Source organism: Leuresthes tenuis, unplaced genomic scaffold (assembly GCF_036924035.1).
Source record: "Leuresthes tenuis unplaced genomic scaffold, fLeuTen1.0.hap1 SCAF_8, whole genome shotgun sequence".
Lineage (NCBI taxonomy): Eukaryota > Metazoa > Chordata > Actinopteri > Atheriniformes > Atherinopsidae > Leuresthes > Leuresthes tenuis.
In genome coordinates, this window is record NW_027325362.1 from 24,203,158 (window position 1) to 24,275,246 (window position 72,089).

At 41.0% G+C, this 72,089-nt stretch overlaps 1 protein-coding gene and 1 long non-coding RNA gene across 3 annotated transcripts; one reads left to right on the forward strand and one right to left on the reverse strand.

The window, feature by feature from the left end:
- Positions 1–10,359: 10,359 nt before the first annotated feature.
- On the reverse strand, positions 10,360–16,208 carry LOC140313399 (steroid 17-alpha-hydroxylase/17,20 lyase-like). Of its 2 annotated transcripts, none has more exons than XM_072391485.1 (8): positions 15,654–16,208; positions 15,412–15,550; positions 14,661–14,896; positions 13,343–13,429; positions 12,411–12,629; positions 11,527–11,696; positions 11,271–11,374; positions 10,360–10,879 (listed from the first exon to the last, which is right to left on the reverse strand). In XM_072391485.1, exons 1-8 carry the CDS (start codon positions 15,954–15,956, stop codon positions 10,599–10,601), a joined length of 1,539 nt encoding a protein of 512 aa, XP_072247586.1. In that variant the 5' UTR covers positions 15,957–16,208; the 3' UTR covers positions 10,360–10,598. The 2 variants fall into 2 exon arrangements, with proteins under 2 accessions (XP_072247586.1, XP_072247587.1); XM_072391486.1 differs by having other exon boundaries at positions 14,661–14,857; positions 15,654–16,207.
- A 435-nt stretch (positions 16,209–16,643) lies between these two features.
- On the forward strand, positions 16,644–19,913 carry LOC140313401 (uncharacterized). Its single transcript, XR_011917037.1, has 4 exons — positions 16,644–16,787; positions 19,316–19,359; positions 19,464–19,484; positions 19,607–19,913. It is a non-coding gene; the product is annotated as an uncharacterized lncRNA (long non-coding RNA).
- The last annotated feature ends 52,176 nt before the right edge of the window (positions 19,914–72,089 follow it).

The window sequence follows — 72,089 nt, forward strand, 5'->3', positions numbered from 1 at the left end:
AGAGTATTCTGAACCAAATAAATTCCCCGGAACTCGCGGGTGAATTTATGTGATACTCAGGATAAAAATCAACTGTGTTGGAAACTCGCAACTACGGTCTACGGTTTAGATTGTTTTAACATAACAACACCTTCAATAGAAGGAATAACTAATAAATTCCAGTCTCATATAGTCGCTACTCGTGAATTCTCGTTTTGTTGGACTCACACGTACATAAAGAACACATACACAAAAAACGGTTGATTTTATATATGTATATATATCAACCTTTTATTAAAGTGACACATGAACCTTAAGACAACAGGAGAAATGCTTTGAATATGGATGATTATATAAGAAACACTTAGTGAATTGAAAAGAACTAAGGGGAGGGGATGGATGTATATCATTTAAATAGTCGCGTTTTGTTACTATTTGAATTTAAAAGCTAACAACTTGGGTTAATTTATCATTTTAACAGCGAATTCTCTCGACATCCACCGCATACCGTCTGAAATGTAAGAACAGGGCAGATCTTACGGTTAGGTCAGCTCCGAACCACAGGTAATCCGGGTCCAACTGGGCCTCTCTCAGTTCCGCGTCTCGCAGCCTCGTTGTGGTTGACTTTCAGGGACTAGACCTGTCGCTTTCCTGCGCCGGAGAATGGCTTCCTTCTGGTAGCTCAGAAGACGAACAGGGTGGTGTGTCGGAATTCACCGCAAGTAATGATAAAACTGTCCAAGGGTCGAGTTGATTTTGGTTACTGACCAACTCTGATGAGGTGAACTTAAATTCACCAAAGATTGACAAAAAGGTTGACAAGTTTAACGCTGGCTCATTTTGGTGATCAAAAATAGGTGAGGATACTGCAGCAGCAGAGTTTAAAACGTGCTATAGAGAGGAGACAGGATGACGGACAAACAAAAATGCAAAATGTATCTTTCTACTACATTCTTCCCTTTCTGTCTTTGTTCGGACCTTCTTCTTCCATCTCATCTTCTTCTTCTGCCGTTTCCAAAGACTCTCCGCCAGACACTCATTCCATCAATTAGAACTCTCTGCTCTTCATCTTCTCTACTGATCTGGACCTTCAATATTCTCTTACAATATTCTGTCAATATCCTATTCAATAACAGACTTTTCCTCGCGGTTTCCGGGGTTTGATTCGTGGAGGCGGGGCATGACGTAGGCCTACGCTACACTTTCAGCCAATGGTATGCCTGAAACTGTTGGGACGTCTGCCTGGGCGTATTTTGTAAGGCAACCTACAAGGAGGGTGCCTCAAAGCAACTCGACTCCTGCATTCCTCCGTCTCATAAACATTTGTTCAGAGGATTCTAAAAACACCATAACTTGTTAAGATATAAAGGGTAAAGATATAGCATAAACTTAGGATGCAAAGACATAAAAAACAACATAACATAACAAAACATAACATAACATGATGGTTGTGAGTCTCGAAATTCAGATGGATATCTGTAAAATTATGACGTATGAATAACGAACCAAACAATGTTATTTTCCTGTGTTAAACATGGAATAAAATAAGAAACAGCTGAAGCATTGGTTAACGGTTGAATTATTTCATAAATGTCAAGTCATATGCAAGTTGCTGACTTAGTTTTGGGTTTAACTACTCAGTTCTGCGACTGTCTCTAGCTTGAGTCAGAGTCAGGGCAAACTGTCACCATTGTTTACTTTAAACCATATAGGGTCGGAAGGGTCCTGTTCTGGTTTTCCCCAATACTCTCCTGAAAGGGTCTGTTGTTTGTTCCGTTTCGTTAGGAGTAAGCTATTAATACATTTACCTAAATTTATGGGACAGGTCTGTGGAAAGAGGCGCTGAGAAAACTCCCCCCAAAATACTTTCGTGGGCAAGGGTTGTTGTAAATTCCTCTTCTTTGATGTAGAAATCCCCCATCTGGTATTTCCACGCTCACCATCCACACAAAAGAATGTTGCAGTCCTTTAAAATCTTGTTTGTATTAAATTCCAAAATATGAATATGAATATAAATATGAAGGACAAAGCAGTTTTGACTTGGTTTGTGTGAAGGAATTAAATGAATAGCAAAATCCGAAATTGTGCAGAACTCTTAAAAAAGAAGCGCATTGCTCAACCAGAAGTGTGGTTCTTTCTCATAGAGGGTAATATGGAGTTTATGCTTGAAACCTTTGTAGACATGGATAAATATGAAGGAAAAATCACTTTTAACTTGTTTTGAGTGAAATAATTTATTTTATATCAAAATCCGAAAACGGGCAGAACTCTTGAAAAGAAGCTTATTATCGTATTCCTGAAGCTTTAGTGTTGCTCTTGCTTATACTGCAAAGTACAACGTTGTTTGTTGTTGAAATGTATTGAGACATGGATAAATATGATGGACAAAGCACTTATAACTTGTTTTGAGTGAAGGATTTAATTTATATCAAAATCCGAAAACGGGCAGAGCTCATGAAAAGGAGCTTATTCTCGTATTCCTGAAGCTTTAGTGTTGCTCTTGCTTATACTGCAAAGTGTAACGTTTTTTGTTGTTGAAATGTATGTAAATATAGATAAATATGAAGCACAAAAGAGTTTTGACTTGGTTTGAGTGAAGGAGTTAATTCAATTGTAAAATCCGAAATCGTGCACAGCTCATTAAAAGGATCTTATTGCTCAACCACAAGTGTGGTTCTTTCTCATAGAGGGTAATATGAAGAAGTTTATGCTTGAAACCTTTGTAGACATGGATAAATATGAAGGACAAAGAGGTTTTAACTTGGTTTGAGTAAAATAATGTATTTTATATCAAAATCCAAAAACGGCTAGAACTCATGAAAATAAGCTTATTCTCGTATTCCTGAAGCTTTAGTGCTGCTCTTGCTTATACTGCAAAGTGCAACGTTGTTTGTTGTTGAAATGTATGTAAAGATAGATAAATATGAAGCACAAAAGAGTTTTGACTTGGTTTGAGTGGAGTTAATAAGTTTATGCTTGAAACCTTTGTAGACATGGTTTGTGCAACGCATAACGCAGATAAAACCAAAACAATCACACACGCCGCTCACCCATCACCAGACAGACCATTCGAACACTTAATGATGGATTTCATAGAACTGTCACCAGCAGAAGGATTATTACTGCTTAGTAATAGTTGACATGTGGTCAAAATGGATTGAAGTATTTCCAGCAAAACACTAGAGTAGCCAATTAGGTTCTGCCAATTAGGAGCAACGGCTCTGCTAACAGAGATTATTCCCAGATGGGGAATACCAACTAAACTGAGCAGCGATAATGGCTCTCACTTTGTCAATTCTGCCATAACCCAAATCAGTGAATTTCTTGCTATTGACCTCAGACAACATTGTGCATATCACCCTGCCAGCGGAGGTGCTGTTGAACGAGAAAATGGCACTCTAAAATCAAAATTGGCCAAGTGTTGTGAGGAAACAGGACTGCCATGGACAAAAGCCTTGCCTATTGTTCTAATGCATATGAGAATGAGGAAACGATCTAGAGTAAAAATGAGTCCCTTTGAAATTCTTTTTGGCAGACCTCCATCTCTGGGAGTAGAACCTGTAACCAGGCCACTCCCCTCCACTGGCCTATGTGATGACAATATGTTACAATATTGCAAAAACTTATCCTCCACTCTCTCTCAGATCTCGCAGCAGGTGAAATCAGTCCTCCCACCACCAGCTTCCACATCACTCCATGACTTCCAGCCTGGCGACTGGGTGGTGATAAAGGACCTACGAAGGAAGCACTGGCATTCCAAACGGTGGCGAGGTCCATTCCAGGTGCTTCTGACGACACATACCGCTGTGAAGATAGCCAAGAGGGCAACGTGGGTTCACACCAGCTACTGCAGGAAGATCCCCGAGCCAACGGAGGAGGCAAGCTGCCAACCTGATCAACACGAGGACGGACGGAGCGAGGACGAACAGAGGCCGAGGAGGACGGACGAGGACGGACGAGGACGGACGAGGACGGACGAGGACGACGACACGAGGACGGATGAGGACGAACAGAGGCTGAGGAGGACAGACGGTGCAAGGACGCACAGACGCCAAAGAGGACGGTGCAAGGACGCACAGACGCCGAGGAGGACAACACGAGGACTCAACTCTGTAAATTCAAGGAACACCAACTAAACGTGTTCCACCAAACTCCACCATGCATCACCTGATTCTGATGCTGTCATGTTTGGCGCAGCTGATGGAGGCTTACACCTACAAACCTGCCAGTACTGTCACTTTGACAGAAGGACAAAGTGCAACATTCACCTGCCTTGTTTATCCTGAAATTTGGGTTCAGGCATATTATGCCAAGTATGACAAGTACCTATGCAGAGACCCCTGTGGCCCACACGATTGGCATTTGATCCTTGCCGCCACGGACAAAGCCCTTGCTCCAAACAGAGATCCCCTCTTCACAATAACAAAAGTCCCAAATTCAAACGGAGCTCAAATCACCATCTCTGATGTCAGGCCCACTGATGCAGGCACGTATTGGTGTGGAATTGAATATCCAAGCTCGGATATGTACAGACAACTCACAGTCATAGTTAGTGGGCCACCAGACCCTAACATGCTGTCAGGTGTTAAGACTGTCTCTGTAACATCTGCAATGGAAGACAACCACTCCAGCTTCAACGTTGCAGATCCCAAAGACAACACAGTTCAGCAAGCCCTCAGACAATGTAATGACAACAGTGCGTGCGCTCTAGCTCTTTTACACAAAAAGGAGCTGAACATTCCTGGTGACTGTTGGGTGTGCCATGCCTTAACAGCTAAGTGGCAAGAAAAACCTCTAACAGCAAGTGTTGTATTACAAGGTCATGTGAAAGAATCTTGGGGCAGAGAAGATCACGGTAAATGCACCGTTCCCCTGGGAATGATGATGTTGTTAATTGCTGGTCAATAAATCAGAAATAATGCCCCGGTGTCTCCACATCCCAACATTACCTGTGCTGACTCCCATTCAACCCCGAGGAACTTGGCATTTGAGGTCCCTCTACAGCATGCAGAGACTTGTGTTTGTTCAACATCATCACCGGGGCCTCATCTAGGCCAATCAAGTTGTCAAACTAGAATATTTGTGAATACTACAACACCAACTAATTGTTCTCACAGATGGACTAATAACACCCTGACGAGATTTGCCTGTCCCTTTAGACAACTGTCATCCCAACCAGGAATAATGTGGTCTTGTGGTAGAAAGGCCTATCATGATTTGCCACCTCTATTTCAGTGGTCTGGCTGTTGTCATCCATCAATTGAGAAGGCTCCTGTCACCAGCATTCAATCCACCACACGTTTTCAAGCTCGCAGAGAAATTACTGTTGTTCCTTTCGAATATGATGGTTATGTACTAGCTGATCCCTGGACTACCCCGAACGCTAATGTGGGATGGTCTCTATTTCTAGGAGGCGGGACGGCTGCGGCCCTAAACAAAATTAATGCACTCGCCTGGTCGGTCCTTTCCTTAGCAAATCAAACTGAAGCCGCTCTCACATTGATGAACACGGAAATGTTTGCTATTAGAACAGCAGTTATCCGAATGAGTGAACTGGAAATTTTTATTCGCAGCATTAAACAAATTCGGGTTTGGATCACACTTCATCAACTGGATAAGGATATTATATTGCTCCCCAAATGCAAGTGTCAGGACAAATGATCAAACGTCTCCAAGCTTCAGTCTGCAGAGAGGTACAAGACAGGGTTGCCCACTTTCTCCCTCACTTTTTGCTATTTTCATCGAACCTTTAGCAGCTGCTATCAGACAAGATAGAAATATTAAAGGCATCCAACCCCAAAATATTGAGCATAAAATAAGTCTTTATGCTGATGATGTATTACTTTTCCTTCAGAACTCACAGACGTCTCTCACTCACACGATCACACTCATAAATAAATTCTCTATCAATTGGTCTAAGACCACAGTTCTGCCCATTAACTGTAGGGTCCAGAATATACCTGCGATCACTTTACAGGCAGGAAATATTAGATATTTAGGCATAAACATTTCCTCCAGGCTCTCAGAGCTAACAAAGCTAAATTATGTGCAATTATTAAAGACAGTAGAGGACGATCTCTCTCGTTGGAAGTCCTTACCTATATCACTTATGGGGAGAGTTACAACCATTAAAATGATGATACTACCAAAAGTTAACTATTTGTTCTCAATGATCCCCATAAAACCATCTGCTACTTGGTTTAAGTCACTAGATTCATGCATCTCCAAATTTCTGTGGAAAAACAAACCACCACGTATTAGTTTAAAAACCCTACAGAAGACCAAGGAAAGTGGTGGATTAGATTTACCTAATTTTCAGCACTATTCCTTAGCCAATATGTTACAGTATATATCAAAATGGTTTAAACCTAGCCCAATAGATGAACCATGGATAAATATAGAACAAGCATTGTGTGATAATCTGGAAATCTCTGACCTGCCACTTATTAGTCAAAACGTAAAAAATCAATGTTTCAAAAGCATTAACATCAGCACCTCTCTGACAGCCTGGTGGGAATTTCTTAAAATAACAAAGTCTTCACTTGTCTCGTGTAAGCTTACACCCATCTGGAACAATCCTGACATCCTGCAAAACAAAAAAATGCTAAACTTTACTCTGTGGAAGATCAAAGGAATCAAATATCTGGAACATATCATCCAAAATGGACATTTTATTTCATTTGATGAGCTCATATCACAATATGAGATAGACAGCAATACATTTCTAGAATATCAACAACTTAAGTCTATAATAACAAAGAAATATATCCTCCACCAACCAGACTTACAACTCCCGATTAGGGTAGCAGAATTTCTAAGCATCTGCACCCCAAAACTACTATCAAAAATATATAAATTATTGTCTAAGACAGATGACACAATGTCTCTACCATCCTCAAAATGGGAGGCAGATTTATCCATCAGTTCAAGTCATAGCTTCTGGCCACATATGTTTGAACACCTTCAGATTGACTCGAAATCCTAATTTACAGCTCATACAATACAAAATTCTTCATAGAACACACTATACAGGACAAAACATCTGCTCACATTGCACAGATAACACACCTGATGATTATGCACACGCTTTGTGGTTTTGTGCGCCTGTCCAGAAGTTCTGGCTTGAAGTCTGTGCGGACCTATCAACATGGCTAAAGTGTAGCATCCCTGCATGCCCCACACTGTGCATACTGGGTGACTTAGACAACATCAACGTGGAATTTAGCTTAGCACACATGATCCTCACAGTGTTATGTATCGCAAAGAAAACTATTCTCATGAACTGGAAAGCGAAGAACAATCTGTGTATTAACCAGTTTAGAAATTTTCTTTTAGATTATATTAGCATGGAAACAATGTCTGCTGTCATTTTTTGTTGACAAAGTCGCCAGCATCAGGGCAAGCATCAGCCCTTCTACTGCCCTTCTCCCCACCCCATGTAAGCGGCAGCCAATACTTGATCATTTTGTGCCCATCTCCCCGTTACAGTTAACTGAGCTAGTGAATGGTATGAAGACCTCCTCCAGCCCATTAGATGTATTACCCACATCATTACTGAAAAAAGTCTTAGAATCCATTGGTCCTGCTCTGCTCAATATTGTTAACTGCTCACTGGTCTCTGGTTGTTTCCCCTCTTATTGTAAACAGGCCATTGTTCAACAAATTCTTAAAAAGCCCAACCTGGATCCGTCTTCTCCACAAAACTTTAGACCCATTTCTAAGTTGCTTTTGTGTCAAAGATCCAGGAGAAAGCTGTGGCTAATCAGTTCATCTCTGCTCTGAATGAGAACAGGATCTTTGACAAATTCCAGTCCGGTTATCGTCAGAGGCATTCAACTGAAACAGCTCTTCTTAGAGTATCTAACGACATCATGATGGCGTCTGACACGATAAATGTACTGTTCTTATGCTGCTCGACCTCAGTGCAGCATTTGACACTCTGGATCATGGCATCCTTACTGACAGGCTTAGGGACCATGTTGATATCTCAGGCAGGGCCCTTGACTGGTTTGCCTCGTACCTCTCTGGCAGAACCTTCTCAGTAGCTGTTGGCTCGTTTATCTCTTCGTCCGCTCCCCTATCATGTGGAGGTCCTATTCTATTTGTTTTGTACATGTTACCACTTGGTGAAATCATAAGTCAGTTCCAGGGGATCTCTTATCATATGTACGCTGATGACATTCAGCTACAGTTTTCTTTTAACCCCAACAGAATCGATGGTCTGAATGTGCTGCATGATTGTTTGTCAGCTATTAAGGTCTGGCTGTCCAACAATTTCCTTCAGTTAAATACCAGAAAAACTGAGGTCTCATTATTGGACCAGACAGTTGTATTTCTGCTGTGAAAGACTACGTTGGGTCTATATGCACCAATGTATGTTCCTCCCTGAGAAATTTGGGCATTATCTTTGACCAGCATATGAGCTTTGACAAACACATTCATTCTTTGTCTCGCATTTGTTTCTTCCAACTCAGAAACATTGCCAAACTGAGAACCATGGTGTCGCAGGCCGAGCTAGAATTGATAATTCATGCGTTTGTGTCATCTCGGCTGGACTACTGCAACTCCATATTCACATATCTCAGCAAGGCAGCGATTAACCATTTGCAGTTAGTGCAGTACGCTGCGGCCAGGCTGCTGACTAAATCTAGGCGGAGTTGCCATATAACGCCTGTCCTGGCCTCGCTGCACTGGCTTCCGGTTAATTTTAGGATTCATTTTAAAGTCTTGATTTTGACTTTTGGAGCGCTTTGTGGTCAGGCACCAGATTACGTGTCTGAACTTCTTCGCTCTCATGTCCCTAGCAGGTCTCTCAGGTCTGCCAACCTGGGTCTTCTGGTTGTGCGCCGAACCAGGTGCATAACCAGAGGAGACAGAGCCTTCCAGTCTGTCGCACCCAGGCTGTGGAATAGTCTTCCTCAGGACCTGAGAGACTTGGCTACTGTGGACATTTTTAAAAAACATCTTAAAACATACCTGTTCAGGCTGGCTTTTAAGGAGTCGTAGTGTTATTTTGACTGTTTCTGTCTGTTGGTTTTGTCTTTGTCTTTTTATTTTATTTATGTGTGTACCTGTTTCATGATTTTAACTAGATACCTTGATGGTGCTATGTGAAGCACTTTGTGAGTTTTTTTCCTCTGCACCGAAGAGTTTCGGTGCAATCTGTTGGTTTCCTTAGCTAGGAAACTGGTTTTGAATTGGCTCTATATGAATGAATTGGATTATTTTGAAATTGATTAATTGGATTTAATTGGATTATGATTACAATGAATTGAATTTGTTGTAATTTGGCGCTATATAAATAAAACAACTGAATGTTGGTCAGCACTACTCACTGGTCTATATAGGGATTATATGAATCAGATGGTTCTTTATTAGGTATTGAGCCAGTATTAGAAGGTTAATTGTTGAATTTAGGGAATTATCCATTGAATCTGGTCCATTTTCATTTGTAGCAAAGGTTTCATGTGTTTACTTTGAATAATTAGCACCACTTGGCTGCTATTACCCTCACAGTTCTTATAGATGCAGTAAGGGTGTACTTAGTTTTTCACACAGTGCTTAGCATTTTGGCTTGGTTTTATTATTTTTACTGAGATAACTACTGTATTTTGTCACTGTTGATCTGAGATTGTATTGACCCAATTATAAGACCTAATAAGAATCAGATAAGAACCTAGTAAGTCAACTCTTGATTTTCTCTTTCAATGAGATGGTTTCTGTTGTTACTGTAATTTGCTTGCATCTCCAGTATGTTTGCATGGAAATGTGAATTATCTGTTATTCCACGCATGGAAGCATTTGCAGGCCTGTTTTCAGCAAAAGCATCCCTCCCAATCTGTCCCAGTCTTCGTTTCCGCATACCATAACCCTGTTGCTTGGCTTCACTTTCTTTATCAAAACAATTTACCTTGAGTTCTTGAGCATGTTGAGCAGTAAATGGGAGCTTGAAAGACTGTACACATGCCTTTATTGATGATTTATCATGTTTTATGAGGGAAATGTGCTTTAATTCAAACAGTTTAGAGACATAAATAGCCCAAATTATGCAATCAGCAGCCAAAAATAAAACTATGTAATTGATTAAATCGAATAAAGAAAGAAAAGAAACATCACGAAAGTTTAGTGTGAACATGTGCAAAATTAAGTAACAATTGCCTTCTTGTTGTTGAAGGTGGTGCTATGTCACTATGCAGCTGTATAGATCTGGTGCTAACATGTGGTGTTCTGATAACGATTGGACAGCAAGAAATAAAGGAGTAAATGAAGATATTGTGAAGGTATTCTGATCCAATCACTTTTCACATTTACATGTGACTGGTTTTAATATTCTTACAATAGTCTTACATTATTCAGTGAAGTACTTAATGGCAGCATAGATAACTTCTTCATCCACTTTTTATTGGAATATTTGCAAAGAATTTGTTGATATTGTATAACATAGCCAAGAAATTAAAATAATTATTTAAATTCAAGTTTAAATTAAATTAATTATATTATCATGTAAATGCTGTTTTTATTTGCTGGCTGGTGACGTAAGTTCTGCTGTAAAAAAAAAAAAGCCTCACGCTCAGTCAAATCATAATAGAGCCACAGCTGTGGAAAACATGCCACCACTCTCAACATGCCTTGCACTGGTATCTCTCCCAGCCTGGTCTGGGTGTGGCTTTAACCTTGTATTTGACTGGCTGGAGGACCACACCAAACTTGCCATCCAGACTGGGAAGAGAGTGACTTGGTGGGATGGAGAGGGTGAAACGTTGTAAGATCCAGGATAGGAAGAGGAAGAGCTCCATCTTGGCCAAGGCCTCACCCAAACAAACCCTAATCCCTGCACCGAATGGCAGGTAGCTGGATGATGGCATGGTCAGACCTGCGCCTTTGTTGTTTAAAAATCGGCCTGCAGAGTAATAACAGAAGGGTTCATCTGATGATAACAGTGATGGATCTGATGGATAACATCTGATGGATAGCAGAGCTAAACTGTTCATGTATTGTGGTCATGTGAACAATGGGTAAAAAAATAAATATAGATAAATTACCAATGAATCTGAAGTGGTATTGATATCCGTATTGTCATTTTTGCATATCCATATTTAATTTTTGCATGAAATCTGAATTATCCTAAGCAATATATAAGATTTCTTTCTGCCGTGGGATACACATTACATCTGATGTTGATATTTTTGTTGAGAGCACCACAATGTTTTTGGTTTTATGGAAGTTGACTAAAAACTTCACATAATTTTGTTGAAAGAAATATATTACATTGGACCAAAGTTTTCTCTCACCAGGATTAAAGAGCTCAGGGTTGTTCCATTCCTTTTCATCATGATGCAAGGACCACAGGTTAATGATTACTTGTGTTCCTTTTCTCACTGTGAAATTCCCAATACTACAAAGAGGTCAGAGAAGAGTGTTCATAGAAAAAATCTTGTCAAATATAATCATTGTAGCTTTAAAATTCTTGTCTATGGTAAAGATAGTTATCTTTAAGAAGAAAACACAAGTATAAAAAGCTCTGAATGAATATCATTTTTAGTGTACCTGGTGTCACTAAGGGCCACATGGGGTATGAGTAGGGGAGCGACAGGACGGATCCGTAACACCTCCCTAATGGTGGCCTCCAGGTAAGGCAGACTACCTCTATCTCTAAGCTGAGGGGAGCGGGCCATCCCGACCTTACTGTCCAGCTCATCCTGGATACTTCTCTGTACCTACAATTTATTTAAAAAAAAAAAAGAAAAGAAAATGTTGAACATCAATGACTAATTAAAACAATAATAAATTGTGATAGAATTCCTCAAGGGAGCACACCTGATCACTCAGACCGGAAGCTGCTGCCGGATTTACAGGATGTAAGCAGAAGCATTCTGATAAACAAGAGGTAAGCATTTTGTTGATCTTAAGGTCACAACAGAAAAAGGGACAGTGGCAGTATCGTAGATGGTATGTGAAACCCCTAAACCAAACAAGGTGAAAGAAATTGTTGATATAAAACAACGAAAACATAAAAAGCAAGCTTACAGATGTTAACTTCTGAGAAAGTGCACAACCGATATTCTAAACAAATGCAGGATACTCAAGGCAGCCATGATAAACACGTACACGCGTAGTTAACAGTAACTGTACTGTTTCAGTCGAGTCAGAGTTGGATATAGTAAGCTATACAGGACCCACAGCTTAAAGCATCTAAATTCTGTTTGTAAAGAAAAAAAAGTCAGACTCACACACACATGCAAAGACACAACCAAATATATTCTAGACTAGACATAATATATCAGCAAACAGGTGTAAGCGCCACTACTAATATTTCTATTTACCTAACAGATAATATGTGAGGGTGAAAAAAATTTTCCGATTAGAAATATTTTACACCCAACGGTAACCTCACCCACCCCCTGTATAAATCGCTGTGGCTTCAGCCTTACTTCTGGGTGATGGATGAGGTAGGTGATAGCCCATTTGAGGACAGTGGTGGTGGTTTCAACACCGGCTCCAAAGATGTCTCCCACTGTCATGAGGAGGTGGTCATCACTGAAACCCACAGACTCAGCACTAATCTCTGTGGTGTTGTTGTTTTCAGCACTGCGCTTGGCTCTTAGCAGGGCATCCATCAAGTCTCTCTGTACATGATCACTGTAGTCAGCCTGGGAGGTAGGACTTTGTTAATGTACAGAACACATACAATCGTAATAAACTGTATACTATGTTTCATGAGATTCATATTTAGCATAGAGCTATGCTGTAGCAAACAGAACTTGAGTGTAACGTCACTTTATCTTTGTGCCATAACAATGACAAACCCAGACAGCCACATTACTGTAAGAGGGAAGTATAGAAATTAGCATGCTAACACAGACTGATTAGGTTCCTTAGATAATGGCCAATATTGTGTTTATCATATTTTGTGATGAGGCCATATTTTGCCCTCATCACAAAATATGAATGGGAAAAAAATCACATATTCATACTCATTCAAGGCTTTTCTTCTTGAATAATAAAATTAAGGGATATGTTGGCATTTACTTCTTAAGTGGAGTTGCACAGAGTTCCAAGATCATAGCTGAATTGGATTCTGAAAAATATCTTGGATTAAAGGGAGCTTTGCACCAAACCAAGACATAGTAAGAATAAAAACACAAATTAATATAAGGAAAAAGAAACTCAAAATTTAAATATTTTAATGTTCACCCAAATTGCCCATTGGCTAAAACAAGAGGAAGCTTGCATAACCAGTTCATTTGAATAAATTGAAAGTGTGCTAATTCTGCACTTTCCTCAGAAGTACAAATCAGTATACCACTCTTAAATGTACTTTTCCTTTACTGACAGCACTGACTATGATTATTGGAGACTGTACCTTGTGTTCTTCATATTTTTTCTGTAGAAGTTTATCTCTGATTGCAACACACTGCCTTAGAAGATGCAGGTCTGCATTGGGAAAAATCTGTGACATAGAGACAGATGTCACTGATTTATTATAATCTCATGTACAAAGAGACAATTACATATAATAATAATGATAATAATGAAAATAATGATAATACTTTATTAATCCCACAGAGGGAATTGCAGCATAACAATCAATAACAGCTATCAGTCATAAATTGATGAAGATTCTCAGTCAACCAGGTCATGGTAATCATAAGAGCTTGAATAAGGGAAACTGGACCTACTGGATTTACTTTAAGTCCAGTTGCCTTATTCAAGCTAATAAGTAACTGTAAGAAAGTAATTGTGTAACTATAAACAATAGCTGCTGACATAAAAGACCTGTAATTTGTTGCAGCGGAGCCAAAGAAGCCTTTTACTGAACACACTTTGTTGTTTGATCACTATGTTATGTTGAGGGTGTGAAGTGTGCTCCATTATGTTTAATGACTTGTGCAGCTTTCCTTTTTGTATAAGCATCAGTTCTTGGGGCTCCAGGGTAGTCCCCACCATAGAACCAGCTTACTTTATTTGTTTATTAAGCTTCCCTGAGTCACTGGTGTTGATACCTTTGCTCAACAGTAGACTGTACTCTCATGCTGCAAACACTGAATAACCTAAGCTTTCTTAGGACATGCTTTATCCCTTCTTGTAGACAGCTTGGAAAGTGCTTCCAAATCATGAGCTCGTAGTACCATAGTTGGACATAGTCAGATATATCCTTCGGCTTGGCATCAGGGAGTAAGAATCAATAAGAAAATTACTTTTAAACCTTTTTAACCCATCCAGTTAAGAAAACTACTATTTAGACAGACCAAGTCTTTTCTTCCCAAGGTAAGAAATCTGACTTGCACCCCAGTTCTGAATGTGATCATAAGTGATTTGGAAGAAGTTATTTAAAAATAAAAACACCAAAATCCAAAGGGATTTGCAGCATGATGATCAATAACACATAGCTGCCATTAGTCATTAGTAATTGTAAATAGTCATTGCGTAGAGTTATTCTTATGAATGGTCATAAGAATAACTCTCTATAACTCTCTATAACCCTCTATTGTTCTTTGATGCAGCAGAACAACAGACTGTAAAACAACTGGGTAACTACTGTAAAATTCTGTAAAATATATGGGTATATATATCCTGCATGTATATCCTGCACTTTATACCACTGCCCATCTCCCGTCTCAAATGTTTATGGGTTTATTGTTCATGTTGAAAGTGCATTGTTTCTTTTTTGAGTATCTAACCTGTATCCAGGGAAAAATGTCTACAAGGCTGTCTTTAGCCACTGTGTCCACGATGCCTTGGCTGTAGCGCAACATGGTTTCAAACTCTGGATCGCCTCGACAATAGGAGGAGTTGAAGCAGAGTGAGCAGATTACGTTTGTGACTGCCCGAGTCAGCTCGGGTGATAGATCCAGTGCCAGTCCAACAGCTGCTGCCTCTGACAGGATGTAACACAGAGATTGGGCTTCTGCATGGACTGAGCAAGACACATCTCCAGTTAGTGATATGTTTATAGCTTAGTCTAAAAATGAAAGATTCACTTAATTTGTGCTCACTTAATTCCTGTAAACCATAGAGCTGAGTGAGATGAAATGTTCAACAGGGCAAAAGGTTTGGGCTTCGTTATGGGCTATGACTACATGTATTTAATTAATCTCACAGAACATTATTGGATCTTGGGGGGTTCACTTATACTCCATATGTAAGCATAAGTGCTATCCTCTTGTCAGTTTTACATTTTTTTTCATGTATATTTTTTCTATTTTAAATAAATGATTTTATTCAGCAAAATAGTCTAAATTATGTATGCAATATCTTGATGCATTCACTTCCACTGAAATTAATATCAATGATACCATATAATTTGTGTAATAATATGCTTGACAAAAGCCTCGTCTAGAGGCAAGTGTCAGTGCTGCAACCATAAAACTATGTACATTTCATTAGTCTTGTGAAAGTAATTATAATGTAATGAGTGCAAAATGTACTCACTGATCCTCTCTATGGAGGCAGAACCCTCTCCAAACATGTACAAAGCTCCATGCACTATTTTCCTGTGTAACCTCCAGGTAGCACTGTAGTCTCCAAATGCAATGTCTTTCCCATCTCTGGTTAGAACATCTGTTGTTACCTTTTTCACACAAGACATGAATAGAAAACAAAATTAACAAAACAGAAATAACTCCTGTGGAAACAAAGAAGAAGCAAAAAGAACTATTAAGACACATACCCACAGTTCTGGGTCTCCCTGGAAATGTTTTTCCCTTCTTCAGCAGGACTTCTTTGGCATGCATGTGCTGGTTGACAATGATGACTCTGTGGGAACCCATCATCAGAGAATATGTCTGTCCATATTTTTTCTGTAGTTCTTTGAAAAGCACATGAGGAGGGTGTGGGCTTCGCAGACTTAGCAGACTGCCAATCAAAGGTAGTGCTGGGAGACAGGGAGGCTCCTTTGTAGACTTAAGTTTCAACTGCCATGCAAGCACAGTCAGGCCTATGACTGTAAACAGAAAGAGACACAAAAAACAATCCATAGCTGTGTTAGGAGGGCACTACCAGCACACTCTGGTTTGGCAGTGGCCATGCATCTCAATGACAAGTTGTGAGAAAAGGTGCAAAGCTTAACCAAGGCCAGGTCTTTATGCATCAAATTCAAGGCCAAAGCCTTGAAGACAGTGCCAAATCAAACAAGATAAGACACACTTGTCTCTCTAAATCATTGAAGGAAACAACAGAGGAAATATAAACGGTCTTTTTTCAAGGTCTGTTTAATAAGAAAATCTTTGTATGTTATATTCCAAATATAAGATCCAATTAGACCATATGGAGTATGTAAATTTACACTTTTATTAAAATTGTAAATGATGTAAAACACGAGCTAGATTCAGGATAGCTCTTCAAGGTCTGTTTAATACAAAAGCTTTGTATGTTATATTCCAAATATTAGATCCAGTTAGACCATGAAACATATTATTACACTTTTATTAAAATGATAAATTATGTAAAACACGAGCTAGACTCAGGATAGCTCTGAACCATCAACCAACTCTGTCACTTTAAAATGTACTGGTCATACTGTAAATTGAAATTGAATGGAAATTGGAAGCCAATAATAGTATTTTCATTGATACTGTTTTGGTAACTTTGTTAATTAAAGGCGTGTACTGAACGCATTTCGGTGAAATTTGACCATTTCCACACACTGTTCCTCGCCACAAAAAAAAAAAAAAAAAATGGCTTCAGCTGATTCTCTTCCGCGGTTTGGCCAGTCTGTTAAAGGTTTGTTATCCGACAAAGTAGGTTCCTGCAGCGGCGATGTAATCGCGCTCACCCGCCAAGTATTGAAGGGATCCCGCAGTCAAGAGGTAAAGCAATATGAGTAATTTAACTTTATTTCTAGCTGCAGCTAGTGTTTTGCTCATAGTACTAGCCCATGTAGCAACCGGAAACATCACCAGAATAGATGAAAATTTTCCAAAATTAAAGCATTTATTTTTAGGACAACATATATTTTAATGACATCATCGTAAGGGATTTTGAAAATTAGACATGTGGTTATATTTTCGTGAATTGACATTTATGAAGAAAACCAGCTGTATTAATGTATTGTTTTATTCGGGCAATAAACCTTAGCAGTGAAAAGGCGAAGTAAGTAATCAGACCCCTTTAAGTGCAGATACCAGTGAGTGGAGGTTGGTCTTTGGTGAGTAATTTACCCCGGTGAAAATACCGAATCAATATCAATTTACAGCTACATTTATTTACTGCGTCATTTATACCTTAAGCCAAATATAAAAAACGTGAAAAGTGTTCGAAATAGTATTTTTAAAACCAGAGGATTTCTTGAAAAGCTTAAAACTGACCGCGAAAACCTGTGTCATTATGTAAAGAAACTATTTTTTTTATTTTTTAAACCTTTCGGGAGTTTAAACTTATGGGGTTTATTGTAAATAATTTACTTTGCAGAATTGTTTGTCATTTTCTCACAACACAAAGATTTTTTTCAAAATATTGATAATTTGCTGATCACACTTTTTCAAGCTTTTAGTTTTTAGTTTTTGCATCGTGTACAATGGATAAATTAAGAAGACTAAGCTAACTGATTGAGGACACGAAGAAGATTTTTTGCAACTTTCCAATTATGATTGAGTTGATTGTTCCGTGTGCATCCCATTAAGTTTGAACTGATAGAATGATGTTAAAGCACAATATTTTTCTCTAAAATGTTGTCAATTATAAGTTTAATCACAAATCATGAAAGTTGGATTTTAATAAAGTGTTTGAGCAAATAAATTACTTTCCATAATACTTTTGAATACCAACATAATTAAAGCCAGTGCTAAAGATGAATTGACATAATCTTTATCCTCTGACCTTTTATAGCCATAACCTGACTAAAGTGTTTGAGTAAATGTACTAAATGTACTTGTACAAAATTCCATCCATCCATCCATTTTCTATACCCGCTTACACCAGATGTGCCCGATGGCCAAATGTTTGTTTGGTCTATAAGGCCCATCACAGATATTACAAATTGTGAGCTTTGGGTCATCCTTACTTACAATGAAGACAGTTCTCTTTAACAACTTAACAGGTGATAAGGTCCCTGTAACTTATCACATATTTTTTTCCTCAACCTGTTAGAGAAAAATAAAATAGAATAAATGAATAAAGGAAAAATACTGTCATGGCCAGTAAAGCTGAAAATCAACTGACTGCAATCACTAGCCAAAGTTGGCTGGTGCCGTGAGGCCTAAAATAATGACACCATGACATTTTATAATGAAATGATCTGCTTCACTGTGACATCACTTATCTGACCATTCCACGATACAACTGAACTGCAGAGGGGGTGTCTGTGTCCATGTGTCCACATAAGACTGGATACTAAATTTGCTGACTAGTCGTGGGTGTCCAATCTTGAGACTATGGTGTGTGAAGCATCTATGTTTTAGAATTTATTTCTTCGTTAAATAATATCCATATTTGCAGCTTTGTCTACAATCTTGGGTACAGCATTGTTTTCTATCAGAATCATCTTTAATAGTCATTTTATTTCTATAATTTATTACTTTTGTTGCCCACCTTGTCTGAAATAAATTTATAATGAGAGTCTGAACATTAATTAGGTCTGGACAGTGGTGTAATGGTTAGCTCTGTTTCCTCACAGTAAGAAGATTCCTGGTTTGAATCACCATTGGAGCTTTTTTGCATGTGCTCCCCATACCAATGTGGGATCTCTCCAGGTTTCCGGTTCCTACCACTGCGCAAAAACATGCATGTTTGGTTGATTGATGATTCTAAACTGACCCTAGGAGTGAGTGTGCATGGTTTTGTGGCCCTGTGATGGACTGGCGACCTGTTCAAGGTGTACCCTGCCTCTTTCCTCGTGACAGCTGGGATAGGTTCCCATTACCCTGAACTTGATAAAGCGGGTACCAGATGATACCTATAGTTTATATGTTTTATCATTACTATAATATTCCACAAGCAAATATTCCACAAAATTATTTACGGATTAATGATTAATAACTGCAGTCCAAAACACTTGTTACTATTTTCTCTTCCAGCTCCTTGGTCAAGCAGCAAGGAATATGGTAATTCAAGAGGATGCCATTCTGCACTCTGAGGAGTGTTTAAATGAAGAAGTCAGTGACTGTACCTCCAGTTATTTAACAACGACAGGGTCATCTCGAAAAAACAAAAACAAATTAAAACAAAAGAGAAAGTAATAAAAGGAAATTATTTTTTTTACGGGAATCTGACAAGGTTTAACTAAGATTACATTTAATCATTTTTAGGTCACTGTTTGTTACAACTCAGAGAGTTAATTAGGATTTCTGTTCCTGTTTTTATAATCCACTATTCAATGTCCTTATAATATGTCTTTCAGAGTCTGAGAAAAATGTCCATTATCACCACACATTTACAATACCAGTGAGTAAGAATCTGCTGAGTGGATTTCCATGAAAGTCATTCACTTTGGTTCAAACTATGGAAGTCAGAATTATTGTAAGTGTATCTCATTTTCTCTCTTACAGGCAGGAGGCTATCCAGAAGAAGTAAGTCTAAACACTATTTAGGCTTGAGGGGAAACAGCTGACCTTGCTATTTCAGCAGTAAGCCATAACACAAACTTATGACATGCAATTGTTCTCCCATTTATACTCCTGTTTTTTTGTAGAGCACTCTAGAAACCTGCAGGACCAACTGACACATCTTCTGAAGTGACAGTAAAGTGACGGAGGACACAGTTTATGATTACGGATGCCTAACAACAAGGGGTTCCTATGTTAATACTTTAAGGATTTAAGGCTTTAGTGTTTGATACCTTACTGCAGACCCTTGGAGGGTCTGCCCTCAGGTTATTTTTTTAACTGAAGTGCTACTCTAATTCAAACATAGTGCCAGTGTTTAAGAATTTTTGTACAAAGCTTTGTACAGGACACTTTTTGTGTTATGAAAAAGGTTTTGATCAGGGTATTAAAACACTGAAATAAAATTTCTTTGAATCACATCAAACACCACTTCAAGCTATTGTCTTATTTTTCTATGTTAAACAAGTTCTAGTCAATCGATTTAGCTTTTTTTTTTCCCCTCCATTGAATAATTACCGATTTTTAATGACTGGTGAAATGGTGTTGTGAGCTCAAACATCCACACATCCTTTTTCTTTACCCACTTAATGCAATTCAGGGTCGCAGGGGGTTGGATTCTATCCCAGCTGCCGCTGGACAAGAGTACACCCTGGATAGGTCACCAATGTGAGATGAAACACCTTTACGAAAACCTCATTACACTGAGATTCCAGCACCTAAGTGACTGGTATAAATTAAGGTCACAGGAACAAATAACTCCATGTGAAATTTTCTAATGATCTTTACGTTATAACATAATGGTGAGATGTGAAAATGGTCTTGAATGTAGTAAGTTATGTTTCTTAAATCCTTGGTGCCCTTTTTTGGTAACATGTATAAAGTGTCTTTTTTTTTTTTTTTTTTTACTATATACTTAAAAGTTTAAAGCCAGTATCTCATATCTGCATGTCATGTGCTTTTCATGTGAGTATTGGGATTTATATTTTGGCTCACATGGTAACAGATGCAACTGCATGTTTTCTGGAGTTTTGGTGGGGTGCCTATTTTTGAAGCATGAGATAAGCAAAAGGGAAGCTGTCCTCAGCTAAATTCTCATATCTTCACTGTTTGAGTTATTTTAACCATTGAGTACAGACATTTCTGTGAACTATTAAAGGTATTGTGTAAAAATATTTGCAGGCTTTAGTTGTAATGCGGCAGTGTGAATGCACATATGCAGCTGCAATAGAGCAGTGCAGTAAAGCACACGATATACAAATGCTGTATATGCGGTTTTAAGCTGGCATAAGTGTGATATGGGATATTTTTAGGGAATAACTGTTCCAGTGAATACTCAGTACATGTATATTAGAAAAATAATTACTTGCAGTACAATGTTATGATACAGACTAAATTATGATACGTCGTTCAAAAATTTGGTAATACTGAACTCAGCTTTCATATTAACCTTTCAGGTTGGCCTGGGTAAGTGCACTTAAGGTTCAGCAATAAATGAGGAATCTCCAATGTACGTTACTTTTATCTGTGTCAACTTTTATTTGAGGATGTTTTGTGATAGCAAAACTGTATAAGGAGTGTTTCATCTAAAAATCAAACGAGTTGAGTTCAAAAGTATAGATGAGTTCAAAGGTATTTATTCAAAAGTTATGTACAGCATATTATGAAGAGAGAAAGACAGAAATCAAGATGACATTTAAATTAATTCTCAGACTTCAGAAATGGCCATGACTCTTTCAATAACTCAGCATCATGATAATGAGCAAAGCGAAAAACATGAGCCTGAAGGCTGAAGGCCAGACAGCTGACTGACCCTGACAGTATCCCTGAGACCATGAGTTATGTTGCTACATGCTACATGTGTTCACGAGACATAGAGGATTCACTGACAGCAGAATCCATAGATAGATGGTGTATGATGGAGTAAAATTGAAATTGTGTAAAATTGGTTCCTTGGTTTAGAAAAGGAAGGCAGAGTATCTTGAGAAGGGTCATTCATTGGAAGCTTAAAGAGTTGTCCTATTGGGTTATATTATAAGCTTCTCTGTTGATAGTGAAATGGCTTTGAAGAAAGAAAAACAATTCCATAATCTTCATTGACTCTGTCTCAGATGCCTATCTTGTTAATTCTCACAATTAATGTGTTGGATGGTTTCAGACTGTGAGATGGGCCTTACCACGATGTCACCTAACAGTTTGAGGGGAGGTTCTGAATGGAGTTGATGCCATTTTACATTAGCTAACAAGGGAATTAAGTTCTGGGGTAACTTGGCTGTTTCTCCCAGTAGCAGACACTAATAAATACTTAAAGACCTTTTTTTGTATTCATTGTTGTCTGGAAATGTAAAACTGGAATATGTGCTTATCTTGGCTCACATACTAAGTGTGTATGGCAGGAATGTCCAAAGTCAGTCCTCAAGGGCCGTTGTCCTGCAGGTTTTAGACGTTTCCCTGCCTCAACACACTTGATTCAGATTAAATCGATCTCTTTCTAACGATTGTTAAGTTCTGCACAAGACTGCTAATGATGTATTGATCTGAATCAGGTGTGTTGAAGCAGGCAAACATTTAAAACCTGCAGGACAGTGGCCCTTGAGGACCGGATGTGGACATCCCTGGTATATGGGAATAAAAAGTGAAATCAGGATTCTATAGGCATCCTGTAATTTTGCAAAGCAAAACAATGAGAGACATGGTGTGGGAATAGTGTTTTTTTCTTTAACTTTAACTAAGCGAAGGCTGACTTTTAAAACTCCTGATACAGAAAACTCTTCTTGTTTGTAGAACTAACGGAAAATTGGTGTTCAAAAGAGACCATGCTCAACAAAAGCCAGTGCTGTATTTCACAATTTTAGAAAATGTCTGAGCTCAAATTTAATGTTCCTCCTTTGCCAATGTTCCAATTCTCCATCAGTTTTCTTGGAATTCAAATAGTGTTGTTTATATTTATATTTACAACAAACAATCAGCAGCAATCACATGCCCTCATTTTTACTTTGGAAAAAGAACATGCCTCCCCTCAGGAACAAAGGTTATCCTGTGTACTGTCAGGCCATCCTCAGCTTCTTTCTTTGTGTGAAAATAAGGTTTATCTCGATGATAGCCCTGACATCCACAAGGATAAAATTCCATGGCTAAAGGCTACATCTCAGAAATCTACTCGCCTCTGGACCTTAAGACTAAAAGCTGGCTGAGCTGACTACACAGGCCTTTTAATCTGAAAGCCAAATTTATCTCTTGAATTAAGATGTATAGAAATAAAACTCTTTGTTGCAGATGAAAAGTGAAAGTAAAGCCTGTTTTTGAATGTAGTAAGCAAGTAAGTTTTCATAATAGCTCTAGCTCTTGTGACAGATAATCCATGAATGTGTTAGGGTCGCACACTTTCTCACCCCATGATATCAGTTGTTTACAGAGTTTCAGAGGATATTATGATTGTTGCAGTGCAGTGGAACAGGTTCCTTACCACAGTCCTGAAATGCATGTATGTTTGATTCAATATTCTAAACTCACTGCAGGTATGTGCATGCATTGCTGTCCGTGTCTCATGTCGTCTTAGTCATGTGGTGTACCATAACACCCTGCCAGGGTGCACCCTGGTTCTTTGTGGAAGCTTGGCTAGATAGATGAGTTATCTGGTAGGAAATATAGTTTTTCTACAAATAAATGATATTGAATTACTTTTTAAAAATTCAATCATGTTCAGTTTTTAGAGTACTAAACAAACTACTGCTACAAAAAATGAAGCAGAGACCAAATCTCTTTTCTTTTTTTTTTTAAAGTATTGTTTTAGATCAAACATGACCGTGATGACTGGGCCTAATTTTTACAGCAATATCAGGTCCCTGCTGGGAGCCTGTCGTTGCACTAGTCAACATGTTTACTCCAGATATCAGAACAGCACATGCAAGCATGAGTAACAATAAAATAATAAGTATGTACATGATCTTTACCTCATTGTTCAAGTGTTATTAAATCGTTCTTGGTTAGCTCACCTAATTTCAGAAATTAATAGGTTGTTATTATCCTTCTTACTTGCTGCTCTTCTGTACTCGTGAAACGCGATGTTCTTATCCTTCCAGAACACCACATACTCATCCTTAACGCTGGATGTGGTTCATTCTTATTAGCTCAGTTGTAAAGAGTAATCACCTGAAATATCTGGTAATTGCTGTAAACAGTAATTAAAGCTCCTGATTTGTGTCCAGAGGGGTGAGCACTGCACTGCTGAAAAATTTGTGTCACGGTTTAGGTTTTAATATTCTTGTTTTTAGGTTCGTTTCAGGTTCTTGTCATGTTTTTCCCCTGTGACTCTAGTCACCTGTTTTCTGTTCCACAGCTGCACATCCCTCACCAATCACTTCCCCACAGCATTTAGTTTCCAGGTTCAGTCCCAGTCTTTGAAGAATCCTCACTTACCCTTCATACCACAGTCACAAAATGCTAAGTCTGGTTTTGCCTCACAGTTTCATAGTTTATTTAATCATCGTCTTGTTAACCACAGTCAAGTTAAATCCATAGTCTTGTTGTTTATCCACAGTCTTGTTTTGCTACCGTAAGTATTTATGATAATCCTGCTCAGCTGCGCTTTCTGTGTTTGCCTTGTTACATTTTGAATTGAAGACTGCATCTGGGTCCTACCTTCCTCCACCGTTCCTGACAATTTGTTTGTGTTGTGTGAGAATATTTGGATTAATAAATCCTTATTTAGCTGTTTCTTGTTATATTGCAAGTAAGAATACAGATTTCTTTCACTGTTTCTTCACATTTTGTTCACCATCTGTTATTGTACTATGTAAATATAAATGTATGTAGTGTTCTTAAGTTTTTTTTAATCTGGCAAGTCTGAACAGACAGAACACCGATTAAATTGTGACTATCTAGGTTAACCCTTTATGGCATGAATTTTATTTTTTGGAAGAAAAAAAATACACTACTTTTGGAAGCCTGTGGGATCCCTGTTAATATATCAATCATCAAATCTGTCCCCCAATCCATACCAGAAACTGGGTTGTTGCCTTAAGGCAACAATGGGGAAACATAATGGTAGGGTTTTCTATAAATGCTCATATTGTAGATTTAGGAGGAAACAAACAACTGATTAAAAATGTAATTTATTTTAACAAACTTCAAAGTTATTACTTACAATACATTTAGTCTCACGACCAAGGAAGTGTCTGAGTTTGTGAGAGATGAGGACCCAAATGCAGCACAGTAGGCTATAGAGACTGATGGAAACTTGACTGGAGGTTTATTTGACAACACAGCAACAGAAGGTGTCATAGAACTGGGAAACCACAAACTAGAATGAGAAAATAAAAACTAAATACAAAACAAACCTAATGGCAAAACAGATCTACAAAGAATTACCAAAACGATTATATTGGCGAGGATTTAACAAGGACAGAGATTAACTAAGGGGATTATATACTGTCTTGTATATAATGGCCCCTCCTGCCCGGGCAGCAACCAGGCAACAGGGGTGTGGGAAGACCCCTCCCCTCACCCCTCTGCCTCTTCAATATTTTCTAATAGTGAGCGATTAAAATTGAGGGGCAGCCTACATACCCAAAGAGCCCAAACAAAGTGATTGTGCCAAATAAAATGAAATTAGTTCAACAAAAGAAGGCCTGTCTGAGCTATCTCTGAAGAAAGAAATTAAACAAAATACCTAACTGGCTTGTCTAACAAAAGACCTTCCAAAACAGTACAGTGGTGGCACAACCAATAAACCTAGTGGAATAACAATTACATGCTACGTGAGTGCAACAGAAATGTAAAGGGTACCCCAACTTACCTAGTCCCAAAACCTACCACACCTACCCTGAACAAATATGTCTCTGAAAGAGCACCAAAAAAGAGACAAGGTTAGTAGCGATCATGTGCAGCAAAATCAAGAGTCAAGAAGCCTGCAAAGGCCCGAGAATTCCTCCATTTTAAAGTGGCTCCTCAGTTGCGATAGGTCAGCGGTAGAGGTAATTATCCAACCAGCCACACCGCCTGCTCACACAGGTGAGCAGCATCCCTGCAGCAATTACCTAAAGACAACAAAACACACAGGGAAGGGGGGAGACACAAAACCACAGAATACCTGGCCGCCTGGCACGTAACAGTTAACATCATGATAGTTTCGTGTGGCAAGCGGCGACTCTGTCTCAATGATATTGACAAGCAAGTGTTCCACTGTCGACTCATGAGGCATCTAAAAGGGAAACTTTTTCTTTTTCTTTTTAATAATCAGGAGGAGGCAATTATGTCACACAATGATCGCGATACATGCTCACAGCAACAGAAGTTCATCATTAAGAGTACAAAAAATTATACGAGAACTCCATCAAAAGTTTCTTTTTGTTTGCAGTTTACATCAAGACTTATCACTACATTCAACACAGCAGAACATTTATAACTTTTTAAGGTTATTCACCCCAGATGTTGTACAGGGAGAGGGGAGGTGTTTATGTATAGGTTGAGACAGGAAGACTGGCTGCTTAAGAGCAAAAAAGGGTTTAGTAGAGACTTGCTAACTTGCTACTTCTTTCAGCTACAATTCACCATACCGTACACTGCACTGATTGATCAAGATCAAGTGCAGTTTTCCTGGGTTGCAGGCAAAAACGGGGGTTTGGCATTGCAGATTCCCAGTGTTGCAAACTGATGGGGGACATAGAACTTCACCTTGCTGCCAGGAAAAAAGCCAGTTGGTAAGCAAACTACTGTATAGTGAGGCTCACCTATGCACACAGCGTGGGCTCTGGTCCCAAACTCCTAGAAAGGGGCTGGACTCTCTCGTACTCCAAAGCTGCCCAGATAGAGAGGTGCCAGGTGGGTTTGGGTACCCCTGGCTGAGCACCTCAATGTTGAAGTTCTCCCAGTTGAGTGAGAGAGTCACCTCACTGCAGCTTCAAGTTGCAGCAGGGCAGGCTCTGACCATGGTTTGTGCATTTGCACCAGACAGCAGTTCAGATTACCCAACCATCTTAGAGTCTCTGGGTGGTATCTTAGAAGTGCCACCTGGGGATTTCATTGTTCTCCTAAGGGACTTCAATGCTCATGTTGGTGATTACATGTGGAGAAGTGTGATCTTCATGACCTGAACCCAAGTGGTGTTTTGTTCTGTTGTTCAAGTCTGTGCTAGCCATGGACTGTCCATTACAAACACTATGTTCGAGCATTATTTAAATTACTATTTAAATGTTCACGTTCCTCGAACCACAGGCAGAGGAGGAGGAGTGGCAGCTATCTTCAGATCAGGGATCAGTCCTAGACCCAAGATTAGTTTTAGCTCTTTTGAAAAAAATCCACTGCGTCAAAAATCTTTTGTTTTTCCCACCCAAAGTGGAAATCACAAAAACCTCTTGTGTTTGTTGTTGTGTATCGTCCACCTGGCCCTTATTCTGAGTTTCTGTCTGAATTCTCAGAGTTTTTATCACAGTGCTGAGTACAGATAAAGTCATTGTAGTGGGTGACTTTAATATTCATGTAGATGTAGAAAATGACAGCCTAAATATCAACTTTAATTCTATTTTAGACTCTATTGGATTTTCTCAAAGTGTTCACAGACCTACTCACTGCCTTAATCATACCCTTGACCTTGCTGACTTATGGCATTGAGAGTGAAGAGTTAACAGTGTTCCCTCATAACCCTGTCTTGTCTGGCCATTTTTTAATAACTTTCGAATTTACATTACTTGACTATACGGTTTCTGAGAAGAATTTTACATATAGAAGGTGTCTATCAGAGAATGCTGTAACCAGATTTAAAGAGTTGATTTCATCATCCTTTTCTTCACTGCCATGTGCAGATATGACAGAGGATGGCTACCTAAATTTTACTCCAGTAGAACTTGACTCTCTTGTTGACAGCACTATAGCTTCAATGCGTACAACACTGGACAATGTTGCCCCTCTGAAAAGGAAGGTAATCAGTCAGAAGAGGTTGGCTCCTTGGTATAATTCACAGCTGCGTGCGTTAAATCAGACTGCAAGAAAGCTGGAGAGACAGTGGCGTTCCTCTAATTTAGAAGAGACTCAATTAGTCTGGAAAGATAGTTTAATAATGTATAAGAAAGCACTTCGTAAAGATAGAACTGCTTATTATTCATTATTGATAGAAGAGAATAAGAATAATCCCAGGTTTCTTTTCAGCACTGTTGCCAGGCTGACAAAGAGTTCGAGCTCTGTTGAGCCATGTATTCCTTTAACTTTCAGCAGTTTCTTCATCAATAAAATTGTTTCTAAATTGTTTTTAGAAGTATCTTTCGAACCTGATTTGTATTTAGACAGCTTCTGCCCAGTTGATCTTTCTGAGCTAACAACAGCAATAGTCTCTTCTAAACCATCAACTTGTATGTTAGACCCAATCCCAACCAGACTGTTCAAGGATGTTTTCCCCTTAATTGACACTTCCATATTGGATTTGATCAATCGGTCTTTGTTGACAGGATATGTACCTCAGACTTTTAAGGTTGCTGTAATTAAACCTTTACTTAAAAAACCTACTCTTGATTCAGAAGTGTTGGCTAATTATCGACCTATATCCAATCTCCCTTTTTTGTCTAAAGTTCTTGAAAAAATAGTTGCAGTTCAACTGTGTGATCATTTACATAGAAATAATCTGTTTGAAGTTTCAGTCAGGATTCAGAGTGCATCATAGCACAGAAACAGCACTGGTGAAAGTTACCAATGATCTCCTCTTAGCCTCTGATAGCGGACTTGTTTCTGTGCTTGTCCTGTTGGATCTCAGTGCTGCATTTGATACGATTGATCACAGCATTCTGTTACAGAGACTTGAACATGTTATTGGGATTAAAGGAATTGCATTAGGCTGGTTTAAGTCATATTTATCTGATAGAATCCAGTTTGTTCTTGTAAATGAAGAATTTTCCTCACACAAGTCATGGAGTTCCTCAGGGTTTTGTGCTTGGACCGATTCTTTTTACTTTATACATGCTTACATTAGGTAACATTATTAGACAGCATGGCATAAAATTCCATTGTTATGCTGATGATACTCAGCTGTACCTGTCTATGAAACCAGATGAAACCAATAGGTTGGTCAGACTACAAGCCTGTCTTAAAGACATAAAGACCTGGATGACTCAGAACTGTCTGCTTTTAAATTCAGACAAAACTGAAGTTGTTCTCTTTGGACCTGAGCGCTTCAGGGAGAAATTGTCTGGTTATATAGTTACTCTAGATGGTATTTCCTTGGCTTCTAGTTCTACAGTGAGGAACCTTGGAGTTATTTTTGACCAGAATTTATCATTTGACGCACATATAAAACTGGTTTGTAGGACTGCCTTCTTGCGCCTTTGTAATATTGCTAAAATCAGGAACATCCTGTCTCAGGGTGATGCAGAGAAATTAGTTCATGCATTTGTTACTTCAAGATTGGACTACTGCAATTCGTTATTATTGGGCTGTCCCACATATTCTTTGAAAAGCCTCCAGCTGATCCAAAATGCTGCAGCCAAAGTTCTGATGAGAACTAACAGGAGAGATCATGTTTCTCAAGTTTTAGCTTCTCTTCATTGGCTCCCTGTTAAATTCAGAATAGAATTTAAGATTCTCCTCCTCACATATAAAGCTCTTAATGACCGAGCTCCATCATATCTTAAAGATCTCATTGTAAGATATTTTCCTAACAGAGCACTTCGCTCCCAAACTGGAGGTTTACTTGTTGTTCCCAGAGTTTCTAAAAGTAGAATGGGAGGCAGAGCCTTCAGTTATCAGACCCCTCTCTTGTGGAATAAGCTGCCAGTAAATGTCCGGGAAGCAGACACCCTTTCCACTTTTAAGATTAGGCTTAAAACTTTCCTTTTTGATAAAGCTTATAGTTAGGGATGGCTCAGGTAATCCTGAAACATCCCATAGTTAAGTTGCTATAGGCTTAGACTGCTGGGGGACCTCATCTGTCACACCTTTCCTCACTTTGCTCTCTTTTTCCCCCTGTTTAATTTCTCAAATGATATTATGTATATGTGACATTATTGTGGTTATTAACTTTCCCTGTTTCAACAGGTATCCTTTGAATAGTGTTATGGTGTTTTTCACCCCTCTTTTCTGTCTTCTCAAACCCCAGCTGGTCGAGGCGGATGGCCACCCTTCCTGAGTCTGGTTCTGCCAGAGGTTTCTTCCTGTTAAAAGGGAGTCGTTCCTTTCCACAGTTGCCACAGGCACGCTGAAGACGGGAGATTGGACTGAAGACAAGTTTCGGTGCAATCTGTTGGTTTCCTTAGCTAGGATATATTTTTTTTGGATTGGCTCTATAAGTGCAGTATCTGACAGAGCAATTCTGGCACAGGTGGCGCAAAGAGTATTTAACCAGCATAAGCCTAAGAGCAGTGGCATGCGCCCAGAAGGAATGTAAAAGTAGGAGATGTGGTGATGATCAAAGAAGACAACATTCCCAGAAATGAGTGGAAACTTGCGAAAGTAGTCAAAGCAAATGGAGATGATGATGGTTTAGTGCGAAACGTTAGGATACAAATGGGACAGAGAGATTTGGGAAAGAAGGGTGAACGCTTAAAACAAGTATCTTTTCTTGAGCGACTGGTTCAGAAACTTGTGGTACTGGTGCGACATGAGTAGAATGTTTGAATGAAGGTAAACAGTAGAGGTTCATTCAAATGGTTATGGTTTAGAAATTTACAAGATTTTATTTAGTGTGTCAATACAAACCTTTTGTAATTTGGTGGCAGTGTAGCCGTCTTAAGAAATGTTTCACTTATGACTATCATTTGTATTTAAGTTTGGAAAATGTAAAGCCTTTATATACTGTGTTCTGGCGCTAACCTCTTGTGGTAGAGTGGGGAATTGCATGTGCATGCACTGTTCACATGCTCATTAAGTAGGGAGGGAAACTCTAGCATGAGACCACATGTACACAGAGAAATATCCCGAATGGAAAATACTCTGAAAATGGACTAACCACTCCTGAATGTTTGGTCAGAAGGCGCACACGGTAATTGTATTTTATTATATTGAATATTTTGGTTTCATACGTGTTTGTTTTACTGATAAAATGTATTTACTGATAAAATGTACTGTAATGTATATTTGTTTTTCTTCAGTTTTTCATGGTGTTTTGTTAGTCATGTCCAGTGACAAGAAGATTTGCTGATTGCTGTGAGAAAAAATAAACACTAATCAAAGCATCAGTTGGAGCGTGGCTTTCTCTGGTCTAAACGAAAACCTTTGGGAGCAGTTAAAACCTCAATATTGATACTGTGATGATATAGTGGAGATGATTATGGTGCTTCCACAAAATATTTACAAAATGAGATTTTTGATGAGTATTTATCTGTAACGTCTTTATAATAACTGTGTGGGTAAAAGCAAATAATTGTTAGTTCAGAAAATGTCATAATTTTACCGTAATGTAATGGGTACTTCTCTACCAGTTTGTCATGTGTTATCAGGGACATTGTGCCAGTTGGACATGGTTGCAGTTCAAAGGCCCGGTAGTGCTCCCTAAACCAAGCTGAGCACATCCTGACTATGAAATTCAGAATATCCTGAATTACACATATCCGTATTATCTCTCCGAATTCAGGTAACCCATCAGTAAATCCACAGATGACCATCATTCCCTTTCTGTAATTGATCCCCTTGCAATCTGTGCTGTTAGTATGTTTACTTCTGCCATGTTTGGATACATCTGCTGGAGAGGCAATGATACATCTTCTTTCAGCAATTCAACAGAGACTCTCGATACATGTGATACTTCAACACCAGGTTTCTGTGGACATGATGAATGTAAGTGATAAGCAATCATCAACTGGTGTTTCTTGAAACACTTGGTGTGATGGGCAACCCCCTTAATAAAAAAAAACAAACAAAACAAACAAACAAAAAACTGTGTTTGCCCTGAAATCGCATGGTCCAGACTCCAACTAGAGCACCGAAACATCGGGTCATGTGAGGGTAGTGTTCTAAGAAGTGATGCTTGGGGAGAAGTCTTTGGTTGGGAAATGCTTCTTGAGATTTCTGTCTGTGATCAGATATTCAGTTCAGTTTTTTTTTTATATAGCGCCAAATTACAACAATTGTCATCTCAAGGCACTTAAATAATATGATACATTTTGATGTACTTGTTACATTTTGATGTACTTGTTACATCAAAATGAGAAAGCTTTTCTGTCAGCACACATGGCCTTTTCACTCCAACACAAGGCTTTCCACTGCATGTTCAACATATTCATCTTTGGATCGAAGACTAAACTCAACGGACAGAACCTGCTTGGTCTGAAAATGACTGAGATGCCCCGTGCAAAATTGACAAACATACTCTCCTGAAAAACTTTCCACAAAGCCCGCAATCCCATGGGCACCCAGATTATCTGCAGCTACTGTGCCTTTAATATTTTTTCCAATCTGTGGGACAAACACCCCATGCTCTTCCAAGACAACTAGATCATGCAAAAGAGGTTCAAGCACTTTTCCATATCAGTATTCCTTGATGTAGTTACTTTTTTCACAGTACTGCCAAGCAGATGGATGACAAAGAGGAGTGCTGGCCTGGGGGTAAGTTGCTCAAAATCCAGTATATAGCGCAAAGTTTGTGCTTCTTTCTAGAAGTACCCAGTACCTCAAACTCGTCAATATAAAGGGTCACACTTACTCTCAATTCCCCTGAAGACAATAACTCATTTCTTTAAAATGAACAATGTTTAAAAAAAAAACACTCCATCCTGAAATGACTTGTATTCTTGTTGTGCAGTTTCATATTGGTGAGCACTGTAGTTTTCTACTACATCATCAATTATACCATCTTTGCTAAGAAGCTGCTGCAATCACTGCAATAATGGTACATATTGGTAGGTATGGTTGCGCTCCTTATCCAACACATATTCAACTGGTTCAACTACTTGGAACTTGTCTTTGAAGTACTGTTTCCACTTAAAAGCAGTGCCAAGTGGGCCCTGATCTCCAATTGCTTTTGTCAAGGGATTAGAAAGAGAGAGGGCAGAGGCCAATTCTTCTCAGTTTCTTTTGCATCAAGAACATGATTATGCTTAGTACAAAAATCTGAAGCAATGGCATTTAATGTAGTCTGTGATGCAGACCTCATTAGGAAGTGCAAGTCCTGTAAAAGCTCATCAACTGCATTACTGGGAAAATGAAGTATGTTTTCAAGCTTAAGCAACACTGCTGCAAGTTTCTCTTCTATCATCTTCTCAACATTTTCTGAAATGTCTCTGAAAACTAGACTGCACTTCAAGCTGGGCTTCTTCTGAGTCTTCATTGTCTCCATGTTCACATGAAATACTTGAGCTTTCAAAACTGTCTCTTTCTGCAACAATTCCAGGTTTAAAGTCACTATAAGAATAACTAAGGTGTTTTCTATTTTTATGAGATTTAAATGTCCCATAAATATTTGTCCTAAATGTACAACCCTTGAACATGCAGGGGACTGTTTCATTGGCTTTGAGATGCAAATTTATATGAGTGAAATACTCCTTTTCAGAGGCAACTTCAGAGAATCCACAAACACAACAGCTGAATGTGGCCGATGTCAATGTTTGCCGTGATGTTTATCTACTATGGACTATGGACAGATGTACATGGACAACTAATATATGGGCAAGGATATGGGTCCCTGCGCCCATAATGTGGATGTTTCAACCTGTAATGTTTAAGTAACTGGCCTCTAGTTGAGGTCTTTGAACTGCAACCTTTACACTGCCACATTCAAATCTGGGAGGGGAAGGGGAGTGGGGCAAAAACAAACAAACAAAAACGCAAATGAGATATTGGTAAAGAAAACTCAACTTGTAAAACAGTCTTAAATTAAGAAAGAAAAGTCTGACTGTTAACATACCACAGACAAGCTCAGCAGTGCCGCCAACACCACATCAATGAGTAAAGAAGCAGCTTTCACACCCAGGATCTGAAATTGAACATATGGGAGCCATAAATTCATGTAATTCATTAGTTGTTTTTAAGAGAACTAGAAACCTTGGTAACAGTCCTATGTGTTTTTCTGTATTACATACAGCTTGATGGCTTCAATTAGTTTATTCTTCTTTGAAAGAATATGAACAAAGTTCTTTTGACATATTGACTTTATCTGTGTATAGTAGAACATCAGAGAAAGTGTGATAAAATATCATAGCTGGGCCCTAAACACATTATTTTGCACAGCACATCAAACATTTACAGCAAATGCAAGTCAGTGATGTGGGAAACTTCACTTACTGAGTAAATGAACTGTAGAGGTATTTGTTGTTATGGTTACTTCAACTGGTACCTGATTTCTGCAGCTGTAATTCACAATGAAATTCACACAAGTGGTACTTCTAATCTTCAATGACAGTCCCAAGGAGGAGCTATGTATTGTGGCCCTGCAATGTTGTGCTGTCTGTGTCACACTTCACCCCTCTGGTACCCTTGGGAGACATTTTTGTCCAAAGAGGGACATTTTTGGCTATAACTTTCACTGTATTACCTCAAATAGCATGATTTTTGCCGTTTCAAAATTTGGTTTTGATTTTTTACCAGAAGCTGCCGTTGTGGGTGCTCCGTTGCTCCGGACGGTTATCGGTCCACGGCTCCAGCGCTTGCCTAAAGCCACCGGTGCTTTATTTCAGTGCTAACTTACCGTATGTGCTAACTCTTGGTCCTCTAGTAACCGAGTAGCCCAACATAATTTGCTGTTTACAACACTTAGCATTTCCTGGACCCGTTACATAATAACAACCCCTCACTAGTTTGCCGATGGAAAACTTTTAATATAAAGCTAGGTGGGATAACAGCTGAAAGACCTAACGTTAAGGTAGAGTAGCAAACCTGCCATACCCACCGCTCTCTAAAACAGAAGCACTTCACGGGTGTTGTATCACAAACACACAATTACATCATGCTCAATAATAGGTATGAAACATGTCCTCCTACCTCTCTTGACCATTAGCAACTTCACCGCCAAAAACAAGGAAGTTAGAGAGTTTGAGCACGTGCAGTCTTAAGCATTTCACGGGCTATTCTTTTTAATGCTTTTTAGGATCTGTAAAGCACTTTGTGCTATATTTTATTGTATGAAAAGTGCTTGATAAAAAAGTTTAATTTGATAATGCTCACGAGACAATTTGTAGTATTTTTGTATCCATAGAAAGCCTCAGCTTGTCAAAGCAGCTGATGTGTGTTGTTTTAGATGTCCTGTGTTGTGTTATGTGTCCTGTGAGGCTCTAGTAATGTGTTGCTTGATTACTTTCAGTGTGTATTTATGGAAGTGATTATAGTCTGTAGCAAGGCAGTTCAGTAATGTCTAATTTCTTTTTTTATTGTGTGTTTTAGGCAGGATTTACTGAAACGATGTCTGTGTCAGGACTTTCCCCCCAAGCTTGTTTTCTACCATCCCACTAAAAGGAACATCAGTGAGATGGTGTTTGCTGAAACAATGTCCACTGACAAGTTTGTAGACATGCTGCCATGCCCATCAGGTGCTGAAACCACCCAGTCCAGTGAGCTGAGTCTGACAGAAAGCGAGCCTGACAAGATACCAACAATAGCTAAGAGTGTCAACACACCAGGCGACGTAAGGACATTGTATGCAGCAGCATTGTTTTTGAAAAGATTGATTAATGACTGTGCTGGCATGTCTTGTCCATGGCCTCCCACTTCAGAAGATTTAGATATCAATGAAGCACAGAATGCTGTTCCGCTCGAACTACATAATCTTATGAGCTGGATTGTAGGGGCCACTGAGGAGCCAACATTGGAACACTATGTGACTACCTTGCCTCCAAGGGCCGCAAGCTGCCATGATGAGATCCTTACTCAAGCCAAAAATCTGTGCTCCATCAGTCGGTGGACATGGGTGGCACTTTGATGACAAAACTTTAAATGTCACATGGATGACACAAAACCCTGCCCCAGACAGTGTTTTATATGCCATCCACTGTGGCTGTAAGGAATGTGCCTGCGAGACTACCAGGTGCTCCTGTTTCTCAGCGCAGATTTATGTCAGTGTACCAAATGCAAGAATGTGAGAGAGCTAGAGAGAGATGATGATGATGACTGTCCAGACACAGACAGTGAGGATTAGGCCTCCATCATGGAACTGTGTGTGTGTGTTTGTACATTTGTAAATATACTTTCATTGTTTAAAATACTGTTTTTCTTTTAGTAGATCGTACTATTTTTTGTAAATTTTATATATTTTTTTTACTATTGTATATGTTACTTTAAAAATGTTTTTGTTTTTTTTAACTCTGCTCGGTACACTTTGCTGTCGCAGCACTGAACATTTCCCCATTGTGGGATGAATAAAGGGAATCTTATTAATTATTAATAAATTTTTTATGAATTATGAATTAATCTTATCTTTTAATATCTTATATTTGAAGAACAATATTTGTTTCCAAACTATAGATGTCAACTTTTTTTTAATAAAGATTATTTTAATTGTTGCTCTGTTTCATTTGTTTCAATTGCTTACATGAATGACTGGAAAAGGGAAAAAATAAGTTATCTTCATTATTGTGAACAAGCAAAGTCTGTACACAATCACAATTTCATGTTAAAGGAGGGTGGGGGTTATGTTTCTGCATACATCTAAAGGCAGTACAAATTTTAAAAGAGCCAATTAAATATACCCAAATGACATTAGCTCTGGCATTGATAAGGAAGCCCATTTCATATTAAGTTAATTCTATGTAAATTAGGCTGCATCATTACATTGCAATGCTTTTTGAGATAACAAAGATAACTCAATTGGAACAACTGGGTTATTATATTTATGTACTATAACCCCCTGAGACGCAGCGGTCACATTTTTAGTTGTCTGCACCATAATACTGAAATCGGATCGCTTCTCTTTCATTCTCGTCCAGTTCTTCGTTCCACAACCTCCCATATTGTAAAGCAGCTTCTACCTGTTCCTCCTGCCCCATGCCCAGAACGTCAGGCAGGTCTACTTTGGCACAGAACAGTGGTTTGTTGGCCTCAACCCACTCTGCTGCATGTCTACAATTGTGAAGAATGTGATCTTCAACCTAATCCTATGGAAAAGACAGAAAGAAAAATGTCTGTACCATCGCTACCACAAAAACAGTATCTGACCAATAGATACTGTGAAAAAGCTTACGTCTTCCACTGATGTGTCCACATCAGCAAGCCTGACTGAGACCTCTGCCTGCTGCTCTTCTTCCTGAAAATATATAGATAAGTAAAATGATCAGTTGTGATATTCAAAAACACAAGCTCCAAAATGAAGAAAAGGAAAAGATCCCATCATTGCCCTCCTCTAAGAGGTCTAACTAAACGTATCAGATACCTTAACAAATGTTAATTTTCAAATCCAAGAATGCATTATCTAGACACTTTATTTCTAAATTGCAGACACCAGGTCTGACCTTATCTTGTGAATGGCATATTCTTTAAAGTGACTCCACAATTTCAATAAAAAAATATATATTGTTTCTGACCTGAAACAAAAGAAAAACTCAAACAGAACTCAAACAAAATAAAAATCTGACCTCAATAACGTCATCCACCTTCCGTTTCATCAGCCTAAACACTGGTGTTTGCTTGGTTTGATTCGCTTGGTTTAAAAAGGTGTTTGGGACACAGGGCAGCATGTTGTGCAGTGTTCCACTGCAGGTATTCCATCTGATGAGATAACTGAAAGATGCATGTGTTTGAATTATAGTACATGAACTTCAATTAAAATGAATGTATACAGCCTCTAAACCTCCAGCCTGCAACAGTATTAACTTAAGTGAAATTGGATAAAACAAGACACTTAAGTAATTAAATTATGTTATGTTATGTTATGTTATGTTATGATGAAGAAAAAACATCCTGACATACAGAAAACTTGAAGCCAAGTAGTGTGCGTCTGGGCCCAACCTGTAACCCCTGCTGGGCTGGTCCCTCCCTTGATCAAGGTAATTATTTGTTTGTAACTTTGTGACTATGCCCAGTTAATGAACGGAGAGTTTACAAAACGTTACATACGTTACATACAAACAAATGCGGACAGTTAGTTTACATTATTCAATAAAAAGTTAAGAATCCTTAAGTGTTGATGCTAACCACCATTGGTGAAAGTAAACTTTGAAGTCATCTAACTTTGCTTCAAAACGACAACACAAACCGACATGTAACATTCGTTAATTTGCGTCATTAATGCCTTCTATAACTACTACTAGTACAAAGGCACCTATATTGATGAAGAACACAAGAAACCATGCATTTACTTTCTGTGGATAATAAAAATTAGAAACTCACCGCTTCTCGGAGAATAAGCTCACTCTTCTTTTTCTTTTCGCACATGATGCTTTCTTTTTCTTTTCTTTTCTTCTTCTTCTTCTTCTTCTTCTTCGTCGTGTGAGAGGTGTGGAAGTGGAGCTGAGAGAAAGACTGAGAGTGAAAGAGATTTTCTTACCTTTTTTTCTCTATCTTTGTCTATATTTGTTTAATGTTTCATTAGTTGTGTTGGTATTGAGTCTTTTGTGGAGTGGGTTGAAAGTTTAATTTCGTTTTTTTGTTGTTTTGTTTGGTGTGCTTCCCAGCCTTGCTGGGAGGCCAAAATGGCGTCCGGTGGCTTCTCCATGCTGTCACGGAAGCACGGCATCAGGGTTGGTGCCGGCTCTCCGTGCAGCGTGGAGGATGTGGCGCTGGCCGTGGGGCAGGTGATCGGGCACGGCGCAGTTAAGTCTGCTGCCCGCATGAACAGGGCGGTGGTATTGTTTGTGGAGAAGGTGGAGCAAGTAAAAAGGTTGGTGGAGACAGGCATCACTGTAAATGGGATGTTTGAGCCGGTGCTGCCGTTAACGCAGCCAGCCACAAAAGTCACTTTGTCAAACGTCCCCCCTTTCATCAGTGATGAGTTTCTGATAAAGGAACTATCAAGACACGGGAAGGTAGTGTCACCACTGAGGAAGGTTCTGTCGGGCTGCAAGTCTCCCCTGCTGAGACACGTGGTGTCTCACCGAAGGCAGCTGTACATGATCCTCAACAAAGAGGAGGACGTGTTTGATTATCGTTTCCGTGTCCGTGTAGATGATTTCGAATATATTCTATTCGCGACATCATCGTTTGTAAAGTGCTTTGGGTGTGGTGAGGAGGGACATTTGATCAGGGCCTGTCCCGGCCGCGGTGCTCCGGCCGAGCGGGCGGCTGTCGCCGCGGGGCCGGCCGCTGTCGCCACGGGGCCGGCCCGGTCCGGCGGTGCTGCATGTGGCCGCGGCCGATACCGGGGGGGTCTGTGCTGCGGAAGACACTGCAGGAACTGCAGAGAAACAGCAGGCTGAGGAGACCCAGAGCCAGGCTGGAGGGAGCACAGAGGTGAATGGTGGAGTTGGGGGGGGTGAAACGGGTGAGGTGACAGGTGATAAGGTAGGTGAAAAAGAGGGTGAATTGATCACAGAGGTGGGTAAAACGGTTGAGGGGAGTGAGATGGGTAATGTTGGTTGTGAAGTGGATGGGGGACATCCAATAATAAGTGTGTTGGAAGGGGCAGGTGAGGATGTAGGTGTGTTGGAAGAGGCAGGTAATGTAACCGGAGGACTGTGTGAGGAGTCCACAGTCGCAGACCAACAGTGTGAAATAAGTAAAAAACTGGAGACACAAGACACTGAAATCCAAGTCAATGAGTTGTGCGAGGAGGGTGCAGTAGCTGAAGCTGAGGAGATAGAGGCCTGTGAGGCTGGGGAGAGTCCTACTCCTCAGAAAAAGCGCACCAAGAGAAAGAATGTGGTGATTGTGATGGCCAGCGGTAAGGCTGGACGGCTGGCAGGCACACCAGGTGCTGCAGAAGGCAGGCCTGCCTGTCTGTCTGACAGCAGCGACAGCGAGGGGTGCGTGTCTGACAGCAGCAGCGTGCTGTCTCACACCCAGCAGACTGCTGTTCAGATATATCCTCCTGCCATGCATGAAAGGTCTCATAATAGAACAGCACTTCCCTGACCTGCAGGGGTTTTATAATTCAGCCAGAACCACGATAAAACAAAGAGCTGAATCAGACCTGACTGAGCAGGAGATATACAGGCTCAGGAAGCAAATGATCAAAGTCAGGAAACAGCTCGGTCTTTAATGTTAAATAAACCACGGATCTTATTTCTATTTATTTCACTGTTTGTGTTCACTGTGCATTTTAACATCTCTGTCGTCATTATGGACACTTTTAAAATAGCAAGTCTGAATGTCAATGGTGCCCGGGAAGAGAGGAAGAGGGCACTGGTATTTGACACAGCTAGAATGAAGCACATAGATGTTCTATTTTTACAGGAAACGCACAGTGATAATAGAAATGAGTCAGAGTGGAGCAGAGAATGGGAAGGGGAGTTGATCTTAAGCCATCACACCAACCTCAGTGGAGGTGTGGGCTTCCTATTCTCCCGAGAATTTGCTCCAACCTCTGTGGAGGTTCGGCACGTTGTGGAGGGGAGGTGCCTTTTAGTCAAAGCCCATTTTGAGCTTTTTAACGTGGTTTTTATCAATATTTATGCCCCCAACAACGGTACAGAGAGGAAACGCTTCCTGGAGAACTTGAATGATGTTTTAAACAGCTGCAGCTCGGAGGATTTTTTATTCATGGGCGGGGATTTTAACTGTACCGATAATGACATTTTAGACCGCAACCACGCAGAGCCTCATCCAGCATCCCAGCATGCCTTGAGGCAGCTGGTCTCCTCCCATGGCCTGGTGGACGTGTGGAGAAGGATGCACGCAAGCTGCAGACAGTACATATGGTCCCACGTTAGCGAAAACAGAATCTCCTCGGCCAGACTTGATTGCTTTTATGCTTTTAAACACAGAGTCAGTGTCGTCAGAACGTGTAAGATTTTACCGGTTGGTTTTACTGATCACTCTCTGGTTTTATGTAGCGCTTTTATTAGGAATATTTTACCCAAAAGCGCATATTGGCATTTTAACTCTGTTTTAACTGTTGATAAATCTTTCAGGGAGGTTTTAAACTTTTACTGGAATGATTTTAGACAGAGGAAAAGTGAATATGTCAGTCTGAGGCAGTGGTGGGACCATGGAAAGGTGCAGATTAAACTTCTTTGTCAACAGCACACGCTCAATGTCACACGTGACATTCACAGATCTATCAAAGATCTGGAGACTGACATTGTGGATCTCGAGTGTGAGAGCGAGTCCACAGGAGATCGAGGATATATTGAAATCCTCAAGTCAAAAAAGACGGCGTTGGCCGACCTCCTGGACACTAAAGTACAGGGTGCACTGGTCCGGTCCCGGGTCCAAGACATCAGGGAGATGGATGCTCCATCAAGCTACTTCTTCGCACTGGAGAGGAGACGAGGGCAGAAGAGACAGATCCACTCTCTGCTCTCGGAGACAGGACAGGAGCTGACAGAGCCGGGTCTTATAAGGAAAAGAGCTGTGGAGTTCTTCGCCTTGCTGTTCAAGAGTGAGCACAAGGAGGACGAGGAGCTGATGGAGGAAGTCTGTGGTGGGCTTCCTCAGCTGTCTGACGAAGTTAACTCGCAGGTCGACAAACCACTGACCCCACAGGAGCTGCACGCTGCGCTGCAGAGTATGCAGGGGCAAAGGGCTCCGGGCATAGACGGATTCACTGTGGAGTTTTATAAGGCTTTCTGGGACATCATGGCCCAAGACATCCTGGATGTCTTTGAGGAAAGCCTGGTGTCTGGGTCACTGCCGCTGTCCTGCCGGAGAGCGGTAGTCACCCTCTTACCGAAAACCGGCTGCCTACAAGACATCAAAAACTGGCGTCCTGTCTCTCTCCTCTGTACAGATTATAAGATACTGTCCAAGGTCTTATCCAACAGGCTGAGAAGAGCCATGGAGCAGGCTCTCCACCGGGACCAGACGTACTGTGTACCCGGCAGGTCTATGGTAGATAATATCTACCTTATTCCGGATGTTTTGGAGGTCTCCAGTTCATTAGGCATAAACACTGGATTGATCTCATTAGATCAAGAAAAGGCTTTTGACCACGTTGAACACAGCTTCCTCTGGAAGGTCATGGAGAGGTTTGGGTTCAGCGCAGGTCTTATAGCCAAGATCAAAGTGTTGTACAGTGACAATGAGAGTGTGCTGAAGTTTAATGGTGGCTTGTGTGCTCCTTTTAGGGTGCATAGAGGCGTCCGGCAGGGCTGTGCACTGTCTGGGATGCTCTATACACTCTCCCTGGAACCCCTCCTACAAAAGATAAGATCATCTGTTCAAGGCCTGCTTTTACCTGGTTTTAACAGCCGTGTTGTTTTATCTGCTTATGCCGACGATGTTGTTGTTTTTATCAAGGACCAACAGGATGTGAACATTTTAAACTCTGTTGTTGGGAAATTTTCTGTCGTGTCAGCTGCCAGGGTGAACTGGAGGAAGAGCGAGGCCCTGGCTGTTGTTGTGAAGGCCTCCCAGTTCTCCCTCAAAGCCTAACATGGAAAAAAGAAGGTTTAAAATACCTTGGTATTTATCTGGGCAACCATGATTTCACAAAGAAAAACTGGGACAACATCAACACAACGGTCGACAGCAAACTAGCCAAGTGGAAATGGCTCCACGGTAAAATGTCCTTTAGAGGCAGGGTGCTGGTCCTGAATAACCTAGTGGCCTCTTTATTGTGGCATAGGTTAACAGAGTTTTTTATAGTTTCAACTCGTGTTTTTAACCTATTTGGTGCTACTTTTACTGTCCCTGGTTTTATTTGTGGTGTCAAATACAGAAAGACTGAAAAACAAAAGTGTCAACTCTTAAATTTTCTTGTAGGAGAGGCTAAACTGTCCATTTATCTGACCCGTAGAGACAGACTGCAGGGAGGATCGACCCTGGATGCTGTGACTCTGTGGAGGTACAATGTTAAAGCCAGACTGAGGCTGGAGTTTTGCTTCCACAGAGTCACCGGCAACATAGCTGAATTTGCACATCACTGCACATCATGAGGGGATTTTGTGCCAGGTGGCTGACAAAGAACTGCAATTTGCACATTTTCTAAACTGATTGATTGATCCTTTTATTATTAAGTAAATTGTGTGAAATGTTTTGATACAAAGTGTAAAAAAAGTGCTGTTAAAAATAAAAAAAATATACTGCAAAATACAATGTTGTTCTTTGTTGAAGTCGATCTAGACATTGATAAATATGAAGGACAAAGCAGTTTTCACTTGGTTTGAGTGAAGGAATTCACGTTATACATAAAATCCCAAATCATGCAGAACGTATGAAAAGAAGCTTATTCTTGGATTCCTGATCCTTCAGTGTGGCTCTTTCTTCTACTGCAAAATCCAATGTTGTTCTTTGTTGAAGTCGATCTAGACATTGATAAATATGAAGGACAAAGCAGTTTTCACTTGGTTTGAGTGAAGAAATTCATTTTATAGTAAAATCCGAAATCGTGCAGAACTCGTGAAAATAAGCTTATTCTCGGATTCCTAAAACTTTTGATTTGCTCTTTCTTTTACTGCAAAGTACAACGTTGTTTTTTTTATTTAAATCTTTCTAGACATGGTAAATATGAAGGACAAAACAGTTTTAACATAGTTTGAGTGAAGTAATGCATTTTATTTTCAAAATCCCAAATCATACAGAACTCACGAAAAGCTTTTCCTCGGATTTCTGATCCTTTAGTGTTGCTCTTTCTTTTACTGCAAAATACAACATTGTTTTTTGTTGAAAACTATCTAGACATTGATAAATACCAGCCGAACATCTCTGCTGCCGCTTTTGATAATTTATGGTTGGGCATTCTTACCTTTTCTTACCAGCTTTTTACAAACTATGGTCAGACATTCAAACCTTCTTGTAGCCGAACACATCCACTCCTGCTTTTGATGATGTATGGTTGGGCATCCGCACCTTTTCTTACCCATTTTTCAGTAATTATGGTTGGACATTCAGACCTTCTTACAGCCGAACACCTCTGCTACCGCTTTTGATGGTCTATAGTCGGGCTTTCGAGCCTTTTCTTCCCCGGTTTTTACAAATTATGGTTGGACATTCAGACCTTCTTGCAGCCGAAAACCTCCGCTCCCTGTTTTGATCATGTATGGTCTGGCAATACTACCTTTTCTCAGCCGTTTGTGAGTCATTATGGCCTGACATTCACAGCTTCTTGCAACAAACACCTTCTCTCCCGCTTTTGATGATGAATGGTCCGGCATTCTTACCCTTTCTAACACATTTTTCAGCAATTATGGTCTGACATTCACACCTACTCACAGCCGAACACCTCCGCTCACGCATTTGATGGTGTATAGTCGGGCATTCTCACCCTTTTTCATCAGCTTTTTGCAAATTATGATCTGTCATTCACACCTACTTGCAGTCGAACAGCTCTGCTCCCACTTTTGATTATGTTTGGTTAGATATTCGAACCTTTTCTTAACTGCTTTTTACAAACTTTGGTCGGACGTTCACACCTTCTTGCAGCCGGACACCTCCGCTTCCGCATTTGATTGTGTACAGTCGGGTATTTTAACCTTTTCTTACCCGCTTTTTACAAACTATGGTCGGACATTCAAACCTTCTTGTAGCCCAAAAGATCCACTCCTGCTTTTGATGATATATGGTTGGGCATTCGCACCTTTTTTTTACCCATTTTTCAGTAATTATGGGTGGACATTCACACCTTCTTGCAGTTGAACACCTCCTCTCCCGCTTATGATCATGTGCGGTTTGATTTTCGAAAATTTTCTTTCATATTTTCTAGCAATTATTGATGGACATTCAGACCTTCTTGCAGCTGAACACCTCCGCTCCCGCTTTTGATCATACATTGTCAGGCATTCACACCTTGTCTTACCCGCTTTTTACAAACTTTAGTCGAACATTCACACCTTTTTGCAGCCGAACACCACCTCTCCCGCTTTTGATGATGTATGGTCCGGCATTCTTACCTTTTCTAACACATTTTTCAGCAATTATGGTCGGAGATTCACACCTACTCACAGCCGAACAACTCCGCTCCCGCATTTGATGGTGTATAGTCGGGCATTCTCACCCTTTCTCATCAGCTTTTTGCAAATTATGATCTGACATTCACACCTACTTGCAGTCGAACAGCTCTGCTCACTCTTTTGATTATGTTTGGTTGGATATTCGAACCTTTTCTTAACTGCTTTTTACAAACTTTGGTCGGACGTTCACACCTTCTTGCAGCCGAAAACACCTCCACTTCCGCTTTTGATGGTATATATTCGGGCATGCAAACCTTTTCTTACCCGCTTTTTACAAACAATGGTCGGACTTTCATACCTTCTTGTAGCTGAACAACTCCGCTCCCTCTTTTGATTGTGTACAGTCGGGTATTTTAACCTTTTCTTACCCGCTTTTTACCAACTATGGTCGGACATTCAAACCGTCTTACAGCGGAACACCTCCGCTCCCTCTTTTGATGGTGTATATTCGGGCATTCAAACCTTTTCTTACCCGCTTTTTACAAACTATGGTCGGGCATTCAAACCTTCTTGTAGCCGAACACATCCACTCCTGCTTTTGATGATGTATGGTTAGGCATTCGCACCTTTTCTTACCTTTTTCTCAGTAATTATGGGTGGACATGCACACCTTCTTGCAGCTGAACCCCTCCTCTCCCGCTTATGATCATGTGCGGTTTGATATTCGAAAATTTTCTTTCATGTTTTCTAGCAATTATTGATGAACATTCAGACCTTCTTGCAGCTGAACACCTCCGCTCCCGCTTTTGATCATACATTGTCAGGCATTCACACCTTGTCTTACCCGCTTTTTACAAACTTTAGTCGAACATTCACACCTTTTTGCAGCCGAACACCACCTCTCCCGCTTTTGATGATGTATGGTCCGGCATTCTTACCTTTTCTAACACATTTTTCAGCAATTATGGTCGGAGATTCACACCTACTCACAGCCGAACAACTCCGCTCCCGCATTTGATGGTGTATAGTCGGGCATTCTCACCCTTTCTCATCAGCTTTTTGCAAATTATGATCTGACATTCACACCTACTTGCAGTCGAACAGCTCTGCTCACTCTTTTGATTATGTTTGGTTGGATATTCGAACCTTTTCTTAACTGCTTTTTACAAACTTTGGTCGGACGTTCACACCTTCTTGCAGCCGAAAACACCTCCACTTCCGCTTTTGATGGTATATATTCGGGCATGCAAACCTTTTCTTACCCGCTTTTAACAAACAATGGTCGGACTTTCATACCTTCTTGTAGCTGAACAACTCCGCTCCCTCTTTTGATTGTGTACAGTCGGGTATTTTAACCTTTTCTTACCCGCTTTTTACCAACTATGGTCGGACATTCAAACCGTCTTACAGCGGAACACCTCCGCTCCCTCTTTTGATGGTGTATATTCGGGCATTCAAACCTTTTCTTACCCGCTTTTTACAAACTATGGTTGGGCATTCAAACCTTCTTGTAGCCGAACACATCCACTCCTGCTTTTGATGATGTATGGTTAGGCATTCGCACCTTTTCTTAACTTTTTCTCAGTAATTATGGGTGGACATGCACACCTTCTTGCAGCTGAACCCCTCCTCTCCCGCTTATGATCATGTGCGGTTTGATATTCGAAAATTTTCTTTCATGTTTTCTAGCAATTATTGATGAACATTCAGACCTTCTTGCAGCTGAACACCTCCGCTCCCGCTTTTGATGGTGTATAGTCAGGCTTTCGAGCCATTTCTTCCCCGGTTTTTACAAATTATGGTTGGACATTCATACCTTCTTGCAGCCGAAAACCTCCGCTCCCTCTTTTGATCATACATTGTTGGGCATTCGCACCTTTTCTTACCCGCTTTTTTACAAACCATGGTCGGACTTTCACACCTTTTAGTAGCCGAACAACTCCACTCCCGCTATTGATTGTGTACAGTCGGGTATTTTAACACTTTCTTACCCGCTCTTTACCAACTATGGTCGGACATTCACACCTTCTTACAGCGGAACACCTCCGCTCCCTCTTATGATGGTGTATGTTTGGGCATTCAAACCTTTTTTTACCCGCTTTTTACAAACTATGGTCGGACATTCAAACCTTCTTGTAGCCGAACACATACACTCCTGCTTTTGATGATGTATGGTTGGGCATTCAAACCTACTTGTTGCCCGCTTTTCATTAATTATGGGTGGACATTCACACCTTGTCGCAGCCAAACACCTCCGCTCCCTGTTTTGATCATGTATGGTTTGACATTCGCACCTTTTCTCACCCGCTTTTTACTATGGTCGGCCATTCACAGCTTCCTCTCCACCATACTTGTATAGTGGGATATTCACACCCACTTGCATCCGAAGACCTCCACCCCCACTTTTGTTGATATTTAGTCAGTCATTCGCACCTTACCCGCTTTTGGCAAACTATGGCCTTCTTGCAGCCAAACACCTCTGATCTCGCTTTTGATGATGTAAGGTTGGGCATTCAGACCTTGCTTCACCTGCTTTTCACCAAATATAGTCGGACATTCACACCTTCTTGCAGCCGAACACTTCCGCTCCACCTTTTAGTGTTCTATGGGGCATTCACACCTTTTTTTTCACCGCATTTTATAGATTATAGTTGGAAATTCTCACCCACTCTCATCCGAAGACCTCTCCTCCATTACCATTACTCCTTTTGTTAATATATAGTCGGGCATTCGAACCTTTTCTTACCCGCTTTTTACAAATTATGGTCGGACATTCACACCTACTTGCAGCCGAATACTTTCGCTCCACCTTTTATTGATGTATGGTTGGCATTTGCACCTTTTCTTACCCTCTTTTTATACTGATTGCTGAAGATTAAGTTGTTCTTTCTATAACTATAAAATTTTTTAAATATTTGGAGCTTGATTTGAAGTGGACAAATAAGGAGGACAAACAGTTTTAAGTCAGGCTGATAGAAGGAATTAATTTTATAGCAAAATCTGTATTTCGTCATAGGTCGAGAGATGCTTATTGCTGAAGAAGTTCTTTCTCATTCTACAAAGTACAATGTTGTTTATCGTTGAAACTTGATTAGACATGAATAAATATGAAGGACAAAGCAGTCTTAACTTGGTTTGAGTTAAGGAATTCGTTTTATAGGAGAATCCGAATTCGTGCATAACTCGTAAAATAGAGCTTATTTTCGGATTCCTGAAGAATGAGTCTGGTTCTTTCTCATAATACAAAGTTTGTTGTTTATTGTTGAAACTTCATCAGAAGTGAAGAAATAAGGACAAACCGTTTTAAGTCAGTTTCATAGAAGGATTTCATTTTATAGCAAAATCTGTATTCCTTCATATCTCCTCGAGAGAAGCTTATTGCTGAAAATTAGGTCTGGTTCTTTTTCATACTACAAAATACAGTGTTGTTTATTGTTGAAACTAGATTAGAAGTAGATAAATATGAAGGACAAAGCAGTTTGAACTTGGTTCGAGAGAGGGAATTAATTTTATTGCAAAATCCAAATTCGTGCATAACTCGTCAAATAGATAGTGATGTGTTGTTCGTGAGCGATTCGTTCGATATGAACTAATTTTTTATATGATTCGGGAGTAACGAGTTGTCTCAGTGAGGGATTCGTTTATTTTCATGCAGTACCGTTCCTCACCACATGGCAGGCGACAGCTTCATAAGCTCAGTCAGCAGGACAGGAAACAGTATTGATTCGTTCACGACTCAACTCCTCGGGTGACGGGTCCTCGCACAGGAAACAGTATTAGAGAAATAAAAGGATACCTTCGATCAAACTCATTTTGACAGGTGACCTCTGACCTCTTATCGATCAATCAAATTAATATGACAGGTGACCTTTGTTTTACATCCGTTTGCTGACATCTGGGGATATGACTTTTGACCTCTTATTGATCGATCAAGCTATTTTGACGTGTGACCTTTGTTTGACATAGATTAGCCATCTGTTGAAGAGGTCTTTGACATCTAAGGAAGGGGGTGTTTATGGCTAGGGTTAAGAATGATTACAGCTAAAGTCAGGAGGTTGTGAGAAATATATTAGTTGAATGTTTAAATAAGAGAAAGGGTTAATACAAAAGGTTAAGTTGTAGAAGCGGTCAGCATTTTAACAGCTTCAAAGACCGGTCCCTGTAAGGTAAAGATGGGAAAATAATTAGATGTGTGGGGGGTCGCAAGAATGCAGCACTGCCAGGATTTGGGTGTGGGTGGGGGGTAACAGACATTTGGCTCTGACTGATCAACTCATACCATGAGACTCAACTGCAGGGGATCGCAAGAATGAATCATAAAGTGGCACTGGGCAGTAGGAACAAATGGCCAGGGGTTCAATAAGAATGCAAAGTACAGTCTGATCAACTCATACCATGAGACTCAACTGCCTGCATGCTGTGACACTGGGCAGTAGGAACAAATGGCCAGGGGTTCATAAAAATGCAAAGTACAGTGTGGTAAACAGTCTGTGTCGTTGTCTTAGTTCGCAAGTAAACAAATGAACATATATGATGTTCACTAGGATGCATCATACTGTGTGGGAAAGAGATAACATTTTAAGTCTCGTACGAGCAAGGCTCAGGGTGCCGGAAAGTCCTCCTTTTGCCAGGTGTTGCTAGCACTACAAGGATTTGGGTGGGGTGGGGGTGTTAACAGACATCTGGCTCTCTCTGGCTGCACCATACTGTGACACTGAACGGAGGATGGGGTGTTTATAGCAAATAGAGGTAGGTTTAAATGACATAAAAAGGTTTCCCTCTTAGTTTGCACACATGGTGTATATGGTATCATGGGTTAATCTACAGAGAATTCACTAATAGACCAGGTTGCCCATAAAGTTTACATCTAGTTCTCTCTCTGACTGATCAACTCATGCCATGAGACTCAACTGCCTGCATGCTGTGACACTGGGCAGTAGGAACAAATGGCCAGGGGTTCATAAAAATGCAAAGTACAGTGTGGTAAACAGTCTGTGTTGTTGTCTTAGTTCGCAAGTAAACAAATGAACATATATGATGTTCACTAGAATGCATCATGCTGTGTGGGAAACATCCTATGTCTTACTTCACAAGTAAACAGAATCAATCTGTTACTAACCGTAGGGTGGATGTAGACCAGGTGTGAAGAGCAAATGGGTTGAAATTAGCACTTCAAGAAATTTTTAAAACACTCCCTTATTTCTATGGAGGGGGACGTAAGACTATATAAAATGGTTCAGGCATTTACGTCAGGGGCTCAACCGAGGCAGGACAGGAACCATGGACACAGGTACGCAAAAAGTCTCCTTAAAACTTTAGATCTCTTAGGTCAGTACTAAAAAAAAAAAAAAAAAAAAACAACAACAAACAACTTTTTTAGGACGGAAAACAAGAGCTGACATCCATACACAGCCAACCGGCGGTTCTTTGGCACTCTTAGGAGTACTCAACGGTGAGTAAAAAAGATCTGATGATAAACATATGAATGCGTGTATAATTATATTACCACACCATGACAGAGTGCTAATTTCCAGAGTTGGACGCGGAGGATTTGGATGACTTTATATTGACGCAAGCCGATTATGGTAATGTTTCTTTAACTTTAATAACCTTTAACAAGTGAAATGTTTCAATGAAATAACATCAGATGTAACTGTTTACAGATTTACTAAACAGTGTGGAGCAAGGGCTTCCCCCAAAAGAAAAACCCAGCCGTGTTCGAGGGTGATTTGACTTTCATCGCACCGGGCGGGGGAAACGGACTTTCCCTGAATAAACCCCGGCTACGACGAAGACTGCTCCCTGTTCAGCACAATCAGTTTTCAACTGAGTGTCCGAGTGCTAGTACAGAGGACGGACGGCAGGAAACATCGATGTTACACACACCACCGAGCATACCTTTCTCCCCTGGAATAACACCGCGACCCGAGTCGCCTGTGAGCGGCCTCAATACCGATACGGTTGAGGGTGAGGGGGCACGGGCTGTCGGTTTACTAGGCTGCATATCGGCGCAGCTATTAGAGGCGCCGGGCATTGTTCGCGGGGAGGAAGGACCCCTTGCTAAACAGCCTGATCAACTGGGTAAGTTTTAAAAAAACTCATCACTCTTTGTTTTTGTTTTCTCACGTGAGCGCGTAAGCGTCATACGTCATCAACAAGGATGTGACGCATAGGGAGAGAGTGTGGGTGGGAGGGGTTAAAAGAGCGCAGCCTTTTTCAGTAGAACTCATGTGAAGTGCCTGTAAAACAAGCCAGTTGATATATTATTACTGCTCTGTCCACTTATCCATGCTGCATTCAACGGGAGCATTACATGGTAACATCTATGCAAATTTCACATAGTGTATACTTAAGCAAGGTTTTTCTATTTTTATGCTATTAAACTGTGTTTCAATTTGACAGAATCTGATCTTATAGTTCCCGTGAGGTCCGTGGTGAAGAATCGACGGTGCAATAGAGTGCGCAACAGACTGTCGCTTGTCCAAGGGCTAATGAAAGGTACAGCCTATTATTATTATTATTATTATTATTAATATTATTATTATTATTATTATTATTATTATTATTATTATTAACATTTTTTAAAATTATTATTTATTTATTTTTAAAAATTCACAATCACTGAACCAGGTATATTCAAAATACTTTTATGGTTATTTCTCCTTCATCCACAGAGGCCGATCTGTCGATAGAACGGATAAATCCTCCAATTCGACCCGACCCTCGTCTGTGGAGGAAAAGAAACGCTACCATCCGACGTGAAAAATCAAGAGCTCGGGCATTCATGAGAAGTAGCGAGATTCTTATACAGAAAATTAACCGTGACTTGAACGTGATTTCAAAGTAAAGTAAATGTGTGCATATATATAAGTAGATATCTTAACCCCTCTTAGCCATTCTCATTTCTGTGTAAAGATGGATAATCAGGCAGGCAGAGCTGTGCCGGCTGTAATATCCGAGGCTGTGGGAAATTTGGAAAACATACCCATACCGGTTCATGTGTTTACACCACTGGAGTATGCGCTCCTTAATGTCGATTATCAGTCATCTCCTATGAATATTGAAGAAGATGAAAATGATGAAATTGATGTGTTACACGAATTAGAATGATCAGTCCTGAATTTAAACGGGCCTCCGCCACCCGCCCTGAGTTTACAAAATGAGTCATCGAATATCGTCTCATCAAATCCAGCTCCTTGTGTCACATCACTAGATACATCCTCAGCGATTAGTGCTTCTCAAACTTCAGCATCAGACACAGTCTTACCAAATCTTACTTCTTTACCTTCTCCAGCTGCAGCAGAAAAAACTTGGCAGCATGGTAGGGGGTTGAATCAGGAGAACGTAGCCGTCCCTGAATTAGAATCATCAATCCTGAATTTAAACGGGCCTCCGCCACTCGCCCTGAGTTTGCAAAATGAGTCATCGAATATCGTCTCATGAAATCCAGCTCCTTGTGTCACATCACTAGATACAGCCTCAGCGATTAGTGCTTCTCAAACTTCAGCATCAGACACAGTCTTACCAAATCTTACTTCTTTACCTTTTCCAGCTGCAACAGAACAAACTCGGCAGCATGGTAGGGGGTTGAATCAGGAGAACGTAGCCGTCCCTGAACCGAATCGGAGAGCTACACCTCCACCGATTGAGCGTGAACGTTTCAATTGTCTTGAAATAAGACGTCCCGTCACAATACCGCGTCCGTGCCCTGATAGAATGCCCAACATCGCTGAGTTCACTTCAGCTGTTATGAGCAATCTTATTGAAGTGGCAGAAACAGCGCGATCACACGCCAGATGTAATGATGTCGTCCAGCTAGAACTAGTAGGTGAGAGTATTTCTCAACACATTACCGTTTCTGTCACAAATGAGTCTGATGTAATCCTGAAAGCCTTTCTGGACTTTTTAGACGAGTTAACTCAATCGAATGCAGAGATTGCCTCTGATACTAACATGGAGTTAGTCCTCCAGGTAGTAAGAAACCCTACAGGGGGCGCCAAACGGAAGGCTTCAAAAACCTTAGAATGCGAATTAATCCATAAGAAAAAACGTCACTTGTACATTACAGATAACTGTGACAATCAGCTCTGTTTCGCCATCAGTCTCGCGCACGTCTCCGGTTCTAAATTTACCGATAGTCAGGCTTCGGCCCAGGCGAGAGAGTGGCAGCGTCAGGCAGGGCTGACTGATCAGACGCCTGTTTCTTACGGTGATGTTGGAAAATTCGAAAAAATCCTAAACAGAAAATTTGGGGTGTTTCACAGAACCAAGGGTGATCGAGCTCTGTGTAAATTTGAGACTGATTTCAGAGATCGATCAAGCCCTCTCTTTCTGTTATTACTCCAAAACCATTACTATGGAATAAAAAACCTCAAAGGATTTTTAGGGTCGAGGTACATTTGCGCGCACTGCTACACCAGTTACAATGAGCCACACTCACACTACTGTCCTGGTTACTGTCCTTTGTGTTGCGACTCGTCATGTACAAATCAAGAGCTCAGTCCTGTATTTTGTGGCGATTGCAACAGAAGCTGTCGTAACTCGTCATGCTTCAACAGACACAAAGAACCTCATGGAGACCCCGAGCCAGAATGCAAGTGAGTGATTTTGATCTGATTAAAAGGTGTCCGACGTGTAAGAGATTTTATCGTGTTGCGATGACTAAGGTAAAAACCCCCCATGTGTGTGAAGGTTTAAAATGTACAATCTGTGGTGAGAAACTGACCCTCGGTTCTACAGCAACTCTCGGTGGACATCAGTGTTACATTCAGCCTAGCAGCGCCGACGAACGGCTTGACAAAAAACTGATCTTTTATGATTTTGAATCCTTAGTCGGTCAGAACGATGTGCATGTCCCCTTTCTGGTCTGTGCAAAAACGCTGAAAGGTGTCGAGTGGTCTGCCTACGGATTGGATTGTGTCAGGAAATTCCTCCTCCATTTCAGGAGACCACGCTACCGTGGATACACGTTTATTGCTCACAATGGACGAGGTTATGATAGTTATGTAATCCTTAACGTCATGGTGCAACTAGGTATGAAGCCCTCTCTCATCACACAGGGGAGTAAAATTCTCTGTTTTACAGACTGTGATTATGGTTTGAGATTCATCGATAGTCTGTCATTCCTGGCTATGAAACTGAGTATGATGCCGAAAGCATTAGGTTTCAGTGATCATACCAAAGGTTTCTTTCCCCACAGATTCTCTTCAGAACAGAATTTGAAATATGTGGGGCCTTTTCCTTCACCGAGTTACTACTCTGTAGAACTCATGAGCCCCAGTGAGCAGGGAGAGTCCTACAGATGGTACGATGGAGTTTGTAAAGGCACCTTTAACTTTCTTGAACAGAGCATGCTTTACTGCAAAAATGATGTAGATATACTGTTCAAGGGGTGTGTCAAATTCCGCGAGCAATTCTTTAACGAGACGCGCGTGGACCCCCTGAAATGCATCACGATCGCGTCGGCCTGTATGAAGGTTTTTACCGCCAACTTTCTGCAGCCTAAAACCCTGGCCATACCTTCACCCGTTGATTACAGTCAGCAGAGTAAGACCTTCTCAAACGTGTGGTTAGCATTTAGCAGAGGGATTGAGATTAGCCACGCGTTAAACACAGGGGAAAAAGGAATCGGTCCTTATCACGTAGATGGGTATGCGGAAATTGACGGTGTGAGGGTAGCTTTTGAGTTTTACGGCTGTTTCTTTCACGGCTGCCCCATCTGCTATCTGCCTCAGGACACATGTCCGCTGAGGAAGGTGCCGTTTGAAAAGTTCTATGCAGAGACCCATGAGAGAGAGAGAGTGCTTCAGTCAGTGTACGGTCTTCGTCTGCATATCATGTGGGAGCACGAGTGGACTGAGATGAAAAAGTCCCATCCGGAGGTGATTGAATTTCTCAAGAGCTTTAACGCCCCTGAACCTCTCTCTCCCAGACAGGCACTGTACGGTGGTCGGACCTGCGCACTCAGGTTGAGGTACAGATGAAACTGTGCACTACGCTGACTTTACATCTCTTTACCCCTCTGTAAATTGCAGCTTTCCTTACCCCCTCGGCCATCCCAGAATCATCTGCAAAGATTTTGATGACCCTGACAGCTACTTTGGTTTCATAAGAGCTGTTGTTTATCCTCCGCGTGGGCTGTTTTTCCCAGTTTTACCTTACAAGTCATCTCACGGAAAACTTGTATTCACTCTCTGTCGCACCTGTGCTGAAATGAATAACCAGGCAGGTGCATGCAACCACAGCGATGAGGAGAGAGCACTAACAGGTGTGTGGGTGTGTGGAGTTTAGCAAGGCGTTAAAGCTTGGTTATCGTCTTGCTAAAATCACTGAGGTGTGGCACTTTGACAGGACCAGTAGCTCAATCTTTGTAGACTACATACACACATTTCTTAAGGGTAAACAAGAGTCTTCAGGATATCGCACTTGATGAGGAGAGTAAGCTGAGGTACGTCAGAGATTAGAAACTCCATCAAGGTATTCAGTTGGATACCAGCAAAATAGAGGTTAACCCTGCTAAAAGACAGGTGGCTAAACTGTGTCTGAACAGTTTCTGGGGGAAATTTGCGCAGAGGAGCGACCTCCATCAGACCACCATCGTCACAGACCCGAATGATTTTTTAATTTCATGTTCTCGGGTAAATACAAGATAGCCTACTTCCACTTTCTAAACCCTGACATGTGCATGTTGCAGTGGACTTACAACAAACGGTGCATCGCTCCTCCCAACAAGGTAAACAATGTATTCATTGCAGCATTTACCACCGCATATGCATGTTTAAAACTATACAGCTGTCTGGAAGTAATGCAGGACAAAATTCTCTACATAGACACAGACAGTCTGATCTATGTTGTGAAAAAAGGTGAGACTCCTCTGAAACTGGGAAACTATCTGGGGGATTTGACCGACGAGCTGGGGGGTGACACAATTCAGGAATTTGTTGCAGCAGGACCCAAGAGTTACGCCTACCAGACCAGAAATCAGAAAAAAGTATCAATGCGTGTTAAAGGCATCACTCAGACGCATGACTACAGCGAGAAGGTCAACTTTGACAGCGTCAAAGAGTTAGTGGAGGGATACTTGGCTGACTCCAGAGAAACGGTGATCGAGACCCCTCAACGTACCATCAGAAGAGATAAAAAGGGGTTTCTGTTAAAAAATGTGACATTCCAGAAAAAGTTCCGGGTGGTGTATGACAAGAGACGCCTTTTTCCTGACGGTACAACTCTGCCTTTCGGTTATTAAGGTATTAAGGTGGTTAAGAGGGGAAAAAAAAAATGCCGCAATTTTCTGATATGAAGGAGATTGATTTTGACCCCAGACTAAAGACTCCTTTTTCATGTCTGATTGTGGGGCCCAGCGGATGTGGGAAATCATTTTTTGTTAAAAGTGTTTTAAAAAAGTGTAACCATGTGATGGATGATGTACGTGATAATATTGTTTGGATTTATACCTCTTTCCAACCATTGTACGCTGAACTGCAGCGGCTGAATAAAAACATCAAATTTGTGGAAGGATTGCCTCATTCTTTTGAAGATGAAAATCTGTTCCCTCCTGATCGTAAGCACTTGGTTATTCTGGACAATGTCATTTTTCAGGCTTCAGACCATCCTGAAGTGGTAAAAATTTTCACACAGTACAGACATCACAGAAATATGAGTGTCATGATGTTGACTCAAAATGTATTTCATCAAGGGAAATACAGTCGCACCATCAGCCTGAACAGTAACTACCTGGTGCTGTTTAAGAATCCCAGAGACAGATTGCAGGTGAATATACTAGCCCGTCAAATCTTCCCCTCAGAGAAAGCTATTTTCCTGGAGAGCTTTGAGGACGCCACCAGAGAGCCGCACGGGTATTTAATCGTTGACCTGACCCACTCATTCCCAGAACAATACAGACTGAGAACGGGTTTACTTCCTAGTCAGTGGCCAGTTGTCTATGTTCCGAAAGCATAGTAATTTATCATGTCAGCCCGTATAAAAAGGAATGCTCCGTTACTCAGAGCTCTGTACCACGCCACACCTCAGAAACGTAAGGACATTCTCGGCCATTGTTCACCCGACTTTCTTAAAGCTTTGTGTGAGATTGCTCTGAATATTTTAAAGGGTAACATTAAGCTATCCCCTCCCCAGTATCGGAGTTTGAAAAAGCAAAAGAAAGTTATCAGACTGCTGGCTGATAAGAGAACCGGTTTAAAACGTAAGCAGCTGGCTCTCAAAAGTCAAGGAAGTGGGTTTATTCTCCCCATCCTAACGGCTCTTGCACCCGTAATTGGGGATCTAGTGGCCGGAATCGTTAGAAGATAAGATGTCGCTCAGGACGGCACAAAAGATGTTTCTCATCTCACCTCATCAGTTCAAACACTTGAGTCAGGCAGAGACTTCTATCAGACAGACGGTGGAGGATGATTTGGATAATAAAATGAGAGCGATACTCGACGAGTCAGGAATGACCTCTTATGAAAAAATTAAGAAATACGACGCCCTGCTGCAAAGATACCTCACCCTAATCAAGCAAGGTCAGATGGAGGAGCAGCGGATGACTGTGACTCTTCAGCGAAACAGTCTTAATGATCCAATGCCTGAATCAGATTCCCGTGAGACGGATCGTGTTCACGTGCCCGATCAGCTAGAATTGGATGCAACAGCGAGTGAGGTATTAAGAATCCTTCCAAAGCGCGATCGCAGAAATGGTGAATACATCTTGAGGAAATTATCTGAGAGAAATGGCTGGACCACCAGAGGAGAATTTGTTTATCAGGGGCAGGTTGTGAGAGGATCACATTTGGTTGATTTACTTAAAAACCTTCTGCTCCCTTTTAAAAGAAAAGCCCAAACCATGCAACCAGCAGGCTGGACAAGTTTTCTCAATGTCCTGAATGAACTGAACATACCTTTATCCTCTGTGAATAATCCGCAAGCCCGTGAACAATATCGTCGTCTCAAAACAGAGCCGAGCGGAATGGAGAAAATACCATCTGTAAAACCGAAGAAGAAGATAAGCCTCTCCCCACATTTTTTAAGATCTGGACATGGTGAGCGAGACGAGGCTGCAGATGAACATAGTCTGCATAAAAAGATAAAACCTCCGCGCTGGGTTACCTTTTCATCATAAATTTCTGTAAGAAATTAATAAAATGATACCGTCATTTGTTCTCAATAAAAATTTTTTATTGATTCCAATTTTCAGAGTCTACAGAGTCATCACTTTCATGCATTCACAGTTTATAGCACTCTTTGAGCATCTGTAAAGAACAGGCTCCGTGATGAAATGAGGTAGCACTGTGCTTTCTGATGCATCTCTGATATTTTTTCACAAAGTTAGATACCATCACATCATTTTTAAGAACATCGTCACTGTAGGAGGATAATACTTGTTGCAGAGACATTCCGCACGCCCGGTGGCAGAGGTAATAAACGCACTGCTGACCGCACACGGTGGACAAGGTGTTCTGAAGTTGGTGATTATGGTACGTTATCTTCAGGGATCGGTCTTTCAGAAATGACACAATGTCTGAGGGGTAGTGAGAAAAATCTGGCGGTAGCCCGTAAGAGTCGAAAAAGGTGGCTTGACCGTTCTCCTCCAGAGTCAGAGCTAGCCAGTGCTCCCCAGGCATGTGAGAAGGATGTGTGTTCACAATGAAGTAAGCCGGCTTTGTAAACGTTTGTGTAAGCAAGGGGAGTTGGTCACTAGCCCACACGCCACAAAATAGGTCTCCCAGTAGATGGTGCAACAGGCTCTCCAGTTGGTGGTTATTCATGCTTACTCTTTTAATAATAGTCCACCAGCACCTGTCTTCTTGAGTTGATCTCCAAAATGGAATCGTAACATGCGTAGACAATGAGGGTTGTGGTTTGAGGTAGCGGAACTCTAAACCTCGCCTCCAGTCTCAAATTCCCATTAGAAACAGGTGACAAGGCGTCGCTATCCTCACCAGGATTGAGATTAAAGATAAACAGCGAGTAACCGTTGTTAAATTCTTCACGTGTGATACTCAGAGGGAGATCTTTTAAATGACGACCTGTCGCTGTGAACAAATTGTAAAATTCCCGGACTGAAATGCCTTGGTTGAACTGAGGCTGGAACGCCTTGGCGGGAACTTGTTTACCATCCTGACAAAGAGCTAGATACTCTATATCCATATGTTTAAAGTTGAAGGGTGACAAGTCCCTTCTTCCCGTGAATGCCTCGTGGTGCACCATACCTAAAACAATATATATAGGCATCGCTCCCAAAAAGAGATTCTCCTGATTGCATATCCTTGAATTTTCAGGGATGGAGTATGTTTTTACATTCACTCGTGACAGTGGGTAGAGAGCGTTTCCTCTCATTAAGGCCGATGTGTGGCCTAAACGAACAGCGGGGGAGACGGACACTTTTTTGATAAAAAGAGAGGCTCCTAATATCATTAATCGGTAAGTCGAGTCTCTGGTTCCCATGAGATAGAAGGCCTCACTGGCTCTGGTTAGTTTAACTCTCATATCCACAGAGTTCAGCAGGAGCCTTTCGCAGAAAAAAATATCCCCATGGAGGGGGCCCAATAGGTGTACTTCTCTGGAATTAGCTGTACAGAGAGCCCTCTGGTTTAGCCCTCTGTTTGGCCCATTATTGGTTACTATAGAGTCTATGGCGCCGGCTGTGTCTTTACAATAAAGACCAGCGCTGAACTGACTCTGTAACGTGTCTTCAGAAAAGTTTAGCAGTCTCGATCATAGCTCTATATGGGTGGGTGGCACTAGACTGTGAAATTAATCTATCACCCAGAGTAACATCGCATTGACTGAATAGTGTATTGAGAGGATAATTGATGAGACCCACAGGTGCGTCGTTCGCCAAGTTTGTGCCGTCTGCATTGATGATCTTCACGCGTAGATGTAACAAGGTATCGTTGAGATCCAGATACTTTTCACCATCTCCCGGTATAAAAAACTCAATCGGACCATTCTCAGTAATAGCGGATAGAGGCATAATTTCCGTGTAGATCTTATCCTCGATAGAAAGCTGGGTCATAGGGACTGAAAATAAGTCCAGTTCTGCCAGGGTGCACTCAGGGGATTTGTGATGCAAAAGAGCCATGTTCCACTCTCTTTCTCTCTCTATTTATGATTCAGTGAAATATATCCCTGCTCCGTGCAGACTTCCTCCCTTTAGGCTTGATCCTTCCAACTGACTTCTTTCTTTTGAGCGGCCTCACTATTTGTGACCTCCTCACACGTTCACCCGGCGGCCGCTTTCTTGATCTTCGTGACAGAACCATAATACCCGATCCTTCTTGTCCTCCCGTCTCTGCAGGACCAGAGATCCTTCTCATGGTTTTGCCTATGACATCTGAGGCAATGTTTGTAGCTGCTGTTTTCAGATGAGGCTTAGCTATAGCAAAACCTTTTTTAACAAGGGGGGCTACGAAGCGAAATAGTTTTGAAAATATAGAACCTATTCCGCGACCGTACATTACAGGTGCTCCATAAAAACCAGGCAGGGTACCTCCGACCTGGTTCTGGTAATAGTTTACGAAGCGGTGAGGATCATCCCTCATGTTTATCTGAACCATGTTGCTTTGTTTTGTTGTTCTCCTCCTGACACAGACCTGACCTCTGACTGAATGTTTGCTTGATAGTGACTAATGAGTCTGTAATCAACCCGTTTTTATATATATATATATATTCCCTCTTACTCTCTCTGTGATATCAGAGTGAATGACCATCATTTCATTACGCGTTGTGATATCACGGGTCGGAAGTGTAGTCTCACAACGGTTTTCCCATAAGTAAAATTTACCGGAGTGTTTTGATCCATTTTAATCTCTATGTGGATGTTTTCAATATGCCTCTTTGCTACAGGTAGATAGTTGACCGGATTAAAAGTATGCGTAATTATATCGCCAAACTTACCCTCTACTCTAACTGTTCGCAAGAGCGGGGCATAAGCATCGCCGACTATCTGAGGAGCAACCACATCGCTGTAACAGTAAAGCTGGTAGAAACCTGCTTTTAAATCCATCGGGTAAGGGGCACTCCTTTTATCAAATACGATCCATTTGCCAGGCTCCACACCTAGCATGTAGCTCAGTGGTGGATAAAAACGTCTGTGGTACTGGGCACCTGCCTGATACATGAGTCTATTTTCCACCGTGTTCACGACTAAATAAATATCAGAACCTATTTTTCTAAGGGGACCCTCAACCTCGGCTTTGAGCTGATTCAAATCCTTGAAATGTCCACATCCTATATTCTGGCGGTAGAACTTTTCCAGCCCCGCTTTCCTCCATTCAAAAAAAGCCTGGTCCCTGGGGGCATTATGCCATGTGTACGGATAAGAAATCTCCGTCAAGGCAACCTGCCACGAACCTTCCAAATCGATATGCTGGGCTAAATCCACGCGGAAACTGGAACTGGTATTATTCTTAAAGACGTTGAGACTAGCGTTGGAGGGTAGGGTGATATAAAACCCCTCATCCTCTACCGTTCGGTTCATGGTGTAATGTAGCGGGCTAGAAGTAGCGATGGCCCCCTTTATACCTCGTGAAGGTCACTGGCTCTGACCTAGCTGTTGAATTTCTCAGGCCAGTTTTTCCAACGGACAAAAACCTGTTTTACACCCCTGATATTGCGTCGTTTTAATATCTTCTCCACTTGATACATCTTGTCTTTATTCAGTTTAACTTTTTGAATCTCCTCCGCGTAAAATGAACCTTCAATAGCTTCTCCATCAAAATCTTTGAGTTTGTACACAGGGGGAGATCGTGCAAGCTGCTCGGTCACTGTAAACACTTCATCTGTAAAACTTTGTTCATATTTCTTGTCAAACACGCCTCGCAGTTTAGATATTCTTACAAGATCTCCTTTTTTAAACTTTATCCTTGAGTCCTTGCAGCGTCGATCACGTGCAGAGCCGTACAGGTTCTGAAAAATTTTAAAGGTGTTTTCTAGAGTCACCTCTACAGGCTTCATTTTGATGCTCGTGTGGTAACTGTGGTTGTAACTTTCCACGAGATCCTGCAGGACGTCGAGGTATCGACGTGTGTTATTAGCAGTAAAATATCTCCACATCCTGGTTTTTAACGTGCGGTTAAACCTCTCAATCACAGATGCCTTTACCTCGCTCGGAGTAGCAAAATGCACAACTCTGTGGTTCTCTAATAATGCCTTAAATTTTTTGTTAAAAAATTCTTTCCCCGCATCAGTTTGAAGTTTTTTAGGGGTCTCGTTTTCTGTAAAAACGTATTCAAAAGCCTTTACCACCTCTGCGGCTGTTTTTCTCTTCATAGTGCGAACGTAAGCCTTTTTTGAAAACACGTCAATGACGATTAATAGATAATTATACCCGTCATTGTACTCAGCCAAGGCCTGCATGTCGCAGAGATCTGCTTGGAATTGTTTTAAGGGGCTGGTGACAAAAACTCTGTTTCTCGGAAAATGTATTCTTGCAGGTTTATGTAGAGTATATGCATCTTGCTCTGATAAGAAGTCTTGCACTTTTTCGCACGCGACTTTCTTACCCGTTTCGTCCTGTACAGCTTTACGCAACCTCTCTACTCCCCCAAAACTACCAGGGTGGATAGGATCGTAGAAAACCTTTTTCATTAACCTCGTTTCAGCCATCTCACCTTATACAAACTCTGGCTTGTAATGACAGAAAACACAAAACGCAAGTATATTTCAACCTTTTATTTTTTCTCTAATGTGTGATAATACGTGTACACGCACACGCACATACAAATGATCACAAAAAGCAGGAATGCTAGTAATATAGGATTTAAGAAAAGTTAAATGTTATAACAACATCACATGATTACAATATTAGTCTAAACACATCCGGCTGATGGAAAGAAGGAATGTAACACCCCTCTTTTAACCCTCCCAGAACTTTGTCATGATTTGAAGCTGCTGCAATTTCTTTACATCTTCTCCAATCAACTGCTCGTACATATCGTGTATAGAAGTGTTGATTTGTTTCACCAGAGTTAGTTCGTACAAGTAAGCTTCTGCCACAGCCCTGACTCTGGCATCATCTTCACAAATGTTACGCGCAGTTAGAAGATGTTGAATGGAAGCAATGAATCGTTGATTATAAAGTCTCCGCATCAGAGTGTAGTAATGGTCATGAAAAAAGTCGTCCTCGAGGACATCCTTGCACTGATGTTGGTGTAAACTAGGGTGATCGACACTACACCCGTAGCATGATTCAATCATAAATTTTTTGATGGTCTCGTTCAAGAGGTGTATCACTGCAGTTTTCACAACTTTGATAAAACCTGAGGGGACCCATCCATCAAATTTGTCCTCACCCTCTCCTCCGGCATCCTCGTCCTCCTCTCCTCCGCCATCCTGAGTGTCTCCAGGGGACCCCTGGCCTGGTGGAAGCTGAGCGTCCTCCATTTCGTTAGATTTAGCTTCCTCCATTGTTACAGCCACGGTGGATCCTATCGGGTAGAGCGTTAAGCAGCGGTCATCAGACGCCGAATTTGAGAACTCGATCTCGAGAGAAGAGGAGGAGTTGGAGGAGAAGAAAGACTCAGACGAAGTCGCTGGTGAAGGAGAGTGATACGGCTCCAGGTAGTATCTGTCGCTGTCTGGTGATCCAAACTGCGGTGATGTGGATGTTGCAGAAGGGGTCCCTGTATGCATCAATAGCGACGGAGAAGCATTCTCCAGATCGCGGTCAGCGATCTCCTCGCACAATGTCTTCTGGACGCTAGTTCTCATCCTGTTCCTCGTGTTGATCGGTGTATGACCTGTGCTGGAGTGTGTCCTTATAAACCTGAAGGGGGTGTGGTTATTGAGGTTGAGGAGGAGGGTTCTCAGCAGAGGGAGGTCTACACAGCCAGGGTTTTCTTGACTGCTAGAATCTCACCCCAGTTCTGGCAACTGCGGAACAGCGTGGAAACTCGATCCGCTATATCATTCATCTTCTCCACCCAGGCTGCATGAGGTATTGCTAACAGCGTCCTAAACACACCACAGTCAGAGTTATAGCACTCAAGAACAAAAAGATCCCCCTCTTCATTCTCATTAGATTTCCGGTGGCTTGCACGGAAGAACCAACGGCCTGTAACGCCTGTTTTCGATTGCCACACAGCAGTGAAAACCATCCTTGTTTTGGCCAGCTCAGCATCATCCAGAGGATTCTTCAGTCTCGGACTCTCCAGTCTCGGCCGTTTGGCTGCAGACGTTGCTGGGATTTCTTCGGGTTCTTCTTTCACTGTTAACACCTCCTCAGCCGAGCCCTTGCCTCCTTCTCTATGACGCGGTATCGCTAGTTTCAACACTCCCCAGTCGTTGGAAGTTAGCATACCCACAGTGGTCAGAGGTCCTGGCTTCTCACCACCCTCGTCAAGCTGATACAGACAGAGGTCACCTGTTTCATACATGAACACATAGCCCCATCTTCCCCGCAGTCCATAAGGCTCCAGTGACCATTCTTCCCGTAGAGACACGGGCGGCGGTTGCTGCGTTCTGCACAGAAACACCATCCTTTTCTTGGGAGCATTTGGTATCAAGGGCTGATCTTCAAATATCGTTACCGGAGTCTCACAAATGAGAGACCGCAGAGCACACGTCCTCTCCGGGGCCTGCGTAGATTTCTCCTCTACACTCACTCTGCTTCTTGTCCTTGGCATCTTGAATCAGCTATCTTTCACCCCAAAGTCGTTCTCTACACACTGACTGTCTCAGGGTTTTTATCCTTTACTCAAAACCCCTGCCCTGTACACCCATTGGCCCTAAAACCTGGGGGTCGAACAATACCCCACCCCACACATCTAATTATTTTCCCATCTTTACCTTACAGGGACCGGTCTTTGAAGCTGTTAAAATGCTGACCGCTTCTACAACTTAACCTTTTCTATTAACCCTTTCTCTTATTTAAACATTCAACTAATATATTTCTCACAACCTCCTGACTTTAGCTGTAATCATTCTTAACCCTAGCCATAAACACCCCCTTCCTTCCTTAGATCGCTTCAACAGATGGCTAATCTATGTCAAACGAAGGTCACACGTCAAAATAGCTTGATCGATCGATAAGAGGTCAAAAGTCATATCCCCAGATGTGAGCAAATGGATGTCAAACAAAGGTCACCTGTCATATTAATTTGATTGATCGATACGAGGTCAGAGGTCACCTGTCAAAATGAGTTTGATCGAAGGTATCCTTTTATTTCTCTAGTATTGATTCGTTCATGACTCAACTCCTCGGCTGACGGGTCCTCGCACAGGAAACAGTATTGATTCGTTTACGACTCAACTCCTTGGGTCTTCGTTCATTTGTCACGTTTCAAATTCTACGTTTCATTTGACAGGCTGAAGAGCAGTAGGCACAACAGTTCGTTCACAAACCGGATCATTAATCTCATAGACTATTCTACCATCAACAACTTGGAAACCACAATCGACTCTCTAGATGCAGAAAAAGCATTTGATGGCGTGAACTGGAAATTTTTATTCGCAGCATTAAACAAATTCGGGTTTGGGTCACACTTCATCAACTGGATAAGGATATTATATAGCTCCCCAAATGCAAGTGTCCGGACAAATGATCAAACTTCTCCAAGCTTCAGTCTGCAGAGAGGTACAAGACAGGGTTGCCCACTTTCTCCCTCACTTTTTGCTATTTTCATCGAACCTTTAGCAGCTGCTATCAGACAAGATAGAAATATTAAAGGCATCCAACCCCAAAATATTGAGCATAAAATAAGTCTTTATGCTGATGATGTATTACTTTTCCTTCAGAACTCACAGACGTCTCTCACTCACACGATCACACTCATAAATAAATTCTCAGCACTTTCTGACTACTCTATCAACTGGTCTAAGACCACAGTTCTGCCCATTAACTGTAGGGTCCAGAATATACTTGCGATCACTTTACAGTCAGGAAATATTAGATATTTAGGCATAAACATTTCCTCCAGGCTCTCAGAGCTAACAAAGCTAAATTATGTGCAATTATTAAAGACAGTAGAGGACGATCTGTCTCGTTGGAAGTCCTTACCTATATCACTTATGGGGAGAGTTACAACCATTAAAATGATGATACTACCAAAAGTTAATTATTTGTTCTCAATGATCCCCATAAAACCATCTGCTACTTGGTTTAAGTCACAAGATTCATGCATCTCCAAATTTCTGTGGAAAAACAAACCACCACGTATTAGTTTAAAAACTCTACAGAAGACCAAGAACTGTGGTGGATTAGATTTACTCTGTGGAAGATCAAAGGAATCAAACATCTGGAACATATAATCCAAAATAGAAATTTTATTTCATTTGATGAGCTCATATCACAACATGAAATAGGCAGCAATAAATTCCTAGAATATCAACAACTTAAGTCTTTAATAACAAAGAAATATATCCTCCACCAACCAGACTTACAACTCCCGACTAGGGTAGCAGAATTTCTAAGCATCTGCACCCCAAAACTACCATCAAAAATATATAAATTATTGTCTAAGATAAAAACAATCTTTGTATTAACCAGTTTAGAAATTTTCTTTTAGATTATATTAGCATGGAAACAATGTCTGCCTCCTCAAAACATCAATTGGCTGAATTTATTTCTCTCTGGTCCCCTCTGATTAGCTTTATCACATAGTGGTTGTGGTGGGTTGCTGTCCCGTCACTCTGGGTGGTTGGGTGTGTGCTGAGGGGGGCTGTGTGGCTTCGGGCGTCTGGTGGTCTCTCGGGTTGGTCATTGCTGGAGGGGACTGTGTGTCGGGCTTGGAGGGAAGTTTTGGGGGCTTGCGGGTGGGGCTGTCTTGCGGTGTGGAGCGGGATCCCTTAGGGGCCTTGGGGTGGTGGCTGCTGGCCAATTAGGAGGTGTTCGGCTGCAAGGTCTGAATGTCCAACCATAGTTTGTAAAAAGCGGGTAAGAAAAGGTTTCAATGCCCGAACATACACCATCAAAAGATGGAGCGGAGGTGTTCTGGTGTAAGAAGGTGTGAATGTCCGACCATAGTTGGTAAAAAACAGGTAAAAATATGTTAAAATACCGAACTGTACACAATCAGTAGCGGGAGCGGAGTTGTTCGGCTACAAGAAGGTATGAAAGTCCGACCATGGTTTGTAAAAAGCGGGTAAGAAAAGGCTCGAATGCCCGACTATACACCATCAAAAGAGGGAGAGGAGGTGTTCAGCTGCAAGAAGGTATGAATGTCCAGCCATAATTCCTGAAAAATGCGTAAAAAAAAGTTGTGAATGCCCAACCATACATAATCAAAAGCTGGTGTGAATGTCAGATCATAATTTGCAAAAAGCTGATGAGAAAGGGTGAGAATGCCCGACTTTACACCATCAAAAGAGGGAGCAGAGGGGTTCAGCTGCAAGAAGGTCTGAATTTACATCAATAATTGCTGTAAAACATGAAAGAAAATTTTCGAATATCAAACCGCACATGATCATAAGCGGGAGAGGAGGTGTTCAGCTGCAAGAAGGTGTGAATGTCCAACCATAATTCCTGAAAAATGGGTAAAAAAAAGGTGCGAATGCCCAACCATACATCATCAAAAGCAGGAGTGGATGTGTTCGGCTACAAGAAGGTGTGAACGTTCAACCAAAGTTTGTAAAAAGCAGTTAAGAAAAGGTTCGAATATCCAACCAAACATAATCAAAAGAGGGAGCAGAGCTGATCGACTGCAAGTAGGTGTGAATGTCAGATCATAATTTGCAAAAAGCTGATGAGAAAGGGTGAGAATGCCCGACTATACACCATCAAATGCAGGAGCGGAGTTGTTCGGCTGTGAGTAGGTGTGAATCTCCGACCATAATTAATGAAAAATGTGTTAGAAAAGGTAAGAATGCCGGTCCATACATCATCAAAAGCGAGAGAGGTTGTGTTCGGCTGCAAGTATGTGTGAAAGAGGGAGCGGAGGTGTTCCGCTGTAAGACGGTGTGAATGTCCGACCACAGTTGGTAAAAAAGCGGGTAAGAATAGGTCAAAATATCCTTTGTTGAAATCGATCTAGACATTGATAAATATGAAGGACAAAGCAGTTTTAACTTGGTTTGAGTGAAGGAATTCATTTTATAGCAAAATCCCAAATCATGCAGAACGTATGAAAATAAGCTTATTCTCGGATTCCTGATCCTTCAGTGTTGCTTTTTCTTCTACTGAAAAATACAATGTTGTTCTTTGTTGAAGTCGATCTAGACATTGATAAATATGAAGGACAAAGCAGTTTTAACTTGGTTTGAGTGAAGGAATTAATTTTATACATAAAATCCCAAATCATACATAACGGGTATGATTTGGGATAAGAAAAGGTTTGAATGCCCGAACATACACCATCAAAAGATGGAGTGGAGGTGTTTGAATGCAAGTAGGTGTGAAATTCAGATCATAATTTGCAAAAAGCTGATGAGAAAGGGTGAAAATGCCCGACTATACACCATCAAATGCGGGAGCGGAGGTGTTCGTCTGTGAGTAGGTGTGAATGTCCGACCATAATTGCTGAAAAATGTGTTAGAAAAGGTAAGAATGTTGGACCATACATCATCAAAACTGGGAAAAGTGGTGTTCGGCTGCAAGTAGGTGTGAATGTCCAGCCATAATTACTCACAAACGGGTAAGAAAAGGTAGTATTGCCAGACCATACATGATCAAAATAGGGAGCGGAGGTAGTTCAGCTGCAAGAAGGTGTGAATGTCCACCCATAATTCCTGAAAAATGTGTAAAAAAAGGGTGCTAATGCCCAACCATACACCATCAAAAGAGGGAGCGGAGGTGTTCCGCTGTAAGAAGGTGTGAATGTCCGACCATAGTTGGTAAAAAGCGGGTAAGAAAAGGTCAAAATATCCTTTGTTGAAATCGATCTAGACATTGATAAATATGAAGGACAAAGCAGTTTCCACTTGGTTTGAGTGAAGAAATTAATTTTATACATAAAATCCCAAATCATGCAGAACGTATGAAAATAAGCTTATTCTCGGATTCCTGATCCTTCAGTGTTGCTTTTTCTTCTACTGCAAAATACAATGTTGTTCTTTGTTGACGTCGATCTAGACATTGATAAATATGAAGGACAAAGCAGTTTTAACTTGGTTTGAGTGAAGGAATTCATTTTATACATAAAATCCCAAATCATACAGAACGTATGAAAATAAGCTTATTCTCGGATTCCTGATCCTTCAGTGTTGCTTTTTCTTCTACTGCAAAATACAATGTTGTTCTTTGTTGAAGTCGATCTAGACATTGATAAATATGAAGGACAAAGCAGTTTTAACTTGGTTTGAGTGAAGGAATTCATTTTATACATAAAATCCCAAATCATGCAGAACGTATGAAAATAAGCTTATTCTCGGATTCCTGATCCTTCAGTGTTGCTTTTTCTTCTACTGCAAAATACAATGTTGTTCTTTGTTGAAGTCGATCTAGACATTGATAAATATGAAGGACAAAGCAGTTTTAACTTGGTTTGAGTGAAGGAATTAATTTTATACATAAAATCCCAAATCATGCAGAACGTATGAAAATAAGCTTATTCTCGGATTCCTGATCCTTCAGTGTTGCTTTTTCTTCTACTGCAAAATACAATGTTGTTCTTTGTTGACGTCGATCTAGACATTGATAAATATGAAGGACAAAGCAGTTTTAACTTGGTTTGAGTGAAGGAATTCATTTTATACATAAAATCCCAAATCATACAGAACGTATGAAAATAAGCTTATTCTCGGATTCCTGATCCTTCAGTGTTGCTTTTTCTTCTACTGCAAAATACAATGTTGTTCTTTGTTGAAGTCGATCTAGACATTGATAAATATGAAGGACAAAGCAGTTTTAACTTGGTTTGAGTGAAGGAATTCATTTTATACATAAAATCCCAAATCATGCAGAACGTATGAAAATAAGCTTATTCTCGGATTCCTGATCCTTCAGTGTTGCTTTTTCTTCTACTGCAAAATACAATGTTGTTCTTTGTTGAAGTCGATGTAGACATTGATAAATATGAAGGACAAAGCAGTTTTAACTTGGTTTGAGTGAAGGAATTCATTTTATACAAGAGAAATAAAAGGATACCTTCATTCAAACTCATTTTGACAGGTGACCTCTGACCTCTTATCGATCAATCAAATTAATATGACAGGTGACCTTTGTTTGACATCCGTTTGCTGACATCTGGGGATATGACTTTTGACCTCTTATCGATCGATCAAGCTATTTTGACGTGTGACCTTCGTTTGACATAGATTAGCAATCTGTTGAAGCGATCTAAGGAAGGAAGGGGGTGTTTATGGCTAGGGTTAAGAATGATTACAGCTAAAGTCAGGAGGTTGTGAGAAATATATTAGTTGAATGTTTAAATAAGAGAAAGGGTTAGGGTTAATAGAAAAGGTTAAGTTGTAGAAGCGGTCAGCATTTTAACAGCTTCAAAGACCGGTCTCTGTAAGGTAAAGATGGGAAAATAATTAGATGTGTGGGGTGGGGTATTGTTCGACCCCAGGTTTGAGGGCCAATGGGTGGACAGGGGAGGGGTTTTGAGTAAAGGATAAAAACCCTGAGACAGTCAGTGTGTAGAGAACGACTTTGGGGTGAAAGATAGCTGATTCAAGATGCCGAGGACAAGAAGCAGAGTGAGTGTAGAGGATAAATCTACGCAGGCCCCGGAGAGGACGTGTGCTCTGCGGTCTCTCATTTGTGAGACTCCGGTAACGATAATTGAAGATCAGCCCTTGGTACCAAATGCTCCCAAGAAAAGGATGGTGTTTCTGTGCAGAACGCAGCAACCGCCGCCCGTGTCTCTACGGGAAGAATGGTCACTGGAGCCTTATGGACTGCGGGGAAGATGGGGCTATGTGTTCATGTATGAAACAGGTGACCTCTCTCTGTATCAGCTTGACGAGGGTGGTGAGAAGCCGGGACCTCTGACCACTGTGGGTATGCTAACTTCCAACGACTGGGAAGTGTTGAAACTAGCGATACCGCGTCATAGAGAAGGAGGCAAGGGCTCGGCTGAGGAGGTGTTAACAGTGAAAGAAGAACCCGAAGAAATCCCGGCAACGTCTGCAGCCAAACGGCCGAGACTGGAGAGTCGTCTCGGACTCTCCAGTCTCGGCCGTTTGGTTCTTCCGTGCAAGCCACCGGAAATCTAATGAGAATAAAGAGGAGGATCTTTTTGTTCTTGAGTGTTATAACTCTGACTGTGGTGTGTTTAGGACGCTGTTAGCAATACCTCATGCAGCCTGGGTGGAGAAGATGAATGATATAGCGGATCGAGTTTCCACGCTGTTCCGCAGTTGCCAGAACTGGGGTGAGATTCTAGCAGTCAAGAAAACCCTGGCTGTGTAGACCTCCCTCTGCTGAGAACCCTCCTCCTCAACCTCAATAACCACACCCCCTTCAGGTTTATAAGGACACACTCCAGCACAGGTCATACACCGATCAACACGAGGAACAGGATGAGAACTAGCGTCCAGAAGACATTGTGCGAGGAGATCGCTGACCGCGATCTGGAGAATGCTTCTCCGTCGCTATTGATGCATACAGGGACCCCTTCTGCAACATCCACATCACCGCAGTTTGGATCACCAGACAGCGACAGATACTACCTGGAGCCGTATCACCCTCCTTCACCAGCGACTTCGTCTGAGTCTTTCTTCTCCTCCAACTCCTCCTCTTCTCTCGAGATCGAGTTCTCAAATTCGGCGCCTGATCACCGCTGCTTAACGCTCTACCCGATAGGATCCACCGTGGCCGTAACAACGGAGGAAGCTAAATCTAACGAAATGGAGGACTCTCAGCTTCCACAAGGCCAGGGGTCCCCTGCACACACTCAGGATGCCGGAGGAGAGGGTGAGGACGAATTTGATGGATGGGTCCCCTCAGGTTTCATCAAAGTTGTGAAAACTGCAGTGATACACCTCTTGAACGAGACCATCAAAAAATGTATGATTGAATCATGCTACGGGTCTAGTGTCGATCACCCTAGTTTACACCAACATCAGTGCAAGGATGTCCTCGAGGACGACTTTTTTCATGACCATTACTACACTCTGATGCGGAGACTTTATAATCAACGATTCATTGCTTCCATTCAACATCTTCTAACTGCGCGTAACATTTGTGAAGATGATGCCAGAGTCAGGGCTGTGGCAGAAGCTTACTTGTACGAACTAACTCTGGTGATACAAATCAACACTTCTATACACGATATGTACGAGCAGTTGATTGGAGAAGATGTAAAGAAATTGCAGCAGCTTCAAACCATGACAAAGTTCTGGGAGGGTTAAAAGAGGGGTGTTACATTCCTTCTTTCCATCAGCCGGATGTGTTTAGACTAATATTGTATTCGTGTGATGTTTTTATAACATTTAACTTTTCTTAAATCCTATATTACTAGCATTCCTGCTTTTTGTGATCATTTGTATGTGTGTGTGTGTGTATTATTACACATTAGAGAAAAAATAAAAGGTTGAAATATACTTGCGTTTTGTGTTTTCTGTCATTACAAGCCAGAGTTTGTATAAGGTGAGATGGCTGAAACGAGGTTAATGAAAAAGGTTTTCTGCGATCCTATCCACCCTGGTAGTTTTGGGGGAGTAGAGAGGTTGCGTAAAGCTGTACAGGACGAAACGGGTAAGAAAGTCGCGTGCGAAAAAGTGCAAGACTTCTTATCAGAGCAAGATGCATATACTCTACATAAACCTGCAAGAATACATTTTCCGAGAAACAGAGTTTTTGTCACCAGCCCCTTAAAACAATTCCAAGCAGATCTCTGCGACATGCAGGCCTTGGCTGAGTACAATG

What these genes read in the sequence shown, in the direction of transcription:
- LOC140313399 (XM_072391485.1), bottom strand. Translation starts at nt 15,956, where the DNA reads ATGGATTGTTTTTTGTGTCTCTTTCTGTTTACAGTCATAGGCCTGACT. An exon ending in ACCTCATCCATCACCCAGAA is followed by an intron (nt 11,697 to 12,410) that starts GTAAGGCTGAAG and finishes AATAAATTGTAG; the next exon opens with GTACAGAGAAGTATCCAGGA. An exon ending in GTGGCCCTTAGTGACACCAG is followed by an intron (nt 11,375 to 11,526) that starts GTACACTAAAAA and finishes ACCTCTTTGTAG; the next exon opens with TATTGGGAATTTCACAGTGA.